Source organism: Mytilus edulis, chromosome 12, assembly GCF_963676685.1.
Source record: "Mytilus edulis chromosome 12, xbMytEdul2.2, whole genome shotgun sequence".
Classification (NCBI taxonomy): domain Eukaryota; kingdom Metazoa; phylum Mollusca; class Bivalvia; order Mytilida; family Mytilidae; genus Mytilus; species Mytilus edulis.
The window spans coordinates 54,874,250-54,935,197 of NC_092355.1; the positions used below are offsets into that span (position 1 = coordinate 54,874,250).

A 60,948-nucleotide genomic window follows, 5' to 3' on the forward strand; every position below is an offset into this window, starting at 1 on the left:
AAATAAACTTTCAAAATGGATTCCTCATCCAAATTTTGTCTTTATGGGAAATTTAAAAACAATTGTCAGTCTGAGGAATATTTCCGAAAATTGCAATAATTTTATACATAGACAGTTACTCTTAAAATTTAGACTGAGTGATCATTCCCTAGGCAATAAATTAGGAAGGTACAGAAACATTCCAAGAGCACAAAGATTATGTAAAAAATGTGGAGTCCTAGATGACGAATTTCATTTCTTTTTGTATTGTGACATTAACATATCATTGCGTTCTAATCTTTTTGCTTATCTAAAAGACTATGTACCATTATTTCGACATCTTGATGCATTCAATAAACTAAAACACATTATAAACCCCATCCCTGAACTTTTTTGTCATATTTGAGTCTTCATTAAGCAGTCTTAAGAACTGAGGGACTCGGACCCATGCCAGACAAGCTTATGATGGTGTTTTGTTTTACATAAATTTATAATTGAAGTCTAGTATGTTCTATTATTCTATATATTGTATTGTATTACATTGTATTGTATACAATTGTTTGATTGTATTGCTTGACCCGTATGGGCGTAATTTTGCACTAAAGATTTATCTATAAGAATGTTATAGTCTTCTCATTGGCAATCCTACCACATCTTCTTATTTGTATATTTTAAATCGTCTGTTTTTGTATTTGTTTTTTTTTAATTCGCAACGCTTGTTTGTAATTATCAGTGTGTGATTTATGCTTTGTAATCTCATTGTATTTTTTCAAGTGTATTTTTTTAAGATGATCTGACACATATATATATATCCACGTATAAGAGGGTCACAGCTCCATTTATGTTCCACTTTATATCCTGTTGTGCACATCTTTACTTTGCATTTTTGACTCGCCTATGACGAGAGTCGGCGCAGCCTGTGAGACAAAGGTATTACAATCTAATTAAAATATAGATCTTTGATTTCGTTATACTACGTTACTACATATGAGTAGTAACGTAGTATAACGACCTAACGAAAAACAAATAAAGAATGCGACCTCATATGCTCAAACTCTTTTAGGTCATTTTTTAGTAGCACTAAACAAAAGAACTATGTCAATTGGACATGTTTTGATACTATATATGCCCTTGAATTTTTACTTGATAACATCTTTGTTCGCTTTGGAGATTCCGTATATCGTCAAGTTATTGGAATTCCAATGGGGACTAACTGTGAACCACTTATTGCGGACCTGTTTTTGTATTGTTATGAGTTACAATTTATGACTAAAATTAGCAGACCCATCGAAACAACATTTGATACAAAAATTTAACAAGACTTTAAGATATTTGGATGATATATTGGCTCTCAATAATGACGACTTCAGTATGTACACTAAAGAAATTTATCCTGTTGAACTTACTTTAAATAAAGCAAATACTAACAATGACCACTGCCCTTTCCTCGATCTTGATATCTATATCATAAACGGGAATCTTAATACAAACATTTATGATAAAAGAGATGATTTTTCATTTTCTATCGTTAATTATCCATTTTTAGATGGTGACGTTCCCTTGTCACCATCTTATGGTGTTTATATATCTCAACTTGTACGATTCGCTCGTTTATGTAACAACATATTAGATTTTAGCGAGAGAAATTTATGTATCACAAACTAGTCAAAATATTTACTAAATTTTATCATCGGTATAAGGAAATAATTCGTGAATATAACTGAACATGCAGACATCTTATACGTTCATGAATTTCACATCCAATCTTTTATGGTAATATTCTTTTCAAAGCACAAAAATGTCAGTATTCACCTCAAAAGCTTACAAAACCTTTAAACAGACTTATTAAGGGCATACGATACAGTTTTGATCCCGTATGTACAGTCTGATGAAAATTTCCATATAGGCTATTGTTTGCCTGATTAAATCAAATATGTAATAAAAAATATACATTCATGTGCTACTTTTTGAGATAAATGAGGTCGAAATTTTGTAATTTTGCTCAAAATTCGGATTTGTGGCCGTATTTTTATTTTCGAAAGAAAGACATAACTTTTTTGTTTTAAAAGATAAACACAAATTGTTTTTTGTTAAATAATATGTAATTTCTGTAAAATAATTATATTTTATAAATATCCTAAAAATTTTATGCATTTTTTTTATTAAGAAATAACTCATATTTATCAAATGGTCATGAATTAAGAAAAAACGTCATTTTTTGCTGTATATTAATCAAAATTGAATAATTGCACTATTTACAGTTTTATAAAATTTGGTCCACATAATCTCCCTGCAAAATGAAACAAAATGTCGTTTTAAAATATAGGGGTCCATGCACGCGTTTTCAAATTAAATCAGTTTGAATGATAAAAATCAGTCGAAAAATGCATCTTTTCCCGATATGTCACAGTTTCACGTCGCAAAAATAATATTTTACGTTAGCAACGTCATTACCTCCCCTATCGGATGCCCTTAAGAATAGTTACGACACTGTTGTCGGGTCATTAAATATTGCATATTTTGGCTTTAAGTTTGATTCACTTATAGGGTCTTTGTATCGGAACAAACACATTTATTTAAAAAAAACAGTTGTTGGCATGACACGGGTTGTGTTCTTCTCATATGTTTTATGATAGTATGATACTAAACCCCTAACGGGGAGGATTGTGCCTGATATTCATATGATGAAGACATAATCTTTCAATCAGTTTAATTGAGGTCTGGAGCTGGCATGTCAGTTAACTGCTAGTAGTCTGTTGTTATTTATGTATTATTGTCATTTTATTTATTTTCTTTTCTGACATCGGACTCGGACTTCTCTTGAACTGAATTTTAATGTGCGTATTGTTATGTGTTTACTTTTCTACATTTGGCTAGAGGTATAGGGGGAGGGTTGAGATCTCATAAACATGTTTAACCCCGCCGCAATTTTGCGCCTGTCCCAAGTCAGGAGCCTCTGGCCTTTGTTAGTCTTGTATGATTTTTAATTTTAGTTTCTTGTGTATAATTCGGAGTTTAGTTTGACAACCATTATCCCTGTACTAGTATACATATTTTTTAAAGGGCCAGCTGAAGGACGCCTACGGGTGCGGGAGTTTCTCGCTACATTGAAGACCCATTGGTGGCCTTCGGATGATGTCTGCTCTATGGTCGGGTTGTTGTCGATTTGACACATTCCCCATTTCCTTTCTCAATTTTATGTATCACAGCAACAAACGACAACCACCGAATTACAGGATCCTGGCTTGGGACAGGCAAATACAGAATGTAGCGGTGTTAAATTCGTTTTAACATGGGAAAGTGGTGTGACGGTATAATCAGATGGCAGGGCCGGATCCAGCCATTTCAAAAAGGGGTGTTCCCAACCTAGGATATAAATTCATAGTGGGAAATAACCAAGTTCTGTCAATACAGGAAAGTTGACGGTATTTTTATAAATTCAAGGAAAAAAGTATTTAGAAACAATGTCACGGAAAAAAAGTCACTTTAGGTTTTGTATGAAAATTGTCATATGGTCTGCACATGACCAGGTTGTCTCATTTGCAAGCATATATCACATCTTCTTTTTTTTGTATTTCCTATAAAGATTTAACAATTTACCTTTACATTTCATGCATGTACATATTGATATCATGTGCATTCCAACATACTTCTTACATCAAATTTTACTCAATCATATATTGTGACTTTTTTCTGCGATTTTTTTCTATATATTTTGTGACTTTTCCGTTTTCTATTTTTTATGTAACCTTAAACACATTTACAAAACGTTACTTGCAGTTTCGGCTTATTAGATTTGAATATAAATATTAAATTGTATGGTGATAGTAATCTTGCTGTATTTGAATGAACAGTGACCCAGATTTCTCTACCATAAAAGGTTAGATACCAGCATTACTATCTCTATCTTAAGTTAAGCTTGAATGGCAGAATAATATCACCGGCATATATCAAGCAATTCATTTCTATTGAAATTAAACATAAAAAAAATTGAGGAATCGCAATTAAATTTAAGATAAAAACACACAAACAAATTGAATACACTTATGACATAAAACAAGCAGATAGTTACGAGGGGGGGGGGGGGGGGGGGCGGGGGGAATCTGTTATTTATTGTGTTAATATGTTCAAGGATTTATATAGTGTCACTTTACAAATCCTTGATGTTTAACCAAGGATTTGTATAGTAAGATTTTACTATACAAATCCTTGGTTTAACCAAAGTATCGTAACCATTAAATACAATCTTTTATTTTTTCATAAATTGATGAAATAATTTAAAACTGAAAAAGAAACATTACAGCCATAAGAAAATTAATACTTCTATCTATTTGGCAAAACAAAACAGAAAAGCTATATAGAAAAAAAAAGAAATAATAATTCATCAATCATAGGCCGACGTTACGGTCCGAATTTATAACAGGCCGAGTTAACGAGTAGCATCATAATCGACCCAAAATCCAAATCCAAATGTAGTTGTCTCCCTTTCGGGTTCGGGTGAACAATTTTTTTTTCGAATTTCCACGATAAAAAGTTTTCTGGAAAGTTGTAAAAACAATTTTAAGTAAAATATGGAAGAGTAGGACATAAAATTATAAAGCGAATTCAAAACACTTAGATAGATAAGGTTTGATTAAAGAAAAACTTTGAGGTTCGGGTTACCACTTTTACCGAGGTGGAAATTAATAAACCTTAAATTTATCATTGTTAGTGATGTTTGGACAAAAATCTTTTCTTTCATGAGATTTAATTTAACATCAAATGCATAAACGTTAGTAGAAAAAATCGAAACGCAAAGAGCATAATATATGTAAAATAGATTTCCGGTTCGGGTCCGGGTTCGGGTTACCACTTTTACCGAGTACCGGGGTGGGGACATAAAATTATCTATGTTTCTTTAAGTAATGGGGACATTCAAATATTTATTAAAGCCAAGGTTTTCACAATAGCCCAGTATTGCATAAATGGTGTCATAAGAATTATTATATATTTATGTCACAGTATAGGGAAAACGGTAGTATTACATTTTCCCAGCATTAGGTTGGCCTTTTGTGTACCCAAGGCAGGTGAAGGAAGTCAAATTAAGAGAGCTGTGATTGGATATAAGGGTACAATATATGTTTTATTTTATCTATGAATAACTGCAGTGTGTAACTTTACAATATAAATTTTGAAACCTATTGAAATATTTTCTAGAGAATTATTTGAAAACACTTCCAAAATTTCATATTTTTGGTGCAAAATGACGTTGGGCATGGATAACATAAACAAGCTCCGTTGGAAGTTGGTCATGATACTATTTGGCTTTAATTTTTAAAACAGAATAATAAAGTACTAACACAACATATAACTGTTTTATCCGGGTTTTTATCATTAAAAGTGGTAAATTTAGAAAATGATAATAATGTCGCCTATGGCAGAATAAATAGTACCGTTTTCCCTATATGTAACAGGTGAATAAACTATTTGTATCGGTATCGGATTCGACCCAGAACTTGTTAATTATTGGCAATATCAGTTATGTTATAGATAATGCATATTTTAAGGTTTTTCTTGTCGTAGAACACACCGAGGGGTGTCAGGATTGATCAAATGAAAGACCGACCATAGTTAATATTTGAATAAGTATAAAAAAAAAGTAGATGTGTATATATGATTGCCAATGAGACAACTCTCCACAAGAGACCAAAAAAATGACACAGAAATTGAACAGCTATAGTTCAACGTACGTCCTTCATCAATGAGCAAAGCCCATACCGCATAGTCAGCTATAAAAGGCCCCGAAATGACAATGTAAAACAATGCAAACGAGAAAACACACCAGGTCGTGCTATACTTTTTGTGGTGTGTGAATTTAAGATATTGTCATTCGAGGTTCGCTTTTGGTGCAGTAAGGTTTCTTATTCTCCCACCCGAAATTTCGCAGTGTAGAGGAAAATTATTGTACTAACGTTCCGTCTGATTAATCATGTGATTATCACATGTTTACATGTACATGTAATAAATGAGCGGGAAATAATCCCGTAGAGTAATCACTCTCTACCCTACACTGATACAGTCAAGATGGACACCGGTATGTTGAGAAGCCCTTTAAGAAATGCCATTTAGAGAGAAGTTTCCAATGCCTTATCAACATCTCAACAGGATTTATCGAACAGTATAAACGGTATAATGGACAGTAAACTGACAAATTTGCAGACCACCTTACAAGAAAGTCAACAAGAAATTTCGCAGACTCAAATGGCCAAGATGGAGGAAACTCTGACCGATAACTATACTTTTCAGAAGAAGGGCAACGAAAACCAATTCAAGTATGGTGTGAAGGAAGGTTCTTTCCAAGCTGAAAGAGGCAAAGTCAAGCTTAGAATTTAATGATTTGACCAGAGCGACCGTACAAAACGCTAAATCCAGGATTTCAGAAGGTATTGACATTGTGCAAGAGAGACAAAAGTTATTTAAACTTGCAGATTCTTCTCAACTCGGTTGGAAAGTGGTAAATGAGTATGTTGCCAACCCAATAGAAGAAGACTCCGAAGATGAGAGAAAAATGTTAAGAGCTCAGTCTAGAGCAGAGCGCAAGAGTGAAGCAGAAAAAAAACAAGAAAAGCATCAAACCCAGACAAGTTCCTTATGCCAGGAATGCAGATAAAGATGAGTCCTTCAAGCCTGGAAAGTGTTTCAATTGTGGAAAAAGGGGGCACTGGGCAGATAATTGTCCTGATAGAAAACAAAAGATAAGTAATTCTTTATATTTATCAAACTTAGATAGTTCAAGCTTTTTTTGTAGCTCAGATGCTAATTTTTATTGCAATAATGGAATATCAAAATAAAAAACGGCAATGAGAAAGTTTCAATAACAATTGATTGTTTACAAACTGTTGATCTTGTTACTAATGTGGAAAAACCGGTTAGTCCAGTAGGTAGATTGAAAAATGCTATCGATGAATGGAGATTAATCTCAGGTAATACACATATAATTGATGTTATACAAAACGGGTATAAGATACATTTCAAAACAGAACCAGATCATAAAATTATTAGAAATAACAGATCATCTCTTGATAACGCAAGTTTTGTTAAGTCAGAAATTGAAACTTTGCTGTCAAAAGGTTGTATATCAGAAGTAAATGAGATACCTTTTGTAGCTAATCCTTTGACCGTTGCATTTAATAAAATCGAGCAAACGCAGGTTGGTATTGGATTGTAGACACATCAATCCTCATTTATTTAAATTTAGATTTAAATATGAAGACACAAAGTTAGCAAGGGAAATTTTTCACCAACATGATTTTCTATATGGCTATGATTAAAAAAGTGCATATCACCATATTGAGTTTGTTGAATTGTGTATTTAGATTTTGCATGGGAGATAGATGGTGCAAACAGATATTTCGTTTTTAAAGACTTGCGATTTGGATTGGCAACTGCTGGTTACATATTTAACAAGGTTCTCAGAGAAGTTGCAAAAGTATTTCAGATCTAAAGGCAAACAAATTATTATGTTTTTAGATGATGGTTTGGGAGGTGGCAAAGATTTTGAATCTTGTCAAAAAAGTAGTCAGTTTGTAAAATTTCAACTTCAAAAGCTAGGTTTTCAAATTGCACATGAAAAATGTGTTTGGGATCCATGCCAAAAATTGAAATGGTTAGGTTTCATTTGGAATACTGAAACTGGTAGAATATTCGTCAGTCCTGAGAGAATAGATAAAGCAGCGCAAACTGTAAACTATATACTTTCCGAGATAGGAAATGGTAAAGTTTTGTTAAAGACTCGAATTTTAGCGGTCATAGTAGGTCAACTCATATCAATGCAAATAGCATTTGGTGATCTCGTGAGATTGAGAAAAAGATTTTTATATGCTTGTGTTAACGGTAGATCAAGCTGGGAGGCATCTGTAAAAATTACATCAGAAGCTATTGATGAGTTAGAATTTTGGAGAGTTTCCTGCAGAGCAAGGAATAGTAAAGGTATGAATATAAGCACAGTTGATTTTCACGGCAATTTTGATGTCGATTTGTTTTGTGATGCCTCAGATGTAGGCTTTAGTGGTTTTTGTTCCACATATGATCGTTTCGAAGTATTCGGTAACTGGGTAGGTAATGAATCTTTTGAGAGTTCAACTTGGCGTGAACTTAAATGCGTCAAGAGAGTTTTGTATACTCAAGATTCGTTGTTGGAGAACAAATTAGTTAGAGTCAACAGTGACAATCAAAATGTCGCACGTATTTTGACGGTGGCGAGCAGAAATTTGTCACTACAAAAAACTGCGATTAATATTTTAGAATCTTGTGAACAGAAAAACATTAATATTCAGACTCGCTGGGTCCCTCGGGCTCAGAATGTGTATGCAGATCAACTTAGTCGTTATACAGATCACGATGACTGGTCTTTAAACGATAAAACATTCAGTTTCTTAAACAATATTTGGGATCCGTGTAGCATAAACCGATTCGCCACTCATTACAATACGCATTGTTCGCGTTTCAATTCAGTTATATGGTGCCCAGGAACTGACGCAGTTGACAGTTTTAGTCAATATTGGGAAAATGACAACAATTGGTTGGTACCCCCACCTTCTTTGATTGCAAACACATTTAACAAAATGTGCAATGAGCGGGCTAATGGTATTTTGGTTATACCAGAATGGAAATCGGCGGCATTTTGGCCTTTACTTTGTGCACAAGAAATTTTTAAGAGTTTTGTTTCAGACGCTATTTATCTTACAAATGACAAAGTTATAGTGAAGGGTGCCGGTAAAAACGGCATTTTCGGGAAATGGCCACTTAAATTTAGGTTAATCGCTTTAAATATTATGTTCTAATGATCCATATTTGCGATTTTCAGGCTTAGGACTGAGGCAACATGTTGTGGAGATTGTAGAGAAGAGTACTGTAGGATGTTCGGGTGAACTTGGAAAATTAGCAGAAAAGATGTCTGTTTATCTTATCCAGTCTAAAAGTGACAATACTACAAAAAAGTACTTTGCTAGTTATAATCGTTGGAGATCTTTTGCTCAAGGATATGGTTTTAACGAATTACTAGCAGATCCAATTCATGTTTCATTGTTTTTAACATTATTGATTGACAAGAAGTCATCACCTTGTACTTTAGATTCGATAATTTATGCTTTAAAGTGGGTACATGAGCTTTATGGTTACGTTGATCCTACAAATAACGCTTACATTCATTCGTTAGCTCAATCATGTAAAAAATTAAATGGAAAACCAGTCGTAAAGAAGGACCCTGTTGCATTGGATATAATACTTAAACTCTGTAAAGTTCATGAATTTGAAAATGACTTGCTTATTGTTAGAGATTTGACTATGATTTTGATATGCTATGCTGGATTTTTGCGCTATGAAGAATTGAGTTCTATTTCATTTCGGGGTGTTAAGATTTTTGATGATCATATTTTCATTTTTCTGCCCCGGTCCAAGACTGATCAATACAGACAAGGTAACGAGATAGTTATGTCTAGTGGTAACACTTTGGCATGTCCAGTTGTTATGTATAAGCGATACATTTTACTTGCTAGTTTGGATGTTAATTCGGATTATTTTATATTTCGACCGATGTTTAGGTCTAAGGGGTTAGCTAAGTTATATAAGAATAAGAAGTTAAGCTATACAGCCACAAAAGAGAATATTGTACGTAGACTAAAGACTGTAGCTCCTGACTTGAACCTAGGTTTGCATTCTTTACGTTCTGGTGGTACTTCTGCAGCAGCCAGGTCAGAAGTAAATGAGAGATGTATTAAACATCATGGAAGATGGAAATTAGATATTAGCAAAGATGGTTATATTGCTGATTCCTTAGATAGGAGATTATCAGTATCTAGAAAACTTGGTTTATAATTTGGGCTCTTTTCATCCCTTTCTTTGTGATCTCTAGATTACATTGGGCAGTCGGCAAATATCTATTTGGTTATTGTAATAATATTATGTATTATAGTGAGATTTATGGTATAAATTGCAATGAGATTACATCAGTAAAGTGTGTACTTATAATTTTCCACGTTTCGCAGTATAGAGGAAAATTATTGTACTAACGTTCCGTCTGATTAATCATGTGATTATCACATGTTTACATGTACATGTATATATATCGTTTCTCATTAATATTTCATAGCTAGATCTTAATTGGGTTTTTATAATGTTTGTGCAATGTACTCGCTCATTTATGAGCTTTACGTTTTTTGCTGAATGTACTGATGTACATAGGGTTATTTTAAAGTTTCATGTTCCCCTTTATATCATTTTTTGTTGTTGTTATATGTCATATCTTTAAATATACTGTCCAAGTATGACTCCGGAAACGGTCTTTCGAGCAAACTAGCTAATTGACATAGTTGGTTTTTTCCTGGCCGGCCGGATCGTTAAGGATGGAGAAATGTTGATGATTTATTATTAATTACAACTCAGTACGTTATGCTGTATGGTTATATCACACATGCTGTTATATTTCACATGTCATCATGTTTATTTATTTGTAATAAATGCGGTGTCCTCTAGATTACGTTGGGCAGTCGGCAAATATATATTTGGTTATTGTATTAATATTATGTATTATAGTGAGATTTATAGTATAAATTGCAATGAGATTACATCAGTGAAGTGTGTACTGTATTTTTAATAATGTGTTAAGGAACAGAAATTTTAATTTGATTCATAATATGTGTTTGCGTACATCGAATAAAAATTGTTTTTATTTTTCTAGATTGGTCTTTGTGTTTGTTACCTGCAGCGGCCTAGGCAGACATTAACAGACGATCATTTATTAAAATATTGCATTTGTCTTTAATAAAATTAAAGCTTTGCTACATACTGTCAGGCGAGCTTATCCCATACAAAGGTGTTTATTTTATTTTGTAAATGATTTATGTTCGTTTGAAGTTAAGAATAAGAAAGACAATAAAGGTGATAAATGTAAATTTTTTTATGAAATGAATTCCATTAAATCAATGTTAAATATTTAAAAAAAACATGATATAAAACTTTAGGGTTTGCACAGAGTAATTGTTGTAGGGGTTAGCCTTTATAAATGTAAAAATGATATTTGAATACAGTAAACAGATAGTCATGTTAGAGTTCACCTTGAAAGTATATATCCTTTGTTTAATTAATTGAAATTTTAAAATAATTTGCAATAATAATAGATATTTGTATAAAACAAATAAGATCAAATATTCTCAAATGACTAGTGTAACACAATTCATACAGGAATATCAACGGTATAATCTATTTAAAATAAATGAGAAATGAAAACACTTATGAACCACACGACAACAACTTAACAACAGGCTACAGCTGACTTAGGACAGGTTTCGGGTATAAAATTGTTTAACAGGTGCCAACCTTAATCGTAACCTGAAACAGTCGTGTAACATTACAAAAAAAAATCCGTTTGTTTCTATTTAATTGCATCCAGGGTAATTGTAATATTACCGATTTCCCTCTTTAAGAATTTGTATCGTCAATAGTTATCAAAAGTACCAGGATTATAATTTTATACGCCAGACGCGCGTTTCGTCTACATAAGACTCATCAGTGAGGCTCAGATCAAAATAGTTAAAAAGCCAAAAAAATACAAAGTTGAAGAGCATTGAGGACCCAAAATTCCCAAAAGTTGTGCAACATAACATTTTTTTCAAATTCTTAATTAATTATAAATCGTAAAAGATTTTGATTGCTACACAGCTACTTTAGTACAAGTAATCTTTTTTTTTATCTTTTATTTGTTTTTTAATAGTCAGGATTTTACAATACCCCTACAATCATCACCTGACTATGGTTTTTGGGGTAAATATTGAAAGTTATATACAAGACTATCCATTCTGTTTTTTTTAAATTTATCTTCATAATACAAGAATATAGTTATTAAAGAAAAAAAAGAATATAGCTGCTCACACTCAGACTTTCTCTCACTACTTACACACAGTCGCTGCAATCTTACCATTAGTATGCATGCATGTCTATATATAAAGTAAAAATTCAAAAAACCACTGCTCACTATAGTATAATTTAAAGTATAAATGATAATATAAATCATGAAAAAATTGTATGTAGTGGGGACCAGAATCTTTCATAAGATGCTGCTCTATTATTTTTGTTTGCAATATAAAATTCATTAGATTGGTATTGTTTTATTCTGAATTTAAGTCCTATAAAACTAGGAGCTATATTTCTTAACTTACATCTAAAGATGTAGTTTTTAGCTATAATTATTAACAAATTTATAAACAAACTCTTAGTAATAAATCCCAATAAAATTTCTGTCTTACTAATGCTGAAATGCTCATCAAATAATTTAATTTTCTGTAAAAATGACAACCAAAAATTGTATGTAACATTACAATCATAAAATAAATGTTCTATTGTTTCCTTTTCCTCATTGCAGAAGGTACATAGACTTGTTTCCTTTTGCTTAATTCTATATAAAAATGTATTAGTAGGTATAATTCTATGTAATATTTTATATTGAAAATTCTTTAAATATGTATCCCTACAACATCTTTTCAAAAGAGAAAAATACTTAGACCATTCTGAGATTTCAGAATTTGTTACATCCTCCCATTTTAAAAATTTCTCATATGGGAGTATGCATATTTTATCTACAAGATCTCTGAATACAAATTTTAACTTCTTATTTTCCAAGATCCTTTTAGAAAATGCATCAAAAGGAACAAAATTTTCTAAGTTCAAATCACAATAATTTTTGATGTATTTTTTGATATATTTTGGAATGTTAGATAATAAACTATAGTATCTCAAAAAATTTTCCAAATTAAGTTTTTGTCTTACTTGTTGGAATGTTAGTAGTGATTTACTTTGACTATCTACAATGTCCCTTATAAACTGTATACCATATAACTTCCATTTCATATAAACAGGGTATTCAGATATTGGTATAAAGTTTAAAATATCCAATGACAAAATTTCTGGAGCACATAACTTTGTATAAGGCTTTGCCATGTGTAGACATTCAAATATGTCTTTCCAAAATGGATTTTTTAAGCAATTAGAAATTTCTTTAATCTTATCCTTTTGTAATGTAAAGACTCTGTCACCACCTTACTATTTTAGTTCTGCTAGTAATAAATTCTGCCAAGTACCATCTGAATTTGATAAAAATCTCTTTACCCAAGATAATTTAAGATATGTACAGAAAGACTGCAAATGCACCATATTTAATCCTCCCTGTGAAAAATCTGCAATAAGAGTACTACGCTTTACTCTATCAGTCTTACCATTCCAAATGAAATTAAAAAACATAGCACTCAGCTCATTTAATTGTGAGTGAGGTAAATTTGGAAGGGCAGTCAACAAATGAATCAGTCTCGGCAATGCCAGAGTCTTAATTACAGTAATTTTACCTAGTAATGTTAATTTTCTATGTTGCCAGCTTTTTGTATAGCTGAAACCTCTTTGATCTTTTTTCTAAAATTAATATCAAGAATACAAGTAATCTTGATGAACAGTTCTAAAGATGCATATCAATTGTACATCTGTTAAGCTGTATATATAAACTGTTCAGCTGTATAACTATATATAAACTATACATCTGTAAAGCTGTATATAAACTGTACATCTGTAAAACTGTATATAAACTGTGGATAGATATCGTATCACACAAGATGCAGTGGTAGAATCAATTTGTTTAGCTTATACATAGATTTTTAAAAAAAAACCGCAATGATGTACATTTTTACAAAGTTGCAGTTTATCTACAGCTTTAAAAATGTACAGTCTATATACAGTCTTACATATGTACAGTTTATATACAGCTTTACAGATGTACATTGGATATGCAACTTTAGAACTGTACATCAAGATACTTGTACTAAAACATCTGTGTAATAGAGACGTTGATTTACTTATTGTACTTTTAAGAATTTATATTTATCATATATTGTTGATAAAAATAAAACAGTCCGAGAATGTCATATTGTTTAATTAACGGGAAAATTTACTTATCGAATATTTATCATATGTGGAATCCGTACATTTTTAAAATATATGTTCATAAATTAAAACTTCGGCATTCTTACATTTAATCAATGGCAGTAATAACATCGCTCAAGACAATTAAAAATCATTGAAATCCTCATTTCTTTAATCCTTAAACTAGCAGTATGTAAAGTAATGTGAACCGTATTCTTTCAGTTGATTTACTTTGAACCACAAACCTCGTAAGCACTGATTGTGGATATAATATGAAAGGGCCACTATTAACAATGAATCTAGGAGAAGAATCGTAGTGAAAATTTAACGCGAGTTCTGACAAGGTTAGAGTCCAGCTCCTGGATTAAGGCCAAGGTCCTGAAAACCACATGTACGGTACTGTGATGTCACAAACATGTTAAAATTGTCATAAATGATATAAAACGACAATGTTATACATGGTGTTTATATGTTAAACAAAATATGCATACTCCAACCACTTTTATTTTTACACACATTCATTTTTGTGTAAAATTCATCTTGAAGAAAAGCATCTTTCGAGATAAAGTTGTCGCGTGTTACTAAATATTTAATGACACGATTTCAAATTGACGATACATTGCCAATTGATGACGTTTGACACTAAATCCAAGAACTCCATGTAGCCTTACTCATGTTAATGTTCATGTGCAAGACACTTTCAAAGAATTGAATACTAATCAGTCAGGGGCGTTACTTAAACAAGTTATTTTTTTTAAGTTACTTATATAAGTAATTTTTGTTTCTAAAAATAATAAAATTACATAATAGAGTTATTTTAATTTTTAATAGAAACATAGACTAAATATAGTTTTCATGAACTTTTACATCACTGTATATCATAAAACAAAGAATTTATTCGATTTGAGAGGAGTATAGAAATAAAGGGTTAATTTAAAAATAATGACAAAAATATGACTTGAGTAAGTTATTTTATACATTTTTGAAAAAAATTAGTAATTACACTTATTTTAGGAACATATGTGATTGATTTTGATTACAAATTATAAATAACTTCAAGTCTTAATTAATTCTCAAGTATCTATCTATTTATATCAGTCAACCTTCAAGATTTTGAAGGAAAATGATAATTTAATAGTCCCAAGTGACTAATCTTTGACCAAGAAGCGTCGGTATGAAAGATAAGTGCGTCAGAAAGTTAATTAGTGTTTCAGAAGAATTAGATTTTATATTTCATGGGAAAAATAACCAGATGACTGTGAAAATTTGTTAAAGTTAGTAAAATCTGTATTATTGGACACCTATAAAAATATTATTCAGAAAAGTTACTTATATAAGTTATATTTAAAATAGCCTCGTTTTCAACATTACTTGTATAGGTAATTTTAATTGTTACTTGTTTAAGTAATGCCCCTGACTGCTAATTTCTGGCATATTTATGCGTTAAGACCACCGGAAGGATGTTATGTGGTAGAATTATACATAAAATTGCCTTATTTGATCATCAGATTTAAATCTTTTCTACAAAAATTTGTAATTTAACATGTATAAATAAAAAATTTCACTGGCGTCTATCATATATTTACCTTGTTATGAAATATATATATATATATATATCCTTAAAATTACATACATATTGGATTTCTCTGGAAAGTTATTTTCTTGCTTAGAATTGTTATTCAGTAAATACCACTGCAATCATATACAGCAAGCGACATGTCATTTTCTTTTCTTAGTGTAAACGTTTTGGTGTCATTAGCAACGTTATCAAATAAAACCTAACATGTCCTATCATCTTCGATTTGTTTTAAAACCTTTATATATATAGTATTAAAATAACATGACGTAAATACCAAATGTAATCCTGGTATCTATGATGTAAACGCCTTGATTCACAAGGAATTTATACTTGGTTCACTTTTATCAAAGATTCAACACAAGAAATGAATATTGATATACAAAAAAATAATGTCCTGTCAATTGCAAAATATGGAACAAGTAAACAAACTAAAGACATGGATTAAGAATATTACAAGCAAATTTAATTCAGAATTACTGGAAAATAAAATAAATATAAACTTTTTCTTTACAAAAATATAAAGGTCAAACAAGACCAAGAATTTTGTCCATGGATTTATGAGTTTGAACAGCGGTATACTACTGTTGCCTTTATTTATCAAAGATATCCAAATTTGAAACTAGACGTTTATTTACAAAAATTAGAATTAGTGACCATAATTTGCTCATTGAGTAGGGCAGATAACTAAAAATACCTCGAGACAATAGAACATGTCCAACTTGTAAAACCCTCGGTAAAACCTTAGAAGATGAAAATCACTTTCTCCTCTACTTTCAAATTAATAATGTTTTTCGTTTAAAACTTTTTAATGACATGGCAATAGATAATCCTATGCTTCCAAATCTATCTGATACTGAAAAACTAATAGTCCTACTAAATCCTTCAAATATAAACCAAGTGAAAAAAACAGGTTATTTTATAAAACGGATTTAGAGCTGAGGACGGGGGACTCTTAGTTAGTTTCACTTGTATATATATATATAGATATATGTGTGTGTTATTTTATTGTTGTTGTTACTTTTGTTTATGTCACAAGTATAAAGTTACTTATATAAATGACAAATAAAGATTAGATCATATATCTATCTAATTGATATGATGAGTTTATTTGTGCTCAGGTAATGATTTTTACTGATAAATAAATCTTGATATTATTTCTAAACAATTAACTTCAGTATGTCATATAATAGAACATACATAATACTACGTACGAATAAAGTGTATTTTAATTCTATTTGCTATCATTTTCAAGTTTACTATCCACGGCGGTCACAGAGTTTATTAAATAAAGGGTCTGTATACTATATCAATGACCACCATGGATCGATTAGTAAACTTAGAATTGAAAGTAAATACACTTTATTTATATAGTAATGAATGTTCATAATATACAGATAAGCGCTAAAATAATTCATATAAACTTTTGATACCTTTTCTGAAATTCTCCAGTCATTAAATCTTTTACAAAATTCATTGATTACAAAACAAAACGAAGATGTGGTATGATTGCCATGTTGAGACAACTCTCCACAAGAGACCAAAAATGACACAGAAATTAACAACTATAGGTCACCGTACGGCTTCAATAACGAGAAAAGCCCATACTGCATGCTCAGCTTAAAAGGCCCCGACATAACGATGTAAAACAATTCAAACGAGAAAACTAGCGGCCTTATTTATGTACAAAAAATGAACGAAAAACAAATATGTAACACATAAACAAACGACAACCACTGAACTACAGGTTCCTTAACATACTAAAGGTATGTTTATATTGAAATTGATAGAAAAACCAAAAATTGGGAATTTTGGAAATAAAGCAGGAGGGATAAAAAAAAACATTTTCCTGTCCCCAATAACCTATGACTAATGATACTTTTGCTGAAATTCTCCAGTCATTCAATATTTTACAAAATCCTTCCAACAACACTTTGCATATTTTAAACTACGCTCTGAATGCCCGCGATTTCGCGGGTGTGTTCTAGTAATTATGATAATAACATATCTTAAATGAGATCTCGCGAGAATAGACAAGGTGAGTTATCCTGTCATTCTTTGCTGAACTGTTGTACTGTTAGTAGGACATTGTCATATTTTGTCGAATTGGACGAAATATTTACTTGATATGCGGAGAAGAGAAATATATGTGAAAAAAAAATCGATAAAAAGATTGATAGAGAATCAATTTTATCAGGTTACATTTGCTTAAATGACTTCGGGTTTTATATCTACTTCACCCCAATACTTAACCGAACGGTCAACCCTAGTCTATTTGAGCAATCTTAATTATGATAGTATCAGACTAGCAGTATTTAAAGTAAAATTAACCGCATTCTTTGTTGTACTTTGAACCGACAACCTCGTGAGAACTCATTATGGAAATTCCAAAGAGCTTACTAGCCACCATGAAGGTAGAAGGAGAAGAATAGCAGTGGACATTTACCACCGGCTCTGCATAGGAAACAAAAGATTTCAGCTACCAGGAGACGAAATGATTATTGTTTAACCAAGTGGATTGACTCCAAAAAAGCCGTTGCTTCAGTTGCTTCTCCTAAATATTCCATCAGTACAAACGCTGACAACATCTTTCAGAAGCAAGCCAGTGACACAAGTAGTAAGTAAGTGAGTAAGTAAGTAATGACTTTATTTAAAGAAAACAGTACAAATATTACAAAGCTTACAGTTTTTAACATATTATGTAAATGCATTATTAATGCTAACTATAAATTGTCTGTAGAACAAGAGAAAAATAAATTCACATATATATATATATATATACATAAAATACAAATCATTAGAATATTTGAGTAAGTTGTTATAAATCATTTATTGTCAAGATATCAACACATTTTTGTTTAAAAGTATCCAGGTTTTCACAACATTTTATGTTATTTGCTAGTTTATTCCAAAGTATTGATGAGCTATATGCAAAAGATTTCTTCATTGAATTTGCGTTCGGTCGTACAACAGCTAAATTATTATTTACAGATGACCTTAGATTTCTACTATGTAGGTTAATAATTGGACAACAGAGTTCCTTTAAGTAGTCAGGTGCTTTATCGTTTAGAATTTCATGAACAAGAATAAGTTGTAAGTATTGGTGCATCAAATATAATCCTTGCAGCTCTTTTCTGCATTTTAAGATTTTTTGTATATCCATCCTCATAGCAATTTCCCCCATATTGAGCAACAAAATTCAAATATGGTCAGAATATAAGCATTATAAACCAGCTTTCTACTACTTATATCCAAAAATTTCTTAATTCTAGATAGCAGTGCAATACGAGAAGTTAAGTTTTTACATACATTGTCAATTTAAAATTTCCAGTCCAAATTTTTGTCAATATATACACCCAAAAGTTTCTGAATTTCAACGGGTGTGATTGGGCTATCTTAGATATATCCATATCATTTCCTAGCAAAGTCCGTTTCTTATTTGTTCCAATCAACATAGAAGTAGTTTTTAAGCGATTTATAACCATCCTATCTATGGTGTTGGCATCGTAATTTAGTTTTCTTTCTATCTCTTCCTTATTTGTTCTATACGTATGAAGTGTTGTATCATCAGCATACATATCAATGGCTGTATGAGTGGCTTCTAAAGTCATTTCATTTATGAATAAAACAAACAGAAGGGGACCCCATATTTGATACATTTAGATTCTGAGGCTGCATTACCAGAGCACACTTTTTGTTTTCTGTTAGACAGGTACGACTCAAACCATTTTATTGAATGATTAGAGACTTTGTATAAATGTAATTTATGGCAGAGAATGGCGTGATTAACGAGATCAAATGCCTTTTTTAAATCTAGAAAGACTGTTCCTACAACATTGCAATCATCGATACATTTGCGCCAGGTGTCAATTAATTTGGTAAGGGCTGTCTAACATGAGTGGTTAGATCGGAATCCAGGATGTACCTCGTGTAATACTTTATATTTTGATAGATATAGATAAAAATGTTTTGCGACATGATTTTCAAATATTTTTGATAACGTAGGAAGTATTGATATATAGGTCTGTATGTTGACAGGAGCGTGTCAGAAATAGAAATAGTTTATACCGCATGTCAAAGGCAGATTGAATGTCACTTAGTTGTTCTATTTGAGCAAAATTTGTCTTATGTAAAACCTCAAAAAAATTGTTTTCATTAAAGTTTTTGAAACATCGATACCGAATTTGTTTATGCTGTAAGCTTGGAAGATATTTTTGGTTTATTTTTCTCGTAATACATATATATACTGGATAGTGATCACTAAGGGCTATTTTGGGGACATTTGCTTCAACTATATTTTCAGGGTGGTTAGTATAAACATGATAAATGATAGTACTTGATGTTGATGTGATACGGGTACGAGTATCAATTAATTGTACAATAGATTGTGTTAGTAAAAGATTTCCCCATTTATTGTTCAAACACCCCCTGTAAAATCGATATTGATATCGCCCATTATTATCATTTCTGATTCTAGTTCATTTGCCTTCTCGATTTCCTTTTCAAATTCATCAATCCACGATTGTGGCATATCAGGAGGTCTGTAGATAAAACATATTAATAGGGCTTTGGAGATTTTGAAATGAATCTGAAGCCATATACTTTCCAGTGAACTTATTTCTAAATCAGTTCTTCTTTTGTATTTTAAAGAGTTAGAAACGTAGGCAACTACACCCCTCCCTTTTTCTCACTTGTTTCTCATCGATCTTTGCGTTCAAGTTCAAATCCTTTAATACCAATAAAACTGTCTTCCGTGTTACTTGTAAGAAATATTTCACTTAGTCCCATAATATGTGTGTTATTTTTTTTTATTTATAAATAATTTCATCTCATCAAATTTTAATAGGACCCCTCTTATGTTTAAATGAGAAATTTTTAATTCATTTTTCTTAAGGCCAAAATATGTTTCTTCTGATCATTTTGTAGTTTTATTTTCATTATTTTGATATTTTGTTGCTTTAATTGATTCTTTTCTTTTATTATTTAAAGATCTTTTGTTCTTTAAAGTAGTTTTCTGTAAGTGTAAAGTTTTTTCGGCACTTACATTTACATTCAATATTATCACACAAGGTACATATATATGTTATTTAAACATTCAAATTTGTTCATTGTTCGTAAAATAAAAGTTTCGGCATTACATGCATTGCCAGTGTCCTCATTTGATGAATACCAGCAGTTTTTCATTTTATGTCCATTCTTTTTAGCAGGTCCAACACTGTATTTTTGTCTCATGGCGGTAAAATCGAGAGTTGTGTCCCTCTTCGCCACAGAAAAAACAAACACCAACATGAGAGTTGTTGAGATTTATAGTTGTTGTGTCCGACTTTTCTTTGGTGACTTTGACAAGTGTTTCGTATAGTCTGAGAAGTGGTATACCACTAACACAAACAAAGTATCTTGGAGAACCAGGGCAATCCAATTAAATGATGGGCTGATATTTAGAACTTACAGATCACATACGAGTTCCCCCAAGTTAAATATTAACGTATTTTTCAGGCAGAACACTCTTCTAGTAGTATACTCGGCAATCATCCTTTACATTAAAGTCTCGCACGTAGCTCATATGAGATGATCTAGCAATGTTCACGAGGTTTTCTTCAGTTTAGTATTCAGTATTTCGGTATTGATATATGTTATAACAAACCTTTTATAATTTACAAATGATTAAGAAACTGAAGTTTCAACACCCCCAGGAAAAGTTCAAATTGATTTGGCTATAATTTTCATATTTGTTTTAGGCGCAACTCTACAACTGTTTCTGTTCTTAAACATCATCGGCTTCAAATATTGGGCTTTATTCATTGCTGATGAATGGTCCAGAAAAGATATATATATATATATATATATATATGAGTCTGAAAGATTGTGTAACAATACCGATAAGTAGATGGAAAACAAAACACTAAAAAGTGTTGAATATCATTGCACAAAGATGGAAAAACTGAACAGATGATATAAATTATACAATAATTGCAAATATTTCGGCTCAACAAATGGCCTTCTTCGGTGACAAAAGTTTTAACAATAATGAGATATAATGTATAAGGTGTAAACATAGATCACTAATAATACAGGTAAGTTTTGGTCGATTGATTTTAATCCAAAATCCTGAATATAATAATATAAACACTAGACTGTAAATTTAATTATTTCTTTCTATTGATTCCATCTAAATGGAGGACACCCAGTGTTTTTATCCAAAACCTCTCCCGATTTTCTCTTTGCCTATGTTGCCATGTACAATCCTGTTCGATCACAAGGATCTTCATGTGATCAAAATCTTTCAGATTGTGATCTGGTAACCTGAAATGTTGGCTGACAGGAATATACGGTTTTTTTGTGAGGTCACTCCTGTGGCCATTGAGGCGTTTGTGAAATGGCTGCATAGATTCACCAACATATTGGAGACCACATCTAGGACACTCAAGAACGTAAATCACGTTTGAGCTTTTGCAGTTGACATTGCAGAAGATCTTGTATGTCTTTTCTGTGGTCTTACTGTGAAATGTTGATGAATGCTGCAATTGGTTGCAACATTTGCAGCGCTTATCCCCACAAGGCTGACAATTACCTACAGTATGGTTAGGTTTGGAAAGGTCAGCACGGACAAGTATATTTCTCAGGCTGTTAGGTTGTTTGAAGGCAATCATGGGAGGCTCAGGAAAGATTTTGGATAACTTCGAATGTTTCTCGATTGCTGTCCAATGATCACGAATTGTCTTGAAACTATTTCTCAGGCATGGATGGTAGGTGAGCACACATGGGATTCTTTTACTTTTCTGTTTATCTTTGTAAGTTAGCAGACTGCTTCTGGGGATGGATTCCGCTTTTCGAAAACTATTTTTGATGTTTTTGTGTTTATATCCCCTTCTTTTCAAATGTCCTTTAAGCTGCCCCAGACGTTGTTTTGCAGTGTCTTCAGAGGAGCAGATTCGCCTTATTCTTAGAGCTTGGCTGTATGGAATGCTCTTCGTGCAGTGTGGAGGATGGCAACTTTCAGGCGACAAGTATTGATGAGTATCTGTAGGTTTAGAGTATATATCTGTGTTTATTATACCTACAGAGAGGGTGCTAGATGTATCAAGGAAGTTTATGGTGGAATTAGATGTTTCATGGGTGAATTTGATGGTAGGGTGTTGATTGTTAGCATTTGTTATAAAAGTTTGTAATTTTTGGTCTCCCTTGTCCCATTTCATGTCAACGTCATCAATAAATCGATACCAGGAAAGCGGTTTTTCGATGGAGCACTCCAGCAGTTGCTTTTCAAATTTATATATATATATATGGACGCAATAATTTAGAAAGTTTTGTTTTCGTTTTTTTTTTTTTTTTTTTTTTTAATATATAAAGGATTCGGAACTTAATAGAACTACAGAAGTCTAAGAGCAACTTAACATAATTATTTTCAATGGGCCTTTTTCGACACTCCCTTGTAATTTCTATAATATTTCATATCGTCGGTGTTGTGGAAAGGTCCACTTGAATATACCACTTGGATCCGCGATCTAACTAAAACTGTCTTTTGCTCTCTGTATGTTGATGACTTTTAACTTGATTATCAAAGTCTACTTCAGTTGCTTGTCGTGTTACCATGCATGGCAAAATGTATTTTAGAAAACATACACTATATGTAAGTATCCCTAAAGGAAGGTCCCAGTGGGTAACCGATTACCAAATATCGTAACTCGATTTATAAATGAAAAATAACGGTATGGAAAAAAAGGAATTGCATCATGAAGGGAAAAAATTGCGAGACTGGCTTCGTCAACAAAGTAAGTTTCTCTTTCTATACATGCATCATCAGTCATGCGAATATACGCTCCGTGGAAACATCACAATCTGGAATAGAAAATAATCGATCATAATCGGTAAATTCATGGAAATATCGAATTTACCGATATCTTAACATCATATACTGCAACAAAACTTCGCTTTCAAGTTGAGACGCCAACATGTAACAATGTTCTGCGATCAGTACCTATGTCTGAAATGTAAAACTGCACAGGGGAGTCGTTGAATAGTATTCGTGTGCACCTTTTAAAAGATATATATTGCATTTAGTCTGGGAACAGTATATCTAACAATATATATGTTCCCGATTTAGTAAACTCTGTAAATTCAGAAATTATTGCGATGTTATATTATTGCGAAAAATGCGACAGGGTTATAATCGCAATAATTTAAAGTCGCATTTTAATTTGAAATTTGGTTTTTACAAATTAAACAGGATTTTTCTCAATATCGCAAAAATAAAAATCGCATTTCAGTCTAAATTTACAAAGTCGCAATAATAAATACACGCAATAATTTCTAAATTTACAGTACCAAAACATAAATATTCGTTTATCATTGGCGGATTTAGAGAGGGCAGAGGGACCCCCCCCCCCCCTTTGTGGGAAAGTTTTGGTTGGTTACTACATAGGGAATCACTGAAGCGTGACGGGAGCGGGCCCCTCTTAGGCAGTCAGTGGCCCCCTACTTATGAACATTTCTTGATCATCCCCTATACCTACTTTAAACATTTTACTACAACCATGCCAACGTCTTAGCCGCGCATCAGACTCAACTTTCTAGAATCTTTATTTTTGAGATGGTCTTTATTCTTATTTGTCAAATTTTTGCTTGGAGCACCGATAATAAGAGTAACTATAGATTTGTAATTGCTAGCAATAACAGATAGCACCCTCGTCCCCAATTACAATGGTAACGGTAGCCATTTTGAAAATTGCAATATCAAAGCGGACATCTACACATGCCAATTAACATTATTGCAAAGTTTCATTGAGTTTAAAGCATTGAGAAATTTTGGACATAATTGCTGTTTCCATGGTAACATCGGCCATTTTGTCGAACTGTATTTTCTACACAAAGCAGTTACCATTTACGAAAAGTTTCATTGAGTTTGGAACACTTTCCACTTTTTCGCGTTTTTGCTGTTTCCATGGCAACGGCCAATTGCACATCTGCCCATGGTAGTTATATATTGTTCCATCAACTTGGGTCTTTTCAATTCCGAGATCCAGAGTGGACAAAAAAGTGTGGAAGAAAAATAAAAAGAAGACTAGATTTGCCATTGCAAGCAATAACGGATGATGTCACCCCGTTCTGGACATTGGCACAGCAGCAACAACCGATTTGAGCGTACCAAAGTCACAGGGCACGTCTAGTACATTGTATACATGCCTTTGCCCCCCCCCCCCCCCCATTTTTTCTCTTCTCGTAGAATAAGATTGATGTCTATATATGGTCGGGGAACTCTTTAAAATCTTAAATTAGACACACGCGCGAGGAAGAAAAGTGGTGTCACGTGATACTGAAGTATATTATCGTGGACTTTAATATTCTTTTTAGAGGGGACCTTGGACAGACAACATGTGTATATATTGACCATGTTGACAGAGCGACACACTAACTGTTCATTTTGTTCTTCAATAGCTCGCGTATCACACGATACATGTATCTTATTTTGTACAATTTAATTACACGCTTATCGATTGATTTCAGCTAAGGCAGCAACTATTTAATTTCCGGGTGGGGGGGGGGGGGGGGGCTATGTTTTTTTTTTCTGTACAAACAAGTCGAAAACAATTTTTTTCTTTCAATTTTAGCATTACATATAGTGGCAGCTGAGGGGGTAACAAACAATTATTTTTTTTCAGAATTCAAAACGAATTATTTTTTTCTCCAAAAACTGGAAACAAACTTTTTTTTCCAAAAAAAAATCATAGCCCCCCCCCCCCCCCCCCCCCCCAAGAAAATCAAATGGTTGCTGCCTAATGTGTATATTGTAGCAGGTGTTCGATTAACGAATGTGTACTTTAGTGCAAGTGCAGAAATGTCACTTACGTGTACTCTTCGTGTTTCTCTTTCTCATGTGTTTCTCTCAGTGGCGATTTTCTCTTCAAAGCACGATTTTTGTAAAGAATAGAAGCACGTCAAAAAATATATTAGTTTTATTCTAGCATATTCTAGAAGATGTTTTGCAGTACAGCTAGATTTGTATTTGATCGTATGCACATACTCATGATTACAGAATTTTGACTCAAATTTGCGAAGTGTGTTATGTTTATTATTTTGCCGTTTCCATGACAACGGCGGCAAAAACCATTTTGAAAATGGCAAGGACAGATGCCGTTCCAATAGCATTTAACCGGGAATGAGCTTAAAATTTGTAAGAAAATGGTACTTTGACGTTTTTTCCCATATGGGTCAACATTGCACTTTTATCCTTATCTCCATGGTAACAGTAGCAATCTCAAAAATTCCAACGGCAATGAATTCTACCGTTCATACTCTTGTTACGCGGGGGTAGGTTTGGGGGTCGTATCTGTAACGGTTGATTTACTATGAATTAATTGAGGAATTATTTTCGTTTCAGTTTCCACGTTTGGACTGTTTCCATGGCAACGGTAGCCATTTTGAAAGTTTTTAAGATGGATTTCATGCTTTCGAATGATGAGTTATAATGTCTGAAAGTTTCATTTAATTTTGAGCATTTTTCGGTTTTTCACATTTTTGCCCTTTCCGTGGTTACGGCGGCCATCTTGAAAATTCCAGACCCTCACTGCACATCTGCACATGGGAATTGTCACTATGGTACAGTTTTATCAATGTATATCAAGTCATCTCCGAGAACTAAGCTGGACAAAAAGTGTGGAAGAATAATTCGGAACAATAACAATATATCACCCCTATTTCCATAGGGGTGAAATAAATAAAAAGAAACGTAGAATACCAATACGTCACCACAACTCCGTTGAGGATGCAATAAAAACATCTGAAACCGCTTGTTCAACGTATACTAGTTTATTTAGCAACAGATTGGTTTGTTTGATCAAGTATATATACATATGGTGGCCTAAATTGACAATTTAAGTCTTGAAATGATGATTTAGAGGCATGTTTTAAAGGTTATTCGTCAGTATGATTCAATTCAACCTGAAAATCAAATGGATAAGTTTTGTTGTATTATCTTAATTGGGCGTTTTTCAATAAAAACGTACTTTCTTGTCCCAGCCACTTTTAAAAAAATGTGTTTGATCTTTGCAAGTAATTGCATGTTTGTGCAGTCAGTACATTGAATTAGATTTAACATTTTAAAGCAAAGAAACAGTTTATTTTTTAGAGGGATTGATAAGATATTGATTCCTGAATGGTCCAAAACAACCCGGCAAAATGGCATATCCTTAGACCGCCTGTTCAACATTCATACTCTAAAATATCGTAAAAAAATGTAGAAATAAATGTTATTTTTACTTAATATAAGTTCTTTGATAATTCAAAAGTATGTTTAGAGCCAACATAATTTTATAAACAGCTTTTAACATAGGATTTTTAATTTCAGAAGGTGTGTCCCTGACAAAATGACCACTACGAAACGAAGTCATTAAAATTTGCTAATAAACAGTTTTATAAAATCAATATAATTTTGTTTGCAAGAGATATAAACATTAGGGTCTTACAAAAGAATTGATGCTTTTATAACGGCAATTAAATTGTTGGTAAGAAAAATTGAGCACATCAAATGGACCAGAGTGATACCGTATTTTTGTTAATGTCCACTACGAAACGGGTCAAATCTCTTTCAGAATCTGGTTTTAAAATTATGAAAAAAATATCAGTGTACAGCTTAATACATGTTTTGATGAATACAATCAGTATTGTTACTATTGCAATACAGGGATTGTTGGTAAAAAATAAAACATGTGAATATGTCCCCTACGAAACGGTCACCTACGAAATAAGTATGGGAGAAAAACGTTTCCGTAGTGGACACTACCACTACCATGCAGCCTTTTTTTACTCTTTTTTTCAATTTTACTCGTGCAAAACAAATAATAAGGGTTAGTTTCATGTAATTTTTTTTTTTTTTTATTAATATGGAATAGGGTTGATGTCCAACTCCACTACAAAACGGTTTTGTAAACTACGAAACGCATCAAAATGTCCACTACGAAACATGAGTTGTACCTTCATATGTGAAGTACTGTCTAATCTTTATCGATAAAAATGGTTCTCCGATTCAGAAAAAATGAGATTTTTCTAGTATATATAAAAGTAAACAAACTGGAATGTCTATAGCAAACATTTAAAATTGCAATAATATGTGTGTTTACAAGCAGTTTCGTAGGGGACTTTTTACGAAACAGTAGACAAATTATGAAAATAATATCATTTTAAAGAGTATTTAAGATTGCACTTTTTGTTTACAAATAGGTCTATAATAGAGGTATTCAAAATAATGAAATAACCCTTGAAATAATTTTAGACAATTTGATTTTCCGTTTTTATAGGTCTGAAAGTCACGCTTTTATTAAAAAAAAACGCCCAATTATGAAATTCTTACTTATATTTCTGACATTATATCAGAACGTGCGTGGATATGTTCATAGAGAACAGAAACAAATATTAAATAAAACTTCATTGTTTATTTAATAGATATCATATATACAAAGTCTGAGATTTTTTATTCAATTGAATGAGACACTTAACATTATTCCTTTGATGTATGTACAAGACGGCACGTCACTTTTATTCTATATTTTTGTAGAAAGGATAATTGATCTTTATAGAAATGGGGAATTTGCTGTACATAAGTAGCAAATCAATAAGGAACTGACGACAATTTAAATGTTTAACTTCAGGAGGGTATGGTTTTTCTTAAAAACAATTAATTTTATAAAAAAAAGAAAAAAAAAGTGGTCAAGCAGATAACAAAAAAAATGTTCTGAATCTAGATTTTCACCATACCTTATAATGTTATTTTTTTTATTTTCTGACTCATATCCCCCCCTTTTTTTTTTAAAGAAAAAGTGTACCCTAAAGAGATTTTTTTTGCAAAAAATCCACAGACTTAAGGTAGCACAATACAAAGATTTTTTCACTCCCAATCAGACAACTTTAAACTGATGTAATTCATTTCATCCTTCTTTGTATTTTATAAATGAGGTACCAAAAGAAAGAAGAAAGATCAATCTTTTACATTGTGTTAATTTCATTATGACATAATTATTACATAATTAATTGTTATGTAATTAGTTGCTATATTGTGATGTCCACACTTGAATGAATTTAGCGTCTTAACTATTCATAGCATCCCAAAATATTTTATAGATTCCTGTACAACACAGCTTGACCTCCCAAACTGTGTCTCAGATTTCCAAAAACATCAATAGAACAAATTTTATACCCAATTGAATTTAGTGATCTCTATGAATTGATGTTGCGAACTTCATTGAAGATTTATGAGAGAATGAAATACAATAGGAAAAATCTGAGACACAGTTTTGGAGGTCAAACTGTGTTGTGCAAGAATCTATAAAATATTTTGGGATGCTATGAATAACAAAGATGCTAAATTCATTCAAGTATGGACATCACAATATAGCAAATAATTACATAACAATTAATTGTGTAATAATTATGTCATAATGAAATTATCACAATTTGAAAGATTAATCCTTCTTCTTTCTTTTGGTACCTCATTTATAAAATTTAAAGAAGGATGAGTGGAATTACATCAGTTTAAAGATGTCTGATTAGGGATGAAATATCTTTGTATTGTGCTACCTTAATAAATATTAAAATTGTAAACATAGATAACTAACTGATTTATGCATGTTTTGATAGCGTTTATTTTCTACAAATATTCCTGATTAATCGGCTTTACAATCCAAAAGCGTCATGCTGAGTTCCTATAAAATTAGGTAAACGGACAGAAAGTCACAGGACAAAAAGTCACAGGACATAAAGTCACAAATTTGGTAGGACAAAAGGTCACAGGACAAAAAGTCACAAATAATCTGTTGACAATTGTTTGAATACATTTATATAAGAGAAATATCTTGAAACATGTGAAATATTAACTTTTTAATACATATATTTATATTAAAGTTAAGGAAGTGTGTCATTATATTTGACAAACGAAGATTTATTTAATTTCAATCATGCAAAAGAAAGATTTCTTGGCATCATGAAGCCATTAATTTAAGTGCCAAGACACTTTGACATTTTGTTTTTTTTAACAATTATTTGATCATCTTAGATATGTTTTTGAAAAATTTTGTTTATAAAGTTGGTTTATATACAATAGTTCAAGAAAAATACAAAAATAATTTTGTGAAAATAAACATTTTTTATTCAAAGAAAATAATCAGAAAAAATGAATTGTGACTTTTTGTCCTGTGACTTTTTGTCTGTGACTTTTTGTCCTGTGACTTTCTGTCCTACATTCTAAAATTATAACGCACATTAGAAAGCGTATTTGGTCTTTTTTCATACTATGTCTACTTATATATTTGCAATAATCATCTGTCCATTGTCCAAATTGTAAAACATAGGCTGATTTACAAGAGGGAAGCCTGCTGTGGATTATTTTAAAATATAATTTTCATGGTTATCATTGAAACAACTTGCAGTGGCAGATCTAGAAATTTTCAAATGGGGAAGGGAGCACTGACTGCCCTTAGAGGATGCCCGCTTCAGTCATGCACAAATGATTTTTAATATTCCCATAAATTTGGGATCGTTTTGGTCTATCTCATTTTACAGATTGAATGGTGATTAGTCACACCAGTTTTGACAGTATGGCGGAAAAGAAGAAAAAATACAGCGAAATGGACAAGAAAACAATGAAAAACTCAGATTTTAGCCCCAAGAACTTTACAGAAAACCCAGAAAATGGACAAAACAACTTTAAACAAAGATCCAACAAACAATCAACACGAGAAGAAAACAAAAACACAATAAACATGCGTGAATATGCTCGGCAACTGGCCCCATGGATTCACCAGTACAGATTATGGACTGCTATTTCAACTTTACCACCAACTTTCCCCCACCAGACAATGAGCTGTTTTCAGTTCGGGGGCCAACAGACATTTCAATCGTTTGGTTCTGCGCCTGTTTATCCAACTACTAACCCAATTATTCATAATCAGATCGGTGCAACCCCTCAGGCTCAAAATCGAAATCAGAGAAACGTTTCTACAGGACAAGGAACAACAACAAATAGATTAGGTATTTCAGAAATTTGTGTTGCCTAATTAATATTTAAAATTAAGAATGGAAATGGGGAATGTGTCAAGGAGACCAACAACTAGCATGTGACCAAACTAATAACAGAAAAACAGCCAACAACACAGTAAGAAAATTCCACACCCGGAGGCTTGCTTCAGCAGGCTCCTAAACAAAATATGTACTAGTTCAATCAAGGATTTGTATAGTAAGATCTTACTATACAAATCCTTGGTTCAATGAATAGGGACGTCACAACAAACTCCAATGAATAAAGTAAAATAAAATAACTATTTGGCTAACGTGTCGTTAATATCAAAAACAAAATACAGGGTATATCAGGGTAGCGCCTGATATTGGACTTAATAGCAAAATGGCGCTGAATTATGAAATATGAGTACATGTGATGCTACATTCCTAAAGTACATGTATGATGTAAAAGTAATGTGCAAAAAAAAAAGGCGCCAACCTACACACATGACACATGCTACAGAATAAAATTAACATTTTGTAAGTTTCTTTTTATACAGTCAAAAGACTTACATTTGTAATTTATTTTTGGCATTGATTATTAAATGATGTATGCTCTAACTTTACAAGTGCACAGATAAGTCTGTAGTAAAGTAAATTTATGGCATAAACATACATGCATACATGTATATGTAGCTTGTCTGTTCATTTTGATGGACCATGTACATGATGTAATGCATTTCCATTTTGAAATTTCAGGTACAGAATATATGTTACCACCCTTATGGAAGAGAGTTCTAGCAGAAGTGATAGACTTTATTGTATTATTTTACCTGAAAATCATAATCATGATTATGGTGATGAGACAAATGGGTATTTTGTAAGTTTTTTGTTATATCATTATATCATTATAACCGATTATATTACTATCTTTTAGTTGTGGTTATTTCAAAATGTAATTTTTAGTCATCAATTTTATATTATATTTTGTATCGGCAATCCTTTGGTGAATCCACTACTCTCCTATCTAAGATGAAGGTACGGAATCAGCCAAGTTGTGACGAGTGAATTTTGCCCCTTAAGGGATGGGTAGAAACCTTTTACTTCAATGAAAATTGTACAGCCTCCAACCTGGAGTAAACCCTATATTATGAAATGTATATATACAATGTATGATTTAATTTTTTTTGGATATTTTCTTGGCACTTTTATACTCTTTCATATACACATGATACTGTGATGTTTAATCAAATGTTAGGAATCAGAATTTATTTGAATTTTGAAGTTTTAATGAGCTTTATCTATATGGTATATATACATTTATAAATATTTATTTTTCTTTCAGAAAAACAGAAAATGTGTTGAATGTTCATATTGATGTTGTCCCATATTTTGACCTGAAAAACATGGAGATGGACATAGATAAAGCCTTTACAATGACGTCAGAAATAATAGCTTTAGAAATCGTCAACAGAATAATGATCACTTTATTTGAGGTACAACTGTATTTCAACTTTGAATGTTTAGAAGGAAGGGGAAAGTTTGTCTAAGAATTTAATATGTATGTGCAAGAGTTCTGAATCAGTTGGTTGGTCCTTGTACATGTATCATGTTTGTGAAGTTTAAAAAAGATGTAAGAGAGAGCCAGCATTTATGTTTAGAGCAAAGAATTGTGAAAACTGTTGCAGACATGTATGTTGATGATATCAAGTGGAAAGTATTTACAACTTTCTATAAGATAAAGAATTACTTGTTATAGTTCAATGATTTTACTCCTGTTTGTTGTTAAAAAAACCATTAATAATTTGAAATTTCTCTTTTTCATTTTAGACGTTCTGCTTGCGGAAAGGAATGGGATCACCAGGTGGAGCCACTCCTGGAAAAAGACTCCTTGGAATGGTGGTTGTATCGTGTGAAAATATCATGGATCTGGGGAACGGGAAAGTTTTAGTCATTCCTGCAGAGGATATAGGCTTTATTAAGTAAGTTTTCAAATAGAATTGACAATATAACTGTCCAAGTTTGCATAATCAAATGGAACCAAAAAATATATATTTTGCTTAAAAAAATTATGACATTATGGTAAAACTCTTTAAAGATACAAGGCTTCTAATTTTGTAAACCAGATGTGAATTTGATTGATCTGCAGTTTGATTCTTAACATAAATTTGAAGATACTTGAAATGGTAGAAATATCCAAACATACAGACCGGTAAATATAAAGTAGCATACAAAAAAAGAGAAGAGTACATGTATTTGAACAAAATAGATTTGATATGGTATTAAACCCTGTTTTAAGGGATATATATACCTAATGTTAACAGAGTGCTTTAAACATGTTAAATAAAAGGTTTCTGAGAATAAAAAAATTGCAGTTATTCTTTCTTTAATCAGTTAGTGTTTATATATTAAAATAATAATAGAGTAATACAATTTTAAATATATTTACGTTTTTATGACCCCTTAAAACATGTTAATTTAACATACAAAGTTGAAATTATCTAGTCAAAGGGAGATAATCTCTCATATTTTTTAATACATTTTTCAGTCAGAGGTCGAAAGTGTTTCTACACTAAAAAAATACAAATTATATTTTAAATAAAAATGTTTTCAAGTTTTTATTGAAATATAACTATTTAATAGAATTATATCTGCAGTTTCTTTCTACAATTTTAAGATATGATTCAAACTTCTAGAGAAATTACCGTTTATGGACAAATCTGAATGTCTGCAAGACTTAAAATATTATATGGTTAATTGGAAACATTATGATACTAAATTTCAATATATTTTTTTTTTAAGCTTATGACTTTTAAGAAATGACAATAGTATGGAAAAAATTCATTAGAATGGATCTAAATATTGACAATGTTATATTTTATTTTTCAGTGCCTTGGTCAGATCTGTGATAAAGAATTTCACACTAGCATTCTTTTTTCCTGCCTGTTTAACTGTGTTCTTTTTCCAACATAACCGAGCAGCATATGACATTTTAGCCAAGACAATAGTTGTGGAGCACATACGTCCAGTTCAGCGAAATGTGCGATAGCAAATATATGTTAATTTTAATATGATAGATACTATTTGTTACAATTCTATTTGTTTTATGTTTTATGTAATGTGTTTTTATGATGATGTTGTTTTACAAAACCTATCATTGCCCTTTATTATGATTATAAAATTTTAATCACAATTTCATTAAAATTTAAAGCTTCATATTATAACAATTTATTATGTGTTAATTGACATTTTGTTTTTCCAATACATTTTAGAATAACTTTCTGACATATATGTAAGTTTTCAAAACATTCTTTTTTTCTGAAATTTATTGTATCAGAGCAAACCAGCTATATGGGGAAATTTTTGGCACCAGAAACCAAGAAAAAAGGCTGAAATTGAGATGCAGTTACAAACTTTAATGAAAAAGCAATTTAATATAGTATAAATTACAAGATTGGATGATACTTTTCAACATCAGCAATAAGGTATTAAGTTGAACAAAACTCATTTCAAATTTATTACCTTCATATGTCACCCTTATGTAATTATATATAGATTCTTATATTGATATCAATGGATTATCAGATTTATCCAATCAAGATAGGTAAATTATTAATTTCAAAGTCAGAGCCTTGGCAAGGACTTTAAAATTTATAATTCAACTTTAGAATGGATAAATCCGATAATTCATGAAAAACTATGTAAAAATCTGTTTCTTTAATGATGAAAAAAATAAATTTTAAATTTTTGTTAAACTTAAATCCTTATCGAGTGCCTCGCACATTCCAAAAAACAATTTCATTAAACCTGTTAGCATATTTTGATCCATCCTGGTAAAGGTTATGACCCTTATATTCATTCAATCATCTTCTGAGATCACCGGCAACCACAGGTTTATTATTTTTGGGTTAGAAACAGTAAAAATTTCCATAAAATTAGAGACATGTGGAATGACTGTACATTGTCTGGAAATATAAAAATATTTTTGTACAAGACTCAGACATATTGGAAACAGGAAGTTTCCCCCAGCATTTTAATTCTTTTCGAGCCTAGTACAAATAAAATTTACATTGAGGGTCAATGTATGGGTTATTTTTTTCTCCCACAACTGTTTCAAATGAAATATTTGGATAAAAAAAAAAAACTTTTAATTTAAAGCTAATGACTTAAAAGATTCTGTGAAGCTGTATTCTTTATTGACGTCATAAATAAAACTCTACAGAAACTCTTTATTTGTAGGTGACATATCTATATAAAAATGTTGTGCTCATTTATAGCTGGGATATGCTCTATATCAAGGCAAGAAACAATTCTCTTGTTACATTATGTTTTCTATCATTGATGTATTATATGGTCACATGGTGTATAAATTTGTGATATTTTGTACTGTGTATGTGAATCATTTATTAAGGCGAAATTGATGAGAATGAGTTGACTTGTATTCTTGCCATATTGTTTTTTACGGTTTAAAAAAATATGTGATACCTTTGTAAAGCTTCATGCACAAATTACTGTTCAATTCTGTGGATTTGTCTTATTTCATAAAGTAAAAGTAATAAATTCCTTTGAAAAAGCTCATTAATGGAAGAATGCAAAAAGTCAGTTGTTATCTTATATATGTCCTGCTTAGGTGTTATGATCACTCTGAAATTTAATGTTCAGTCAATTAAAACATAGATAAATTGATGGGGTAACAAGAGATTATTTCCATTTTAAGATAATAAAAAATTGCCATGGGAACAATTATCACTAGAAGATTGATTTTTAGCTTGGTGGTCTGCAAAAATTGCAAACATCAAAATTAAGGCAGGAACCTGTTCAGTCGTCGTCGTTTGTTGATGTAGTTCATATGTGTTTTTCATTTTTTATATAATGTAGACCAGTGGTTTTTCTGTTTGAATTATTTTACACTAGTCTTTATACCTTGCTGGTCAGTATGAGCCAAGTCTCTCTGTTGAAGACTGTACTTTGATCTTCATTGTTTACTTTATTACGCATTGTGACTCATACCACATCTTCTTATTTCTATGTAGTCAAACAATTTGTTGTTTTAACAATAAAGTTTTAGGAAAACCTTTAATTGACATAAAATCTCTATTACTATATGAACAATTGTAGCCGTGTATTTATTTTCTAAAGTAAAAAAATGTATGTGTTGTTTTTCACAATTGTTGGCATGTACTTATAGTGAAAAAGTACAAATGCTCATTTGTTTAAACAGAGTATTTATTTTATTGTTAAATTGTTTTCATATTTTAAACTAAATGTATTCTTTTACATTAAAGCTTTTAATAAAGTTTCATATCTGGAAGTTTTGTAACTTATAAAGAATACCATGTTGCCACAAATTGAGAACATCAAGAAAGGGTTAAATTAGGAAGGGGGACAAGCCAAATTAAGTTTAAGAAAGACTGACAGCAACTAGATGTTAAGCAAGTGACAATCAATTAATCATTGTTATGCCTCTGTCCTAGTGGAGGGGACATTAAGTTGTACCCTTGTCCATTGTCCTGAAATTGATTTCAGTTCCTTAACTTTAGTTTGCCACAACCAAATATTATGAATCTTATACACAATGCTTATTACCACAAAACACAGGTCAAATTTGAATTGAGGTGGCATCTCTTTTAGCAATTTACAGTTTTTCCCTTTTACAAATGGAAACATTGCTTAATTTTTCTATTCCGTCCTCTAAGTTTAAGTTTGCCTCAACCAACTTATACACAAAGCTTATAACCACAAAACTCAGATCAAGTAGGAATTAGGATAGTCACTTTATTCATTCTGGAGTTATGTCCCCTTATAAATTAACATGCAAGCGTGGGCATCATCCATGTCACATGGACACATTCCCCATTTACTGTACGTGCATTCATTATTATTCGTTGGATACCAATTATCGTAGATTTTATGGGTACAGATAAACCACGACATTAAATATCCACCAACATACAAGTTTTTCTTTATCCACGAAAATTGGTACCAACAAAAATAAATGAATCCAAAGTATTCATTATGATTTCTCCTCGGTTGGAGAATAAATATTTTCATCTTTGTGATATATGCCAATCATTCAGAATTAAAAACCATTTTCAATAACCGCAACATCTCTGATAGGAAATTGAACTTCAACCCTAACCAATTTATTTCTAAGGGTCTTTTGATATTCTCACCATGCATGTGCGAGATTATGGGTTAAAATTCTGGCTTTGTCAAACCAAAGACTGTAAAAAAGGTATTGACTTCTTCTGAGACACGGTCCCCTTTATGAGTAACAATAATCTTTATATAGACTAAGAATTTTGTTGTACCAGAGTTTAGTTAATGGGTCCTTGCAGGATGGCAATTTTCTTCCCTACAGACTGATTTCTGAGGTAGTACATAAAAATACAGACGGGTTTAGATCAAAGCAGGGGAAGGCATTTAGATTATTGTTATTTATCCAATAGTCTAATATTTTTCTGAAAATGCATGTAATATTTGATGCTGGACATTACTATAGTCAAGCACTCATATGAAGAAAATTGAAATATATAAGTTTATGTGTTCACTTTGTTCTACTTAGTGGAATGTGTTGTGTGCATATGATACAACTGTACATGTACAACACCTTACTTTATTTAAACTAGAGGGTTTTTATAATGATTATCCTAAACATGTCTGAAAAATTTGCCACTGGTGGTTAAGCTAGCAAAACAATCGTGTCTTCAATGCACTTCAACTTCCTACTTAATCTGGCTTCATAACTTTTGATACAAGTGTTGGAGAATATTTTTTTTAAAGACGAAAATTGTGTCTGTCATAAACACTTTTAAAGACTAGTCTCAATTTATCAGTATTTATGACATCATTAAATAATTTAATTTTGAATGTAACACTTATTTTGATTGGCTGATGTTGTTTTGTTTATCATATCATAGACACAATTTTGTGACCATGACGTCATCAACATTTTTTCATGATTTACGCCGGTTTAAAATGGAATTTAGAATTAAATTATAATAAAAAACTAATTTTTTTTCTGTCTGTTAGAAATAACATAAAAAAATGTGGTGTACACTGTTAAATAACCCGCTACGCGGCGGCGGCGTTAGCTAACTTCTTAAAAGCTTTATATTTTAGAAGGTGGAATACCTGGATGCTTCATACTTTGTATATAGATGCCTCATGTTACGAAGTTTCCGTCAGTCACATGTCCAATGTCCTTTACCTCATTTTCATGGTTCAGTGACCACTTGAAAAAAAAGTTCAGATTATTTGTAATGTTGAATTCTCTCTTATTATAAGGTATAGGATAACTATATTTGATATGTGCGTACCTTGCGAGGTCCTCATGTCTGTCAGACAGTTTTCACTTGACCTCGACCTCATTTCATGGATCAGTGAACAAGGTTAAGTTTTGGTGGTTAAGTTCATATCTCAGATACTATAAGCAATAGGGCTAGTATAGTCGGTGTATGGAAGGACTGTAAGGTGTACATGTCCAACTGGCAGGTGTCATCTGACCTTGACCTCATTTTCATGATTCAGTGGTTATAGTTAAATTTTTGTGTTCTGGTCTGTTTTTCTCATCCTTTATGCAATAGGTCTACTATATTTGTTGTATGGAATGATTGTAAGGTGTACATGTCTAGCCGACAGATGTCATGTGACCTTGACCTCATTTTCATGGTTCAGTGGTCAAAGTTAAGTTTTTGAGTTTTGGTCTTTTTTTCTAATACTATATGCCATAGGTCAACTATATTTGGTGTATGGAAATATTTTATGATCTTTATGTCAGTCGTGCAGGTTTTATTTGACCATGACCTCATTTTCACAGTTCATTGCACAGTGTTAAGTTTTTGTGTTTTGGTCTATTTTTCTTAAACTGTAAGTAATAGGTCAACTATATATGTTGTATAGAAGCATTGTTAGCTGTACATGTCTGCCTGACATGGTTCATCTGACCTTGACCTCATTTTCAAGGTTCATTGGTCTTTGTTTAGTTATCTTGGTTAATATTAAGATTATGTGACAGTTGTAATAAAGCTTAGATTTATACTTAGGACTATCAACATAATATCAATGATTAGTATAGAAGGCGAGACATTTCAGCGTGTGCACTCTTGTGTTTTTTCTTCATAGACAGAAAAAATATTGCAGTTATTCCTTAAATAAAAACACTTGTAAAATTCATTTCATATTTTATTGTAAATAATATATCTTAACAAATGCACTTGATGATAACTCTTGATACAAACTTCCTTTAAATCATATTGGTGTATTCTGACATCAGATATCTGGGAGATCATAAAATGAAATTATATTTGAGCACCATATGGTTTTCAATAATAGATCAGTGTCTACACGAAATGTAACATTTCACTATCTGGAAGCAGCATTAGACATTATTTGTATGCTGATATGATGTTTACAAATGATATCTATTAATAGCATTGCCCAAAGTAACATGTATCTCAATATCTTTGCATATTAGGACAAAGAAGTTGCTCAATGACGAAAAAACAAATTCATTGATACAGCTTACTTTTGAAAAAATAGGTATAAAATGCTATAGGTTTCCATGGGTTCAAAAATCAGCATGCTTAGTGGTATCTTTCAAAGAATGCAACAGTATTGCAGTCTGCACCGTTAGCCACTAGTATAGATTCCGACTAGTGAAAATTTTATATAGTTTATAGGGACAAGTTTTGATATTTAGTGTCCGGACTAGTAGATGAAAAAGTTTTTGGTGCAGATTGGTATTGTGAATGGTTCATAATAGCCTAGTTGTTGCCTACTAAAATAATATTTGAAAACAAAAGCAATGCACTATATTAAAGATAGAACTGCCCAAATATAATATGTATTTTAAAATGTATTTAAATATATTCTTACAGCTTTCTGTTTAAAGTATTAGAAGAGCAGAAGTATTATCTACAAAGCACAAAAGGTATGTTCTTAACAGCAATACTGTTATCTGTAAGTTAAATCATAACACATGAAAAAATCTAAATTAAATAAGTTATGGTACTTCAATAGAGGGAGGGAAGCAGAAAATATAGTTCTGTTACACATGCTTCTTGTGTTTGTCACATGAGATTCAAAACATCATGGACAATGTATCCTGCTGTTTCTTTAGATTCCTTTTTTTTTTCTTCAATTTATTAACAAACACAAATTTTGGTAAAAAAAAACCACATTAAAAAGCATATCTTTAACATATGGTATCAAAACTACAGAAGTAAAACAATGGCTTCAATATTTGTTTCACAAACACAGTATGTCTTGGCATAACTTTCATTGTTTGTATTTGGTAATATTAACTACAACAAAATTTATTGCAAAGTTAAATATTTCTTCAAAAATGTACACATATATATATATTTTTCAGTAAATATAAATTACGTAAATAAAATTATGACACATTTTTCAACTTGAAGGATTTCTTGATCCAAAAAAATGACAGTTCACAAGTCATAAATATGAATATTGCTCATCTTAAACATCTTATAAACAGGTATTATCCAAGAGCAAAACTTATAATAAATAAATATTTTTTTTTCTTTCAAATTTACAGTCTTCAAGAAGACGGTCCCCTTTAACACATCCTTAAGTGTTCTACAACAGTACTTTGTTAAAGTTCATCAAAGTCTGTAATTTATATTTTATATGTACGCCTCTTGATTGGTTAATTTATTCTTGAATCCTATAGATGAGAAATAGACGTGGAAACTTACTGAAATCAACTTATAAATACTGTAAATTTAGAAATTATTGCAATGTTTTTATTATTTCCAAAAAATGCAACAGGGTTTTAATCGCAATAATGAACTCGCATTTTGAAATTTTTCATGATCAACAAATAAAGATAAAGCATTTATAATTGTGCAAATCATTCTGTAATTTATAGTGGTCACATGACCTATTATTGATGAGATACCTTAAATAGTATACAAGTTTTTTTTTGTTAGGTTGCAGAATTAAAATAATTACAAACAAAGGCAATATACATGTATTAAATGGCACATTCTACTTTAAAACAATGTGAATAATTGTATGATTCAATTTACTTAAACAACATTACTTGCATAGATTTTCAACAATGAAACATTTTTTTCTTCTCTTCAATTAATTTTGTAAGAAATAACCTTCTTAAAAAGGGTCTGGAAACCGTAGGGATTGATAAAAAGCAAGGGGATGTTGGGGGTCTTCATTTCTGAGTTCTTTTTTCAGTTTGCCCATCTTTCTCTTATTTTTATATTTTAGAACCCCATTCTTCAATATCCTCTTTTTTGCCCAATTTTCCTCTTTCTTTTTTTTTTCTTTTTTTGGACCATTACAAAAATCCATTAGTCACTTCTTTTTATCCCATCAACACCTTTATTCATGCAAATAGAACCATGGTATGTATAAAAATTAGTGTTGGAGTTTAATTATAAAACCTTCATTATCAAAGTAAGATTTAAATGAAATCTTTTTCTTTCATTAAGATGAGTGGAAAAAGAAATGAAACACATGACTGTGTATAACAACCATGATAACATTTCTTTAATTCTTATGTAGTCTTGATCTTGAATTACATCTAAAGACAGTACATTTAAAAACCAAATAACTGCATTCACAATTCAAAAGTAATATGAAGGTCACAAAAAGGTTAATATTTAGCACTAACATTCTCTGGTTAATTGTTATAACTTCAAATAATCAGTGATGGTCTAAGGAAAGAATCAAGCAAGACTGGCCATATATCTATGTCAAAAAGGCATTAATTATGAAAAAAACTAAAATCACTTTTCAGTTCATCAAAATCATATCTATAAATACTATGGTACATAAAACAATGTAAGAAGACAAGAAGAGAAGATCCCAAAGTATGAGGATATATTTTGATGATCTTTTTCCTCTTAAAACTTATTTATTTATCTGATCCATTCCTGAACTTTTTTTAAACATGAATTAGATAAAAACAAGTGAATTAATAACGCAGTGCGAATGAGATCTCTTACAATTAGTAACAAATAAAAACAAGTTTCGTAAATTCAACACTTAAGACAATGAGGGAGGTAAGGGAAAAGGATGATGTATAGGTCATTGTTGTACCATTAAAGATAGATATAAAATAAAATTGACAGGTAAGAAAAGTAGATATTATTGGACAACAAGGATATCCCTACCTGTAATTCCCTCAACAGACATTAAGTCAGAACAAAACAAATTTCATATATACTTAGCTTATTAACATACAACTACACACCAAATTACTGACAGACAAGATAACAAACATGGTTAAAACAAAATTCCGCCACAATTTAGTAACCAAGGCATAAGATGCAATATTTTAAGTTTTTTTAGAATAACTTGTGAAGAACCGAAAAGATAAAAAAAATCTGCCAAAGTTTTTTTTGCATGGTTGTGGTTTTTAAGATAATGAAAACATGTAACAAAATAAATTCTGTTTCAAATGAAAAGTAATGAAACAGGGTGTGTTTTCGAGAAAAATTCAACTTTAAAACCAATATTTAAATGCTTCATAAACTAATCAAATCAAAAAAAGTTTACATGAAATCAGAACCACATACAATTCAAATATGACAGGTATGGAAAGATTACAACAATTTTTTTAATCAGCAGTTACATTAGAAGATAAGTATATAATATCTATCTGTGAATAAAAAAGTGGCCATTTTCTAAATGCTAATTGTGGAGATAGTGTGTTTCCAAATTCTACTTTCCAAATACACTACCAACTTCTGGACATCCAAACTTGGATAGCTCTTGCATATTTATATATCCATACACCATAACCTTTCAAATATCATAATTATCCTAATTCTGTCTGTGTGTCACGTTGCTTTTCCCAACTCTATCTTTTTCTGTAAAGCTTTAGCTGAATGGTAAATCATTGAATCTATTATTCCAGCAACTAGAAAAAGAAGAAAAACAATCAAATAAATCAAAATTTAATGATTGACGGTATGATGGGGTGTGGTATTCATTTCTGTTCTTCATTTTTACTGCCATTTTGTTTTATTTTCTCTATACTTCTATACTTCAATTATTCTGAATTCTGTTTTCCTATCCAGAAACTCATAGTTCAGCATGACACAAAACATGTCATTAAAGTGTAGTTTACACAAATGTCACTCCCCAAATCTGAATTTAACTTTTAATTGCATTAAAGCTATCTCTCGATTTTCTGAGATATTAATTTTTTGACTTTTTTTTTTTGAGCAAGCATAAAGAAAATAAAGTTTTTAGAATGAGGTGAATAAATGGATTGGTGAAAAACAATTTAAAAAGCTGCATGAAAAATTTCTTTGGTAAAAAGTGTATTCCAGGTGAATGGTTAATGAAAGAAATATTGTTGAAGATGAAGCATGCCTTTTAATGTGCAGGAGTTTCTCGCTGCTTTAAACACCCATTGCTGGCCTTTGGCTGTTGTCTTCTCATTGGTACGGTTGTTGTCATATAACACATTCCCCATTTCTATTCTCAATTTGATTAAAAGTCCAGAAATTAAATCATAGATCTGTTATAATTAAACTCACCAGTAAAGACACCTCCTATAATTGCACATACACCAGTTAGAAAATGCATAAATGACCTGAATAAAAAAATACAATTAAATGTCAAGTTGTATTTTTATCAGACTGTCCAAACTCAAAATCAACTCTGGTAGACACCAATATAATGAAATATTGTTTCATGATCCAATCAATTATTTAATTGTATAAATATGTTTACGCCAAATTATGTATATTATCTAACTAAAATATAATTAAAAAAATATATTTACACTAATTCAGACATTTAAAACATTGACAAACTCTGAAGACACGCAATTTGCTGAAAAAAAGTATGAAGACCTATTAATGTCTTTTTTTGTTGTTGAGTTGCTGTATTTTGACATAATCTAACTATTTCTTTTAATCCATTTTACCTTTTTCAAGATTAACTCTTAAATTTTTAAAAAGAAAGATTGTACACTTGTTGTATACAAAGATTTCCTGAACTCGTCATGTAAAAGTTGAAGGTAATCAAAAATAAATGTTTATGCATATTAGCAAAGTTTTATTCAATGCTTTCCAGTGAGATATAAAGGAAATGTTATTTTAAAGGGAGATAAGCAGTGTGCAAAAATTTAGGCTCAAGGGAGATAAATTATCTTACCTTTGTTTTTCTGTATATTTAACCATCATTGGAGATATTTCATATATAACAAAGACTCCAGGTAACCCAGATTCTCCTGTTGTACCTCCCACTACTTTGGAATGTTTGGTTACTGAATACTGGTTTGTATTTAATATCTGAAATAAAAATTCTTATTCATATTTATTTTAAATAATAGATTATGAAGATAATGACTGCTTAAAGTCAAGCAGCTAATTAAATATATAATCAGGATGAGATCATACCAATATAATGTGAATATTATGCCTGCTTTGTAAATGCATTGTACCCATAAGCTTTTCCAGGTTAGTTGACATGGTAACAGTCTCTGCTGGCAAACATTTAACTATACCAGTACATGCTTGTTTGCTTAGCTATTATATTATGCATGTGTTTTCTTTGTATGTATAGTCTGTCAAATGTGCTTATAACTTGTTATTTGTTTTTTAAATATCAAGTTGGTTAAGAGCTCTACAGAGTCCATATTTACTGTCTTAATTTGTGCATATCATGCCCGACTCTAAATTAAATTTACTTACTTACTAACTTACACATTATTCTGTCTCAAAACTAACTGGTCTTTGCTCTTATTCCTTGATACTAGCAGAAAAACAGTATTAATTTCTTTAACTACTATGTGTACTGAAATAAATTCAAACATACCTTGCTGTCCACTTTAACATATGTAGTGGGTACAATTTTTACGTAATACTGGAACATCATCTGAGCTAAAAAAAGAAAACAAAATCTGTCTATTTGGTATTTATAAAATAATGTAATGAAATTCATTGAAAAAATAATAAGGTTACTTTTCTTATTTAAGTAAGACACCTTTGTTTGCCTTTATTTTTCCAGATACCCTTAAAATCTTTTAATTAATGCTCTGATTTCAAGAGAGTAACATGTATATTGTTTTCTTGAAGGTATGATTATTTTCTGTTATGCGTTTGCACAGAAATTACCTTTCTGTTTTGACCTTAAACTTAATGTGGGTGTACAAGTCCAAAGAAGTATTTTAATCCCATATTTTGTATTTAATTCAGTATTCAGAAACCACTGTTAAGTTAAAAAGTCTATTACTAGAACTTTACTATGAGCTTCAACTGCAAGCTTTTTTTTGCTTGAAATCCAACGGGATTTTTCGCAAATTATATGAGACAATTTGAAATTTCAAGTAAGATAGCACTCTCATATTTTGTATTTGATTATATATAGCTAGTATCTATCAGTTGCCTATTTTATGTACAATTTATTGTCTTATTTTAGTAACTCTGGCCTTGACCTTTCACATAGTGACCTCAAAATAGTGAAATAGTGAAACACAAATCAATCAATCTATAATCTATCTTCATAGTTGAAGAAAAATTAATAATCAAGAAGTTTAACTAGAGGCTCTCAAGAGCCTGTATCTGTATCACTCACCTGACTCTACTTGGGTTTTTGAAATCATATAAAAAAAGATAAAATTTGGCTACAAATTAACAACACTTGGCCAGCACGCCACCTGATTAGGAAAGGAGCATTCATGCTATGCTTGGTTTCATTTCATTCAGTGGTTCTCTAGAAGAAGACTTTTGTATGCATTTCCCATAGGGTCCTATGTTAAACTAAGTCCCCCCACTGGCAGCCATCTTGGACGCTTGATTGGCGACAAAGTAACAACACTTGGTAAGCATTTCATTAGGAACATTCATACTATATTTGATTTCATTCCATTCAGTGGTTCTCTAAAAGAAGACATTTGTATGTTTTTCCATTAGAGTCCTATGTTAAGTCAAGTCCCCCGCTGGCAGCCATCTTGGATGATGGATCGGCTACAAAATAACAACACTTGGTCAGCACCTCATAAGGAACATTCATGCTATGTTTGGTTTCATTCCATTCAGTGGTTCTCTAAAAGAAGACATTTGTATGTATTTCCATTTGAGTCCTATGTTAAGCCAAGTCCCCCGCTGGCAGCCATCTTGGATGATGGATGGGCTACAAAATAACAACACTTGGTCAGTACCTCACAAGGAACATTCATGCTATGTTTGGTTTCATTCCATTCAGTGGTTCTCTAAAAGAAGACATTTGTATGCATTTCCCATAAGATCCTATGTTAAACTAAGTCCCCTGCTGGCAGCCATCTTGGATGATGGATTGGCTACAAAGTAACAACACTTGGTCAGCACCTCATAAGGAACATTCATGCCATGCTAGGTATCATTACATTCAGTGGTTCTCTAGAAGAAGTTCAAAATGTAAAAAGTTTACGCCGACAGACAACGGACGCCTTCGGGCCAGGTGAGCTAAAAAGCTATGGCCTATTGCCTAAGGGTTAGTGCTTATTATGACAACAGGCATTAAGCCACTGTGTTTTTCAGTTATGTTTATATGGTTTAGGTTTGTAAGTTACAGGCACTTTTTAGGCTAAAAAGCGTAAATGAAAGGAAAATAAATTAGGACTGACTGACTTCTTTGCTAAATTTAGACCGTTGAAATTTTTTTGCTGGTCACTTCCAGAAATCCTTCACCTCTACTTTTTATCATTTTTAATCACATGCAAAATTTTGTCTGCATCTTGTTAAATAAAACTATGTTTTATCAAAAGTAAAACAATTACATCTATAACAACAAAATAAATATAAACGGCCGTTGTGACATCGATTTGCTTTTCGGTTTGTAGACCAACCGGAAGTCACGTATGTTTCAAGAAATGCTTCTAAAAATTTCATAAAAGCACCTTGAGGAAGAAAACCACGTTCCCTGATTGTTATAATAGTAGACATCGTGTTTTTATGTGATCCTGTCTACAAATAAAAGATACAACCTAAGGTCAGTCTTTTCAAACCATGACAATATCGTTGAAAAGTGTGAAATGACGAGATACAATGCTTCTGCTTCTGCTTCTGCTTCTGCCTGATAATGGCCACAATCAACGAGCTGATTATTATGCCATGACTTAGGTGCGCATACAGACCCCCCCCCCCCAATTCGATAATCTAGTTCAGCTTTGTCAGTGAGGCTTTAAAGGCCTCAACTGACGGTGCTGATGCTACCCCAGGAGGGAGAGCGTTCCAGTCCCTGATTGTTCTTGGGAAAAATGAGTATTTCCTGTAATCACTTCTGCTTGCAGGAATTTGAAAACTTTTGTCGTGCATGTTCCTCGACAGTCGTGTTGGTTGCATAAGACGACCTTCCTTAGTTACAGCCACTTTGTCGTGTTCTATTTTATAGAGCATAGTTAGCCTAGCGTCTTTTCGCCTTTTTTCCAGAGATGGCCATTCCAGGTGCTCAATCATTTTGCTGACACTTGAGTGGTTATGGTGTTTGTTGGAAACGTATCTTGCTGCTCTTCTCTGGACCATTTCTAAACGATCTATTTCCGTTTTAAAGTATGGGTCCCATACTGGACTTATATATGTTATGATGGTATGATACTAAACCCCTAACGGGAAGGATTGTGCCTGATGTTCATATGATGAAATCATAATCTTTCAGTCAGTTTAATTGAAGTCTGGAGCTGGCATGTCAGTTAACTGCTAGTAGTCTGTTGTTATTTATGTATTATTGTCATTTTGTTTATTTTCTTTGGTTACATCTTCTGACATCAGACTCGGATTTCTCTTGAACTGAATTTTAATGTGCGTATTGTTATGCGTTTACTTTACTACATTGGTTAGAGGTATAGGGGGAGGGTTGAGATCTCACAAACATGTTTAACCCCGCCGCATTTTTGCGCCTGTCCCAAGTCAGGAGCCTCTGGCCTTTGTTAGTCTTGTATTATTTTAATTTTAGTTTCTTGTGTACAATTTGGAAATTAGTATGGCGTTCATTATCACTGCACTAGTATATATTTGTTTAGGGGCCAGCTGAAGGACGCCTCCGGGTGCGGGAATTTCTCGCTACATTGAAGACCTGTTGGTGACCCTCTGCTGTTGTTGTTTTTTATTTGGTCGGGTTGTTGTCTCTTTGACACATTCCCCATTTCCATTCTCAATTTTATTGCATACTCTATTATTGGTCTTGCGAGGCTTTTGTATGCATTTTCTTTTACTGAAGTTGCTCCTATGTTTAAATTTCTCTTAAGGAAGCCAATTGTCCTATTGGTTTGTAATGTTATTGTATTTGTCATGAAACTCAAAGTACCAATACGACACTCTTTTATATGATTGCCAATTTGACAACTATTCACCAACATGACCAAAGTTCAAATGAAGTTGATGTTGGAACCCCCCCCCCCTTTTTTGGATGATCAATGCATTTGAATGGGGACATAAAGCTAGAACACCCCTTAGTCCTGGGTTGGGAACGTTAACCCCCCTTTTCAAAATGGTAAGCTTTTATAGGCAACCAAACAGCCTTCAAACATGAGAAGCCCAATTTGTAAAGTTAGGGATCAAAATTGTCGCTGGTCCAGTGTTCCAAGACCAGAAGAATTTGCTTTTGGACCAGTAGGTTTTGTCAGCTGGAAATTTGTCGATAAAAATGTGATTTTACATGTACCTGCGAAATCAATCACACAGTCCTGGGGGGGGGGGTGTTACTTAGTATAACAATTGATCAAGTTAATTAATATCTCGGGTGAGTGTGTCACAACAACACAAAATCCCATAATACAAGGATAGGTGTACTTTTGGTTCTAGTTCTGACATGTAAAATTTGAAGCAAACATTTTTTTAAATAAGATTTATATAGATGTATAACGTAAACTTCCTTTTTTTTCAGATTAGAAAAGCATGCCAGCTGTTCCTAGTGGATATGGGCAAACAGGGCCAAGATGTTTTGATAAAATGAAAATGGGATTCACAATGGGTTTTTGTGTTGGTTTAGCATCTGGTGCACTCTTTGGAGGATTTTCTGCTTTGAGGTAATATATATATACAAATTTTGTATACATAAATCTACATGTATATATACATTGAAGTCCAGGAAGTACCATAACTTTATGGCTCCAGATTTTTTTGAAAACTAAGTGTTCACCCCAAGAACCAGATGGGTCACAACATAACAATTTCAAGTTGAGTTACAATTTACATAGTGTGTATACGTTAAGTATGTTTAAATAAACATATGTTCCCATAGTTTAGGACTTTATTCATTATAGCATGTATAGGTTGAAAAATACAGGCAAAGTTTAGATGTTTTAATAGAGTGTCCTATATTTTTACTTTAGTGGAACCTTAAAGAGAAGAAAAAAACAGTCTACAAAACACCTAACAGAAAACTAAACATCAATTCCCACTAAAATACAATGTACTATTATTGAATGCAGATAGTAATATTACACTTTTCATATACCTTTTTCTCATGATACTCCTCCGTTTTCAACCTGGTGTTGTAATTATATGTAGCTTCAGATTGAATGATTTGATACTTGAGTTTCAAATTTATAATACAATACTCTTTTATAGGATGGGATTACGAGGAAGAGAATTAATACAGACCGTTGGTAAAACCATGGTACAAGGTGGCGGTACATTTGGTGTGTTCATGAGTATAGGAACTGGAATACGATGCTGACAGAGTGATAATAAACACCATCTATTGACTAAGAACTCAGTGCCAGTAACTGTTCGAAGAATTATAATCATGTTCACATAAAGAAAATTTGTTTTGTAATTAAAAGGTTGATATTATATAGGTTAGACATCTTTTGTGTTAATATTTTCGCAAAAGAAATTTTACAAACAATCAAGTTGAGGCTTTTACTGTCAAAAACAAATAATTTCTGTCAGTTTACTTAAGTTTGATATGACTTTTTGTCTTCCAGTAATTTTGTGTAGTTAGGTTGCTGTCTCTTTGAAATTGATTTAGAACTCTCTATATTCCAATAACCGTGAAACTAAGGTCGTTTGATCAATGTTTACACACCACCATCAATCTTTCAGCAGTCACTTTAGTGTGGCTGTGCTAATTCATGGTAGTCAGTTTTTATTGGATGATTGGAAGCTACAGTGCTGGAGAAGAACCACCAACTGACAATTCTAGTTAATTAAGATTGTAGTCCAGTGCACCTACCATGTACGTTATTCAAACTCACAACCTGTGTTGACAGGCTAATGATACACAATTCCTTTAACCACAGCACAAAGTCATGCCTTGAGTATTCCTCAACAATTGGAAATGGTGAATAAAAGGAGATGTGGGGTATATGTAAAGTAGACAGTAAGCAAACTTTCAGAAAGACATCTAGAGGTTGATATGCAGATTTAAAAAATAAACTAGTGTCTATTTAATGTTCAGTCTAAATGACCGGTTCAAAAAAAGTTATGTAATAAAATTGAGAATGGAAATGGGGAATGTGTCAAAGAGACAACAACCCGATGTACATAGACTCAAAGCAATGCCATCAAAACTAAATGACAAAAATAACAAAACAAAAACATGTGAGAAAAGACCAGCATTTACAAGGTGTTTTCTCTGATGGATAAGGAATTCCCATAATGATACAACATTCCTCCCTTCAAAGTCTCCAATGACACTGAACATTGCACATAACCTCTGGGATATAGCCATTGTATATCTGTTTCAAAACACAACACAACGATACCTGGTGACTGTTGAGATAGAAAGCTTGCCTACCATGCCTACTTGGTAAGATTATTTGTCATCATACTCACTATAAACAGTTGGAATAATTTAACACGGTTAATAGGAGTTATAGGAATTCAACAATTATAGGTCAAAGCAAAGCCTTCAACATGGAGCCTTGGGTCACATTGAAACAGCAACCTATTATAATGTGCCCTAAAAGACTAGTGTAAAACAACTCAAACAGGAACACTCATTATATGTAATGCTTTCATACTGGTGAAATTATTCGCTTTTGAAACTGGCCATGTTCTACAATTTATCCATTAATATACATGTAGTTGTTATGGGACATGGACCATTTTTTCAACTATTGTACCACAATGTCTCAATTAAACAATGCAATGAGACATTGTGAATACATCAGGATATATATGTTGGAATGGTTATAGACTCCTTATTTAAATAGCTTCCCAGTTGTATTTTTTGTTTGTTCATATCCACGCCTCATTTCATGCTTATTGCTGTTTTTGCAGAAATAACCCTTATAGTAAATTACGCTTGAAATTACCAGAATAATAGTAACAAATACATGTACAAATCTATACAGTACACACAAATTGATTCCTTATCTACAAAGCCACACATTTCTCTACAGCTAAACAATCTTGCAAAACATGGTATTCTTTATATGGCTATATAAAATTGCTACTCTAGGATTATTTTCTGATATAGTTTATACATGTATACTAGAATTGTTAACACATAATGTTCCAGTATTCAAGAATTCATCTCATTTAATCAACATTATTTCAATATTGCACATTACTTTTCTTCATTTCTATTTAAAGATTGTTTATATTCAGTCTACAACACTCCCCCATGACATTAGGTTTCTTACTTCTACACCATTTGGACTCCATAATACACAGGGAAGGTACTTTGAAAATGGGATAGCCATCAATAGTCAAATTTAGTTTCTAATACACTTTCACTGTACAAAACATCAACCCAAGGATGAGATTTCAACATGACTTATATGTGTCTTATGTATGATACATTGTATACATGTATGGATTATCTCCAAATATGATTATGGATTTATAACATAAGGATAATCTACCATACTGCTCAGCTTTGCAATTACTTGCTATTAAATTATGTAACATATATAATGATAATTAACATCGTCCAAGTGATTTTACTATCTCAAAATTATCGCCCCTGATCCTGCTACACTCCTCCCTGATAAACTTACTGTTGTCTGTTTTATGTTCCACATTATTAACTGGATTTACTTTTCCAGGATTACCTCCCCTTAAATCTTCAACACTCCTCCCTGATATACTTACTTTTGTCTGCTATATGTTCAACATTATCTAATGGATTTACTATTCCAGGATTATCTCCCCTTACCTCTACTACACTCCTCCCTGATTAACTTACTTTAGTCTGCTATATGTATAACATTATATAATGGATTTACTATTCCTGGATTATCTCCCCTTTACCTCTTCTACACTCCTCCCTGATATACTAACTTTTGTCTGCTATATGTTCCACATTATCCAATGGATTAACTATTCCAGGATAATCGTCTCCAAATGATAAATGTTTTATATAATGTGTCAGATTAAACTGAAAAAGAAAAAAAAATACATACAATTGTTAATCAGTCACTGTTTTGGTACAAAATGTACTATCAAATTTTAGATTGACTATGAGAAAGGTTAAAAATAGTTTTAATACAAATCTTATAAGAGATTTATAATATCGTGTTTTTCCTAAATAATAAAGCTTTAGTAGATTATGGTGAAAATGATATCAACAATTTCATTCAATTGTATAGTTATTAAAAATCCATTTTACCTGAAATTGTTGATATCAATATTGCATTTATTATTCATTAAATTCTATAGCCAGATTTTCTTGGTTTATTAATTATTCAGCTTTCATCATGAGCTAATGATTGAATGGTAATTTTTTTCTTGCTTTCATGTTATGATTATCAGCTCTATTCCAATAACTGCATGTTTATAAAATTTAATAAATATACAAATATATAAAAAAATCCTTTCTGCAGTAATTTAGATCATATGTTTCAGTTTATTGCTTAGGAATTTGCACAATAAAAGCTAGTGAAAAAAGAAGGATCATTGTAAAACCAACATTTTTTATGAAATAAACCAACATTGTATCATTTGTATGACTTCATCATATATTGTTATGAGATACATGTTCATCACATCTCATATTTTTTCACTTATTGGTGTTTTAAAGTATTTTATTATCAAAAATTTGTAAGGGTTCCGCGGAACCCAGTGTCTCGCCTACTTTTGCTGTTACATTTTTAATCACACACTCATCAAAAATGATGAAAAAAATCAATAAAATTATTCCTCTCGATACTATCTTTTGATTGTCAGAAGCTTCTGTCCAAGTTTGGTAAAAATCCAGGCTAGTTTAAGAATCTTAAAAATGTTTTAAATACTTTAACTGCAGACTGTATGTAATGTTAAGAGGAAGAAAAACAAAGTCTATTTATAAGTAAAATACGGGAAAAATGGAATTTTATTTTTACAAAATTTACTTCTGGATACTATCTTCTGATCATAAACAAGCTTCTGGCCAAGTTTCTTACAATTCCAGGACAGTTTAAGAAAGTTATTAAAATTTTAAAAACTTTAACCACAGAGTGAATGTAATGTTTCCTGGCAGAAAAAACTAAGTACATTTATAAGTAAAATATACGGAAAAAATGGAATTTTATTTTTACAAAATTTACTTCTGGATACTATCTTATGAACATAAACAAGCTTCTGTCTAAGTTTAGTACAATTCAAGGATAGTTTAAGAAAGTTATTAAAATTTCAAAAACTTTAACCACAGAGTGAATATTTGTGGACGCTATGTCTCGCTTTTTCGACTTAAGTCGAAGGCTCGACAAAAATGATCTTTTTTATTACAAAATCTTATTAAAATATCAATCTTAGCTTATAAGGATCTGACAACACTCATTATTCACTTCCTGCTCCAAAATGTTTTCAATCAGTCAATGAAATTTTAGCCTTTCAATTTTTGAAGATGGGTTCTTATTTGACAAAACAAGAGAATCCTGAAATGTCTTTCAAACAAAGTAGAATGTAATATTTCAGATCCTTGTACCAGTAAGCAAAGATTGGACAATGGACCAGTATTTTAATCAGATTGTTGATTTATATGGAATACATGTAGAAAACAATTGCGAACTAAGTTAATTATATTTATCTTATATCTTACCTTTTGGCCACCGAAGGCTTGTAAATCATGAACTAAAAGGAAAAATACAGATAATAGATTTATATGGTATTTTAAGTTAATTTTTCTAGAGGTTATGGATTTGTAATCTGGGCTAATTTGATCACAAAATGAATAATAAAATGAGTAATGAAAGATTGAATATACACAATAACCCACAAGCTGAATTAGAAACTGAAGGATTCTTTTGTTCTGTCTGAAATGTTTTATTTTTATGTATAATTTTTTTTAAATAATTTTTGTGTATCTCAATTTTCAGTTAATTTTTCATGCTATATTTCCAATATAAAATGCGTTTCCAATGACATGTTTTAAAATTTTCTGTAAATTTCCAGTTTATTGTTTAATAATTATCTTAGGTTGTAACTCCCTCAGGCAAAGTTAGAATTTAATTGAATCCTTTTTGTTTTTATACTCTAGATAATTTATAACATTAAGAGTCTGCTGGTCTGGAGTGAAGGTTATTCTAGAAACATGTGTCATAACCACATTCATATAAAAATAGTATTTACCATGAACATGCTGCTGTTGAAAACTTTTTCCAGGTGCAAAATGGAAATTTCCAGCAACTCTGTTAACTTCTAAATATCCATAGACCAGACAACCTTCATTTTGTTGGGCTTTCATCTTCTGTGACCACCCTTCTCTCTCACATTGTTCAATATTTTCTGGGTTATTAAAAGCCCATCCTTTCTTTCTATAGGCTTCTCTCACATCCTCACAGTTATTGCAACATCTGAAACACAAAGTAAGTTTAATTCTTATTACACAAATTCAGAGTTTAAGGAGAGGTTTTTATTATTAATAATGTGACTATGTGAGTTTTGCAATAATAAGATCTTGCACTCTGATATCTATATAATCATGTGAAATTTATTAGAATGAATAATTTTTTGAAATTGCAATAATTAATATCGCATGTTTTATCAATTCTTAACCAGGTGCTCTGCAGGGTGCAGCTTTATACGACCGCAGTAGTCAAACAGTTGGGGCAAATTTGGTCCCAATATTCAAGCTTGATACTGTCTGAATTTGGATTGTGATCAAATTTTTGACCTAACATAGGTCACAATATAAATGTGGTCAAAGATCTAACAAATCTATTGAAGATTTCTTCTTTAAACTTTTGAAAACAACCAGTGTAAGGGAGTATATACATGTAGTTATCAAAAGTACCAGGATTATAATTTAGCATGCCAGACGCTCGTTTCGTCTACATAAGAATGCTCATATCAAAATATTTATTAAGCCAAACAAGTAAAAAGTTGAAGAGCATTGGTAATCATGTAATCAAACATACCGTATATATAACAGTATTCTTTAAATTTTAATTGCATTACCTCCCTTACACTGCTTTTAAATTGTCTAAATTGTCCTTTAACCAGAAAAACTCTTGTTTTCTCCCTTTTTTGCTCCTCATTGCTTAATGATTTGAGCCGTAACCCCCCATAACCATCACTTTGTAGTATGGAAACTTGTGGTATAATTTCAGGGAGATTTATTCACTTAAACACAAGTTATTGACTGAAAACTACAAAAATGCTTATTTGGGCCCCTTTTTTGACCCCTCATTTATTAAAACCCCCTTCCACCTTGGAGCAAGAACCACGAAACTCAACTTCAGCCTTTCCTTTGTAGTAAGAAACTTTGTAGCATAATTTCAGAGAGATCCATTCACTTAAACTCAAGTTATTGCCTGTAATCTAGAAAAATGCTTTTTTTTGGCCCTTTATTCCTAAATGTTCAGAGATATTAACCCCAAATTAAATCAAAGCCTTCCCTTTGTTATATGGAACCTTGTGGTACAATGTCAGAGAGATCCATACAGTTATTCATAAGTAATGGTCCCGAAACTACAAAAATGCTTGTTTTTTGCCCTCAATTCCTAGACTGTTTGCCACATAACCCTTAAAATAAATCTTAACCTTCTACTATATGGTATGAACATTGCGGAACAATATCAGAGCAATTGAAATACTTATACACAACTTATTGTCCTGAAACTAGATAAATACTTTTTTTGGGCCCCTTATTTCTAAACCGTTGGGACCATAACCTTCAAAATCAATCCCAACCTTCCTTTTGTGGTTACGAACATTGTGTTAAAATTTTATTGATTTCCATTTACTTATACTTAAGTTATTATCCGGAAACCATTTGTCTTCGTACAATGCTGACGACGACGCCGGACGACGTCGCAGACGACGTGATACCAATATACGACCAAAAATGTTTTAATTTTTGCGGTCATATAAAAACTGTATATAAAAGCAGGTCACAGCATATTACTTTTTTTTTTATATACATAGACCACTTTTTTATATATAGAATAGACCGTTGGTTTTCCATTTTAAATGGTTTACACTTGTCTTTTTTTGGGGCCCCTTATAGCTTTCTGTTCCAAGTAAGCAAGGCTCAGTGTTTAATGCTGTACTTTGACCTATAATGGTTTTTCTTTAACAAGTTGTATCTTGGATGGAGAGTTGTCAGAAGTCTCAGTTGCACTCATACCACATCTTCTTATATATATCATGCATATGTAAAAGGTATTTGTAATAGCACAATGTATAAATATATTTATCCTCTTTTTAAACTAAGTTGCCTATGGTGTCTTTTGACTATTTTTTGACATTGGGTTGCTGTCTCATTAAAGTATACCCAATTTCTATTTTTATTCATTTGTTAAAATAGCTGGGTTAATATATCCAAACCAAACCAAACAATTAAGAACTAAGAATTCTCACAATCATGACAGCAACAACAAAATGAAATTTTAAATTGCTATATTCTTAACTTACTGGCCATCTTTAGTCTCTGCACCATAACAACTTTCACATCTTTTTGGATCTAATGGTTTAGTTACTGCCTAGAAGATAAAATTCATCCATGTCAAATGTTATGTTTTAAAATTCCTTTTCTGTTCAGGATTTTTACATTTAAAGTTAAAAAGTTGTGGGAATATGCCCATTATGGCCCTATACATTTTAAATCCATCTCAAGATAGCACCATGGTAGGAAATATAGTCAGAGTGCATGTACCACAGAGCTTTAAGGCACTAGGTTAATAATTTATTGACTATTGAGATGAAATTTAATGTTTTATCACTGTTAACAAAGGGAGATCACTATATATATTACTTACTGTTGTTATATTCTTAGATTCATCTCCTAATTCTGAAATTAGTAAAATAAAGATTAATCCTTGATGTTCAGCACATTATTTTTTTTAATTAAAACACCTAAATGTGATAATTGCTGTCTTTTAATGAGTTTATTCACCCACTGGGTTTATGCACAATGGACAAGATATTATCCCAAGGCAATTAAAAGTCATTAAGGTGGTACCCAACACTTTCACTAAAATTAATTTGGCTCGTTTAATTTTGATAAAATTTTGAAAAAGTATTAACTTTGACCCTTTAACAAAAATATAAAAATTTCAAAAATTTTGAACCAACCATTTTGTCAGAAAAATTACACTGGTTATACATGTATATCAGTTTGACAAACACCAATTTTGATCTTTGAGAAGCTTATTATTCCCATTACAACACAACGTAATTAAAACGTTTAGCTGACTTTACAGAGTTATCTCCCTGTAGTGTTTAAGTGTTAGGTACCTCCTTAATAGAATCATTATTGGTGCTGTGGATTAATTATCAATTGTGGTATACCAATTTTTGTGGATTTCAAGGCTAAACATGAGCAACAAATTTAAATGATGGATGCATAAAATTGAGAATGGAAATGGGGATTGTGTCAAAGAGACAACAACCTGACAATAGAGCAGACAACAGATGAAGTATACATTTTTATAGGATTGTATGTCTTGTATACAGACTTTGACAAAAACATGAAATCATACATCTCTTAATTCCTGAAAGTATTAGTACCCAAAAAAAATAAAGGAATCTGCAGTAAAAAAAAATCCTTTTTATAGACAAAAGGAAAGTCATGAAAGTATGGCACACCTAATTTTTATCTTATATATCTTTGATGGTTTTTTTTTTTATCAAAAAGAGAGAAAAGATTATACTTTTCATTTATGATACAGATTTAAGAGCACTCAGTGTCATGGCAGACACTTTTGATATATCTTTTATCAGATAAAATTGAGAAAGGAAATGGGGAATGTGTCAAAGCGACAACAACCCGACCATAGAGCAGACAACAGCCGAAGATACATGTTTGCTTGAGACCAAACATTTTGAAAACCATAAAAATTAATGTGTGAGACTGCATATATTCTTTTTTGAGCAATCAAAATTATAGCAATATAAAAATGTTATGACACAGGCTGAATACATGTATCTAGCATAATTTGATTTTTTTTTCATGACATTTTTATACTTTAAATAACCAAGGGCAAGGGATTATCATTATTGCCTTAAAATGAATAATCAATTGTTGACATTTTATTATCCACTCTGCTCAGTACCTTCTTTCTCTGGTGCTTCGTCTATTTTATTTCCTTCTAAATCTATTCTTTGTTTCCATAAATGATGATCCACATCTATCTGCTGCTCTCCTGATACATCCATGGCATCTATACTTAAATCTGAAATATTATATAAAAGCAATGAAGACAAACATTACAGATTTGCTGTTCACTTTAACATACACATGATACATAAAGGAGAAGGTTTTGTACCATTAAAACATTTAATCCAACTGCAATTGTTTGCACCTGTCCCAAATCAGGAATCTGATGTTCAGTAGTTGTCGTTTGTTGATGTGGCTATAAGCATGATAAGTGCTTCTCATTTTTTTTTGTAGATTAGATTAGTTTTTTTCCGTTTAAATGGTTTTACATCATGTACACTAGTAATTTTTTGGGGCCCTTTTTATATATCTTGCTGTTCAGTGTGAGCCAAGGCTCTGTGTTGAAGACCTTGCATTGACCTATAATGGTTTACTTTTATAAATCCTGACTTGGATTGAGAGTTGTCTCATTGACACTCATTCCACATCTTCCTATATCTATATATAGAGTATATCATAGAAAAGCACAGAAAAAGTATTCCCTAGTTCTCATTCCAAACTATGAACATGATGAATAGTAGAAATAATAGAAAAAAAGGCCTTGTTTGTTTGTTGAGGAAATACTTACATGCACATGGTAAGATAGGGAATTTAACTTCTATGTTTATCTTTAACTTCTGTCCTCTAGACGTGTCTACAAACAACTCTGGTGTTACTTCATATGTTAAGTAGTAGTTCAACTCTGACATGAACAGTATCACCATAATAATGGAACTGACTATAGTCACTGAAAATACAAATAGAGCTCTTCAGAAATTATGAATCAAAGCAATGTATTTGACTATATATATTACATGTACATGTATATGCAGTCTTCTCAGTTCTCACTCAAACATTGGCCCACCTGCTAATCCTTGTAAAATGCCTCGGGTCTGTAGATTAATATGGGGAAGAAGTCCTCAATTACGGTAGAAAAATCAATAAAAAAAAAAATGAACTCAAAATCGTTAATTTTTTTTTCAGATCTAGTTCCTGTTCCGGTTTTCCCCACATTTGCGCAGAAATCTGTCTTGTTTGCACGAGACTTTGAAAAAAAAATTATATTCATCAGTCTAGTAAAATATAAGATCATGAAGATTGGAACTCAAAACAGTTTCATTTTTAATAATTGTTTGATTTGAAAAAAAAACGTTACCTGAGCGTTTCTTTTGTTTACATTGAATATGACGTCATAACTTAAAGAACGTCACAGCTAAATCCCTAACAACAGAACCAAAATCGGGAACGTTACGGTATTTCCGTATCCTTTATTAACATGTTTGAAGTAAAAAAATAATACATATACAGACTTCGTCCCAGGTTATGCCTGCCTCATATTAAGTTTATTGTTAGGACTGCATATGACATACATAGGCAATTGTGATTCTGGGTAAATGGACTATGAGCAAACAGGTTCTAGATATAGCTAGAGCAAATTATGTGAATCAGGGCGAAAGGAACCAGTTCCCTACCTTGCCTACTGGGCAGAGTGAAATTTAACTGAATAATCATTAACAAAAAACGTGATTGTGGTTATCGTATCTTATTCATGTCAATAACATCACAAAAAGATCATCACAGCTACCTGTTTGTAGTTGTTTTGGGGAAATCATATAATTTTTCTTTTACCTGTAGCTCCTCCGAATGTTTTGATTCTAAAATCTTCCAACGTCTTTGGATAAGCATCGAACTGACGCAGTTTCTCGAATACATTTTGTTTATTCATTTTCTTCCATTCAATTAAACATACAAAATCAATCTAAGTTTGAAATAAACACAATTTGTGTCGGCGAATTGAAACAACGAACGTGTATTGATCCCGGAAGTGGATAGCAAACTGATCTTCACAATAGAGTGTTTTGGGGAAAATATCCGATTACCACAAAACAGAGATCGGACAGAAAGAACACATATTATACAGTTGCTCCTAGTCCAAGTGCGCATAATAAATACGATAGTGGTTTTTTTTTAAATGACCGGACTAAAGGGACATAAGCTATCAAATTTTCATCAATTTGTCTTAAATTCTCATATTTGATATACTGTATAACACACTATTATATATAAAAATAAATATCCTAAGCTTAGAATAAACAATTTACGATATACACGGATTCGATAATATGTATCAGAATTTCTTGTGTATTTCAGTGTAGATGCCATCTTAGAAACCATTGAAAGTGATCTCCTAAGACTGCCCCCGACGGACATATAACACGATATAAAGTGGTATAAATATATTTATAAATAGATAGCGAACACGTGCAATTGGATTTTTATACTGGGGTTTGTTTGATTTTATATTATACTAAGTAGGTTGAAATAATAGGAGAATCATTGTGTTAACCTATATAAGAATAATTTATTTAGGATCAAATCGGTGGTATGCAACCAAATGGTTTTACCATTGTTTTTCACTTTCAATATTGACATTATAGTTTCCTTTCAATAGCAGAACACGCCTGGTTTATGCGTAACTAGGAACATATATATATATTGGTAAATATAATGTTCCAAGGTGAACCCATCTCTAGATAAGGGGCGAATACGGATTTAATGATCGGACGTCGAATTATATATATTCACTTGCAAGTGCATAATTCATCAGCTTTGCTTCTTAGCGTATGTTGGCTAAAGTGAACCACACTGCCTGCTTAAATTTCATCATTTCATTTTCATTATTGATTGAACAAAAATGTCACATTTCAAGTATTTATTAACTTTATATCACGGAGGCTTGCCATATAGACATATATTCTGAAGTGTATATTAGTATATAGCATATACCTATATATGTATCTGCATTCTCGTAGGTAATGCCTTTTTAACTTGGATATGATATGAACCTACAATATAAATTAACATGCTCGGATCCATGATTGAATTGAGGATCATGGGGAGGGGTACAATAAAATGTCTCGATTTACCGTCTGAATCCGCAACTGACTGAAATACCTTAAGTGGTTTAAATTTAAAATTTG

At 31.7% G+C, this 60,948-nt stretch overlaps 3 protein-coding genes across 3 annotated transcripts; 2 read left to right on the top strand and 1 right to left on the bottom strand.

The window, feature by feature from the left end:
- Nucleotides 1–30,063: 30,063 nt before the first annotated feature.
- Nucleotides 30,064–35,792, top strand: LOC139498833 (protein FAM8A1-like). Its single transcript, XM_071287406.1, has 5 exons — nt 30,064–30,514; nt 31,241–31,361; nt 31,827–31,977; nt 32,312–32,463; nt 33,371–35,792. Exons 1-5 carry the CDS (start codon nt 30,082–30,084, stop codon nt 33,528–33,530), a joined length of 1,017 nt encoding a protein of 338 aa, XP_071143507.1. The 5' UTR covers nt 30,064–30,081; the 3' UTR covers nt 33,531–35,792.
- Nucleotides 35,793–39,797: 4,005 nt separating this feature from the next.
- Nucleotides 39,798–59,806, bottom strand: LOC139498836 (endoplasmic reticulum-Golgi intermediate compartment protein 3-like). Its single transcript, XM_071287408.1, has 12 exons — nt 59,597–59,806; nt 58,557–58,715; nt 57,885–58,004; nt 56,589–56,620; nt 56,245–56,312; nt 53,959–54,182; nt 53,429–53,460; nt 51,691–51,787; nt 44,297–44,361; nt 43,634–43,770; nt 43,012–43,067; nt 39,798–42,386 (listed from the first exon to the last, which is right to left on the bottom strand). The coding sequence occupies exons 1-12, from the start codon at nt 59,691–59,693 to the stop codon at nt 42,307–42,309; spliced, it is 1,167 nt and encodes a 388-aa protein (XP_071143509.1). The 5' UTR covers nt 59,694–59,806; the 3' UTR covers nt 39,798–42,306.
- LOC139498835 (reactive oxygen species modulator 1-like) lies at nt 46,298–49,263 on the top strand. Its single transcript, XM_071287407.1, has 3 exons — nt 46,298–46,450; nt 48,344–48,485; nt 49,030–49,263. The coding sequence occupies exons 2-3, from the start codon at nt 48,355–48,357 to the stop codon at nt 49,136–49,138; spliced, it is 240 nt and encodes a 79-aa protein (XP_071143508.1). The 5' UTR covers nt 46,298–46,450; nt 48,344–48,354; the 3' UTR covers nt 49,139–49,263.
- Nucleotides 59,807–60,948: the final 1,142 nt, after the last annotated feature.

Coding starts and splice junctions, on each gene's coding strand:
- LOC139498833 (XM_071287406.1), top strand. CDS start 30,082: ATGGCGGAAAAGAAGAAAAAATACAGCGAAATGGACAAGAAAACAATG. Junction 31,362..31,826: donor ATGAGACAAATGGGTATTTT/GTAAGTTTTTTG, acceptor TTTTTCTTTCAG/AAAAACAGAAAATGTGTTGA. Junction 31,978..32,311: donor TAATGATCACTTTATTTGAG/GTACAACTGTAT, acceptor TTTTCATTTTAG/ACGTTCTGCTTGCGGAAAGG.
- LOC139498835 (XM_071287407.1), top strand. CDS start 48,355: ATGCCAGCTGTTCCTAGTGGATATGGGCAAACAGGGCCAAGATGTTTT. Junction 48,486..49,029: donor GGAGGATTTTCTGCTTTGAG/GTAATATATATA, acceptor ACTCTTTTATAG/GATGGGATTACGAGGAAGAG.
- LOC139498836 (XM_071287408.1), bottom strand. CDS start 59,693: ATGAATAAACAAAATGTATTCGAGAAACTGCGTCAGTTCGATGCTTAT. Junction 58,716..59,596: donor AACATTCGGAGGAGCTACAG/GTAAAAGAAAAA, acceptor TTGTATTTTCAG/TGACTATAGTCAGTTCCATT. Junction 43,771..44,296: donor ATGTTAAAGTGGACAGCAAG/GTATGTTTGAAT, acceptor TTTTTATTTCAG/ATATTAAATACAAACCAGTA.